Source organism: Pocillopora damicornis, chromosome 9 (genome assembly GCF_964200805.1).
Source record: "Pocillopora damicornis chromosome 9, jaPocDami1.2, whole genome shotgun sequence".
NCBI lineage: Eukaryota > Metazoa > Cnidaria > Anthozoa > Scleractinia > Pocilloporidae > Pocillopora > Pocillopora damicornis.
The window spans coordinates 4,745,322-4,816,580 of NC_142678.1; the positions used below are offsets into that span (position 1 = coordinate 4,745,322).

The 71,259-nt window shown below is 37.9% G+C and overlaps 6 protein-coding genes across 20 annotated transcripts in view; 5 read left to right on the top strand and 1 right to left on the bottom strand.

The window, feature by feature from the left end:
• The window catches only part of LOC113669934 (ATP-binding cassette sub-family F member 2), a 10,145-nt gene extending 9,008 nt beyond the window's left edge, over positions 1–1,137 (top strand). The window contains exons 11-12 of one of the 2 annotated variants that reach the window (XR_016180016.1): positions 1–356; positions 448–1,137. The exon at positions 1–356 is cut by the window's left edge and continues 208 nt beyond it. The gene's annotated coding sequence lies outside the window, so the exon portion shown is untranslated. The other variant, XM_027186020.2, reaches the window with a different exon arrangement.
• Positions 1,138–6,614: 5,477 nt separating this feature from the next.
• On the top strand, positions 6,615–10,657 carry LOC113669930 (uncharacterized). Its single transcript, XM_089183419.1, has 2 exons — positions 6,615–6,690; positions 8,436–10,657. Exon 2 carries the CDS (start codon positions 8,475–8,477, stop codon positions 10,029–10,031), a length of 1,557 nt encoding a protein of 518 aa, XP_089039545.1. The 5' UTR covers positions 6,615–6,690; positions 8,436–8,474; the 3' UTR covers positions 10,032–10,657.
• Positions 10,658–14,118: 3,461 nt separating this feature from the next.
• Positions 14,119–18,534, top strand: LOC149039740 (uncharacterized). Of its 3 annotated transcripts, none has more exons than XM_089183422.1 (4): positions 14,119–14,274; positions 14,426–14,520; positions 15,062–15,177; positions 16,742–18,534. In XM_089183422.1, exon 4 carries the CDS (start codon positions 17,193–17,195, stop codon positions 17,946–17,948), a length of 756 nt encoding a protein of 251 aa, XP_089039548.1. In that variant the 5' UTR covers positions 14,119–14,274; positions 14,426–14,520; positions 15,062–15,177; positions 16,742–17,192; the 3' UTR covers positions 17,949–18,534. The 3 variants fall into 3 exon arrangements, with proteins under 3 accessions (XP_089039548.1, XP_089039547.1, XP_089039546.1); XM_089183421.1 differs by having other exon boundaries at positions 15,067–15,177; XM_089183420.1 differs by having other exon boundaries at positions 14,426–15,177.
• A 2,895-nt stretch (positions 18,535–21,429) lies between these two features.
• Positions 21,430–25,907, top strand: LOC113669931 (uncharacterized). Of its 4 annotated transcripts, none has more exons than XM_089183417.1 (3): positions 21,430–21,801; positions 22,379–22,485; positions 23,624–25,907. In XM_089183417.1, exon 3 carries the CDS (start codon positions 23,655–23,657, stop codon positions 25,371–25,373), a length of 1,719 nt encoding a protein of 572 aa, XP_089039543.1. In that variant the 5' UTR covers positions 21,430–21,801; positions 22,379–22,485; positions 23,624–23,654; the 3' UTR covers positions 25,374–25,907. The 4 variants fall into 4 exon arrangements, with proteins under 4 accessions (XP_089039543.1, XP_089039542.1, XP_089039541.1 ...); XM_089183416.1 differs by having other exon boundaries at positions 22,379–22,474; XM_089183415.1 differs by lacking the exon at positions 22,379–22,485 and having other exon boundaries at positions 21,692–21,801.
• A 411-nt stretch (positions 25,908–26,318) lies between these two features.
• On the top strand, positions 26,319–38,616 carry LOC149039741 (uncharacterized). Its single transcript, XM_089183414.1, has 2 exons — positions 26,319–28,805; positions 35,746–38,616. The coding sequence occupies exon 2, from the start codon at positions 35,796–35,798 to the stop codon at positions 37,524–37,526; it is 1,731 nt and encodes a 576-aa protein (XP_089039540.1). The 5' UTR covers positions 26,319–28,805; positions 35,746–35,795; the 3' UTR covers positions 37,527–38,616.
• Positions 38,617–51,589: 12,973 nt separating this feature from the next.
• Positions 51,590–71,259, bottom strand: part of LOC113669932 (uncharacterized) — a 37,099-nt gene continuing 17,429 nt past the window's right edge. For 4 of the 9 annotated variants that reach the window (XM_089183426.1, XM_089183428.1, XM_089183427.1 and 1 more), the window contains 17 exons: positions 65,014–65,108; positions 64,087–64,278; positions 63,270–63,368; positions 62,475–62,592; positions 61,513–61,588; positions 61,128–61,187; positions 60,462–60,602; positions 59,220–59,340; positions 59,014–59,121; positions 58,588–58,658; positions 58,063–58,193; positions 57,289–57,600; positions 56,925–56,993; positions 56,475–56,770; positions 53,694–54,658; positions 52,854–53,047; positions 51,590–52,085 (listed from right to left, as the gene is read on the bottom strand). In XM_089183426.1, coding sequence (XP_089039552.1) covers positions 52,888–53,047; positions 53,694–54,658; positions 56,475–56,770; positions 56,925–56,993; positions 57,289–57,600; positions 58,063–58,193; positions 58,588–58,658; positions 59,014–59,121; positions 59,220–59,340; positions 60,462–60,602; positions 61,128–61,187; positions 61,513–61,588; positions 62,475–62,592; positions 63,270–63,368; positions 64,087–64,278; positions 65,014–65,091 — 2,997 coding nt within the window. In that variant the 5' untranslated portion in view covers positions 65,092–65,108 and the 3' untranslated portion in view covers positions 51,590–52,085; positions 52,854–52,887. Of the gene's footprint in view, positions 52,086–52,853; positions 53,048–53,693; positions 54,659–56,474; positions 56,771–56,924; positions 56,994–57,288; positions 57,601–58,062; positions 58,194–58,587; positions 58,659–59,013; positions 59,122–59,219; positions 59,341–60,461; positions 60,603–61,127; positions 61,188–61,512; positions 61,589–62,459; positions 62,593–63,269; positions 63,369–64,086; positions 64,279–65,013; positions 65,109–67,239; positions 67,445–71,259 lie in introns of those variants that run through there. The other 5 variants (XM_089183423.1, XM_027186018.2, XM_027186016.2 and 2 more) reach the window with 3 other exon arrangements.

Below are 71,259 nucleotides of genomic sequence, written 5' to 3' on the forward strand. Positions count from 1 at the left end.
GGTTCGTGAATGGACCTTTATCTGAAGATTTGTACCTGACGTAAAGTTACATAGCTTCAGTACAGCCCTATGGAACTTATTTGCCTTGTTATTTACCTCCTGTAAGATACTTTGGTCATGTCGAAATGGGAATACCTCGTTAACATTTGATAGTCCATTGATGTCTGTGTATAGAGAATTGCTAGGTCTGTTCCAAAACAACCTTGATGGGAAATCAATGCCTGAGTTTTGTCTTATTGTGTTTACTGAAGTTACAACTAAAGCGATCGTTCCTTTATCGGAATTCATACGGTTTTAACGTATGATTTTGTGTAACCAGTAGAGGTTGCTGATGCATTATTTGTATCTCGGGATCAGTGTGAACAACTGCGCACCTACCCCTCCCCTAACCCAACAACCGTCAATTGCAAACAATCTGGGGTTAATGATTTGTTAGGGGAGGGGTAGGTGCGCCTTGCTCAGACACTGACATCATCCGAATCTCGTTCACAAGCATCAAATAATTAAGATAAATTTTAAATAAATAAGCTCTGAAAAGTTTTTTATTTAAGTAACGAAAAGATATCCTTCTTAACGTTTACAATGGATGAATTTTTGTAACCTGTAGTGGTTTCTAACGCACTGTTAGAATCTCGTTCACATGTTTCAAAACTAGCTCGGAAATGCAGCCCTGAATTGCCCGCCATCGACAGTATATCAAAAAGTAGTTTCAACGATAAATGGGAATATTTATTAACAGAAATTTTTTCGTTTTCCTTTGACACGAATACTTGAGTGCACTCCAAGAACCAAAAATTGTTTCACAAATAAAGTCATAAAGTATTTCGTTTATCTTTCACGGGCCTGCTTTAATCGTTCTGTAAATCTTTGCGTATTAATTTTCATTTTATAACATGTTTTAACGAAAAGACCGTGGCGAGTTAATTGTGTTGCGTAAGTGTCCTCAAAAACGTCCTGAAATATTTGGTCTTTTGTATCAACGTCTGGAGGGAAAATATCTCCCAAGTGTCAACATCGATCAGGAACAAATAACAGGTGCTTGTGCTTGTACTTGTGGCCTCTGGCTTTCAAAAGTTATGTACCATTTTCATAAAGTATGGACCATTAAAGTAATGGGATGAACCAGAAGAAAAGAAATGTGGATTTTTTTTTTTTGTATTTTTTGTAAGCGCTGTAAGTTTCGATAGTTTGAATCAAATCTTTAGTTACCGTAGCCTGCAGACTAGTGCCTGGCGAGTGAGTGCTCAGTATTTCCTTGGTTAAAATTATATCCAACATCTTTGATTTTTTACAGCAGCGGAGTGTTGGGGAGGGAAAGAAATTTGTACCAAAGGGGTGAGCGATAGGCAAAAGTAAGGAGAGGGGACGGGTGGCACCTGCCCCTCCCCACATCTTCCCCTTTACTCTAAATCAAACATGACAGGTCGAATAAACGATCACGAGCTTGTGATGTTAACTCGCCCATGTAAGACGCCTGCATTGCAGGCTACAGTTACCGTATCCTCGCAGTACCTCTCGCTGTAATCAGTAAAACTCGACATTTAGGTTTAGAGCAATTACCTCACTACACTTGCACTGGACATTTATTTGAAGTTGTTTCAATTCACCTTAATCCATTGCTCACCGTCGTCAAATCTATTTGTGAAGTAAGGTATCTCAGGTTCAAAGGTTCAAAGAAAGAGCGCTGAATATGACAGGAAACGATCCCGAAATACACTCCGCTCAGTTAGCAGATCTGGAGAAACAGATCTGCGGCGTGGTCGTACCATGAAGTCCTTACCGTATCGTTTCGGTAACATGTGACATCACCCCCATGCACAGTCACCCCAAATTCCCTCGCCCTCGATGAAGTTCCGTCGCCCCGAAATTTAATTGCTTCCCCACCAGATATTGACCTAAGTTGAATAAAGATTTTAAAAGTATTTTGACATAAGTTTTTACAGGATTGCAGTTGAAAATTGGCCAAGTCTTCTGAATGAATATCTCGCACATTTTGAAGTCTGTCACTAGACATTTCAAGAGTGCGAGAGAGCAACGCCTGAGGATCAACAAAGATCGTGGATCAAGTTGGATATGGTTCATTTCATGATCAGTGTTCTGGTTCTCAGCGCGTGCGTCAGGGTATCTTTAAAAATATTTATTTAACAAATATATTCTACGTTGCAGTACGTCTGTTTGGTAATTTGATCACACAGGATACCTGAAACGCTGTTAATCCTTTAACTCACAGATCAAATGGGTAATTCTCCTTACTGTCAACCTCCTAGGCCGGTAGAAGCTCTCAATGGTGGTCAATTTACATTATCAACTCAGTTGATACCCCTACCAACGCAACACCGCAGTTCTTTTCAGAAACTTCCACCCATTTCAAAAACCATTTTCATAACTCACCAAATTATAAATACGAAAAGTGACCAGCTTCAACTCTTTTTCCTTATTCAAAAAGGAAAAAAGAGAATGTTAAATTCGCTTTATTTTAACTCTCCTTGCTGAGAGTTAAGATTGAAAGGACCTAATACCAAAGAAAGCTGCAAACCATCCTTTACACAAGTATTAAACAGAGTGCATTGCGGACCATTTCAAGCAAACGTTTGTATGAAAAGCCTCACCGAGGAGACTGTTTCCCAGAATGATTATTTGGCATACGAGTTTGAAATCGACGCCGAACCAACTGGCTCTGACGTGACATATAAATATCGTCACTTTTGTACCATCAAGTGTTTGTACAACAAAGAGAAAACTGGGATTCAGGCCAGTTTCCTGCCCCTGCATTTACAGACAGCTTCTGATGAAGGTAAAAGAAACGTGAACTGACGGAAGCTTTTTTCCAGAGAAACGGTTGGCATTGGGTTCCCTGTTGCCAATGTTAGTTTAGGTCTGGCTCAGCTTAAAGTGCGTATATCTATCAATGGATGTATGCTGTGGTAAGGATTAGAGTTAGCTTTAGGGCCTGGTGATCAGTTGCCCTAACTCGTCTGTAATTTCTCCTAAAGCAGCCTTTTGCGGTCTTTGGCAGAAAAGGCTGGTTTACTCTGCTTCAATTCTACAGCTTTCTAGCATAAATCGAATAGTTTCTTAGAATAACTTCAACTCGCCCATTTCGACGTCAAGTGACTTTTCAAGTTTTGGCTTGGATATCCGCCGCTGTTCTGTGTGAAACAAGCAGTTAAAGAACAAGAGGTTTTTTCTTTTCAGATAATTTCTCTTGAATAGTCCATTTTACAGTTGCATGCTTGGTTGCCAAGCCTTTACACAGAAGTGAGGCTAAGGTTGACCTTGTTAACGTTATGATACAAACCTTGCTGCTTTTCAAATGCCAATGACTTTGTTATTATGCTAACTAGATACTGGTCTCTATCACAACAAGGTCACCTTCAGCCTCTCTCCAAATCAAAGGCTTGGCAACTAAGTACACAGCTGTAAAATGTCCTATACGTTGGATAAAAATCCGTTTCAGACGTCAAAAAAGGTAGTTTGAAAAGGTCTCTATAATTCAAGAATATGCCCATATAAATAAAGAATTAAACGTTATAAAAGTTAAAATTTCAAAACTTAACGTGACTTTGCTGCTGAATCTCTTGGTGGTCTCTTTGTTAGAAGACGTAACTAAGGTAGTAGGTCAGCGTAACGTTCTTTAACACCGTAATTTTTTTTTCAGCCACTGGCATGTTGCTTTTTACCTTCACAATGTATTATTCTACAAACGGCCTACCAGTCGACCAAAACACAGCCATTACCTTCAGGGAAAAGCTCTATGGACGGTTGACTGTGTCAGAGAGCGGTTTTCCCTCCAAGCAGTTTGACGTTCATTTTAAAGAGGTCAGGACGGACATTAACAGTCAGACCGGAGGCAACACTGCCGTCCTCGTCATCTCAAACGGGTAAAGGAATTGAATACTTTTTTCACTATTTGGCGATCAGTTGTAATGGTGATTGGACCGCGTGGATTCTAATTCGGTTTGTAATCATATGTATGTACTTACTGACTGAGTAGGAGAGCCGGACTGGAAAATATTAAGCTCTAGGTCAGGACATATCACTTCTTGCCATGAAAATCGGGATCAGCGCTTGAAGTAAGATAGGGCATTAGGCTCCTGAGATGAACTACAATTTTAAATTCAAATTGAAGATACCTCATGAGAGGTGTTTTTTTTTTGTACTTAGCTGTCAGGTAGGGGATGTGGTGAGAAACCCTGAATGTGCAAATAATGAAACGGATGAATTCTATTTCGAGGCTTACCGATTTGCCAGTCAAGATTCTGGTCAGGTTTATGTTCACGTCACGGCTCAGGTTTGCGTAAAGTACCACAAGTACCTGTGAGCAGCAGTGCGCTCTATGTGCAGGTGATTCAAGGAGGAGACGTCAGACCATTGAGCATAGTGTGGCAGCGGAATACTATATAAGGACTGGTCCATTCATATTTGCAGACCTCAAAAATGACGAAAACGGTTTGTATATCTGTTAAGTTATTTTTTATAATCACTTCTTTTAACTGTATGCAAGCTAAGTTTCTAATAATCCGTTGCTCCCCATGAAATTTTGATTCCACTAGAAATTTTATTGCCATAACATAAGATAGAACCAAAGCCCAAAGTTATCCCCCTTGAAACAATCTTTCAGTCATTTTTCATCACAGCTCGGGTTACAATCCAAATGCAGAGTTCTATTGTACTCCCCAGTGTAACCTTTCCAGTAAAACCAAGAAGAAAACTGATTTGATTTTCACCGTTTTCTGTGGTCCTGGCCTCAATCCTCCTCAGAAAGGATGAGGAGTGCGGGCTCATTTCCCGAACAGCGGCTTGTCTTTCAGCCTAATACACAGGTGAATGCAGTTTTTCACGACTGCAACTTCAACTTAAACCTAATTTTTACATCATCTTCTATCATGTTGTATTATCAGCTGCAGACACCATAGTTAATGAAGGCAGAGACTCGTCAGTCCCTGTCCACGCGGTGGAGTCGTGGCTATCGCCATTGTTTGCGTGGCTGTCATCACTGTAATGCACAAGCGTCGCCATAACGTAACATTGGCCGAGCCACATGTCATCTATGAAGTCGTGCAGTTGTGAAGGCTATTTTTCGACCACAACTAGGCTGGTTACCTCACCGACCTGTAGTCTCCCACCTCCATGTAAACAGGCCCTCACTCTGCTTAAACATCACTTGATCAGATAAAACTACATCATCTGCCGAGATCACTAAGGTTTAAAGGGTTTTTTTACCTTGATGGCGGTGTAAATTTTCCCCTACGGTCTAAATGATACTCTGTAGTGTTCATTACTGCGAAGATCGCCACCATACTCATTTCCTAGACCGCAGTTCACATATATGATTTTCATATAAACAGTCATTAATTCAAGAAATTTGCATAAATTGAAGTTTTCTATGAAATCGTTGACTTTTTCGTGCCTGATATGTATCTAAAGCTATATGTTGCTCAAAATACCAAAAGTTGCTCAATTATTTGCAAAGCTCGTTCCCAGTGTCTTCTCTTCCTCCTTTTTGGAAACAATAGAGACAAACCCGGGAACGAGGCTGCGTCTGTAAGATGGCGTCCTTCGGGGAGTTACTACATCACGGGCGACGAGCGGGGATAGAAAAAACGACCCAAATATGAGCGGTCAGCGGTGAAACAGCTTTTATACTTCATATAGAGACATATAATTTATTGTTCCAGAGACAATCGTGTTGTAAAGCCGAAATGTTAACAGTTTACTTCACAGTTTAAGCAATTTTTCCCAGAATTCAAACTTTGTGATTTTTTCTCGGCTTAAACGCTAAGTCAGTTGTTCAATTGAATAGGAAGAAAAACATTTCCAACGGAAAACAGCATTATTTGCACGTGTGGATCTTTTGAGAAAAGGTCTCCTAAACGAGTGGTCTTGATTGTAAATATTTAAGGAATGGTAAATACATTAGCCTTAACATGGCTGTTTCTCGAAGCTCAGTGTTTTCCTACTTGCCTTTTTTCCACGTGAATTGGGGGCGATTGAATAGATATAATATGCATTAAAAGAACTTCAGCTGATAGAAATTTTAAATTTCTCATCTTAGGCTGTGGATACAAAATTCAAGTGAAAAGGAAGCCAACTGTGATTAATGCTTTGAACAAGTCAAGATACGTTTTTTTCGTCACACCACAAGTTACATAACGTGAATATCATTCTTCTTGATGCCTTTCCCGGTGTCACCAATGCCTTTCCCGATGCCTCCGTTGGTTAATAGAGCATTAAAAGTATTGTTCCAGTTAAAGCTTGAGGAAAATTGCTTAACTTTTCAAGTAGCGAAGTGTAACTTGGTAACATTTCGGCTTTACAACACGATTGTTTTCTGCAACTACAAAACGTACATTTAATTCTTCTTGGTACCTTTCGGATGCCACCCATGCCTTCATTGTTTATTAAAGCAGTAAAAGATATATGTACAATCAACACTTTTGAATTGCTTAACATTTTATTTAGCAAAGTAAACTGTTTACACTTCGGCTTTACAACACGGTTGTTTCCTGATACTACAAATGATCTGTCTATATATGAAATATGAAAGTTGTTTCACCGCTGACCACTCGTATTTGGGTCGTTTTTTCTATCCCCGCTCGTCGCCCGTGATGTAGTAACTCCCCGTCCTTCGTAGGTTGACTGTGGTAACACTGGAAGCAAATTACCGTGGAACACATATTAACATCGAAGGTAAGGGTAGAAATGTTACATTTAGCCCATTACTCCGCGGTGGTGGTAATGGTTCGGTATGTACTTTATTTTCAGACGTTTTGGTGGGTAGTATCACGAACTATTTTTACTTGCGAGTAGTGCCAGAACAACTCGTAAAAATACTCAGTTACACAACCCACCGAAAGCGTCCCATAAGTTATTTATTACCCAACTGCTTATGTTTTATTTCGAGAGCCACCAGTACCTCGGTTAACGTACGTTGGCAATGAAGTAATTTAAAAACCTATACTTTATTAAACCACGATAATAGGGTCTTTAGAGCGATTGATCTTTTGTCACTGTCTGTGCTCCATGAGTCTGGATTTGGCCAGAAGAATATGTTTCACCATCTGTTAATCGAATTCGAAATAATTATTTCTGGTTTTTGTAGTCCTGTTTAAAAGCGTGAAAGAGAATTGTCTTAGTTTGTTTTCTCGTGTTGATTCATATATACCCGGTAAAAGAGAATTTAATTTCCCAGTCTTCAAAATACATCGGAGAAGTGGTTCTCCAATGTGGTTTTCAATGATTCCCAAAAAAAGGAATGATTCTTGCAGGTGAGCTGCAATGTAAGCAATTGCAGAAGGGAAGCCTGGAAAGAAAAAATTAGGTTTGGATGGGATTCAAACCCATGCCCCCCAGATACTTCATAGGTACTACAAAGGTACCATTATTTTGTGAACTTGTGAGACTTACAGTAACTGTAAGTCTTACTCCTTTTGAGACTGCTGTCCCTTTGTCACCCAAAGCCATACGAAGTGTAAATGTAGATACATTTAAGTAGTTTGGTCTACAGATATTTTGGAAAAAAACATATGAATGTATTTTAACCCTTTAACTCCCAAGATCTTATTTGCTAATTCTCCACTCTAAATGCTACACATTTCCTTGTAAATTAGTTATAAGAACATGGTGCTAGATCAAGATAGCAGCTTCTACCTGATAAGTTTGAATATTCTCATTACCTGTTTGCTGAATAATGTATGAATATTGTAGGGAGAAGTTTCGTGTTGATCACTTCTGGGAGTTAAAGGGTTAAGAGTGGTGACTTACATGTATATGCAAACTCATACCCCACTTTGGTACAAGGGAGGGGAGGGTTGTGATTAGATACCCCCCTTCCCCAGCGTTATGTTACAATATTTTGAAAGGCTTTTGCCTGAATTAGATAGACTGTATGATGTGAATATTATGGGATAGATATACAAATGGTTTTACTGGGGAACCAGTGATGTCATTCCACATGGCAGCCTTTTTTCTTTTTTTAGATTTTTCACTTTTTCCACTATTATTTTTGGCTTATCGAAAGAACAGTAGCAATCAAACCTAACAGGAAAGTAGAAATGACACTCAGAAATTGACTAATAGATTTAGTGTACTTTCATTTCTAACGTTAAAGCTTTCATTCTTTCATAGCTCTTATCAAGCCCTCAACCACACCTTACTCATCATTTAATATCTCCAATATCTATCAGGCAAATTTGACCAACATCAAAACAAATATGTCTTCAAGAGAAACAAACAGCTACTTAAGTGGACAGTTGCCCAGCTAAAAGCCTCTTGATAAAATTTTTAAAAAAATCTAAAGGGCATGTGGCATTCACCCCTCCCCCTCTCCCCCCCTCCACCCTCTTGATGGTAGAGGGGGGAGGGGGAAGGAGAAGGGAAGGTAAAACCAACTTATATCCCCTTCCAGTTGAATTGATGTGTTTCTTTTCTTTTAGCATTTTAGATTACTTTGCTGTCTCTCAGTTGGCACTAACATGGCAAAAACAAAAACATCCTGTACTGAGAAGGTACAAATAAAGTGGAAAATCAAATCAACGTGTAAAGAATCTGCAAAATTTAAGAGCTGTGTGCAAAAGACATTGAAATGCAAATTTTGTGAAAAGCATTTCACATCTAAGGGAAAGTTACAAGTACATTTAAGAACCCACACTGGAGAGAAACCATACCAGTGCAAAATTTGTGACAAGTGTTTTACTCGAAAAGGAAGTATGCGAAGACATGAAAGATCACACACTGGAGAGAAGCCATACCAGTGTAAGACTTGTGACAAGAGTTTTACAAGAAAAGGAAGCCTGCAAATACATGAAAGATCCCACACCGGAGAGAAGCCATACCAGTGTAAGACTTGTGACAAGAGTTTTACAAGAAAAGGAAGTCTACAAATACATGAAAGTTCCCACACTGGAGAGATGCCATACCAGTGCAAAACTTGTGACAAATGGTTTTCTCAAAAAGGTAATCTTCGAAGACATGAAAGATCCCACACTGGTGAGAAGCCATACCAGTGTAAAACATGTGACAAGTGGTTTACACAAAAAGAAACTCTCAAAGCACATATGAGATCTCATACTGGAGAGAAGCCATACCAGTGTAAGATATGTGAAAAGTTTTTTACTACTAGAAGAAGTTTGCGAATGCATGAAAGATCACACACTGGAGAGAGGCCATTTAAATGCAAAGTTTGTAATAAGGGTTTTACTTATATTGCAAATGCAAGAGTTCATGAAAGATCCCACACAGGAGAGAAGCCATACCAGTGCAAAACATGTGACAAGTGGTTTACTCAAAAAGGTAATCTACAGATACATGAACGATCCCACACAGGAGAGAAGCCATACCAGTGCAAAACATGTGACAAGCGGTTTGCTCAAAAAGGTAATTTACAAATACATGAAAGATCACACACTGGAAAGAAGTTATTCCAGTGCAAAAGTTGTAACAAGTGTTTTACCACAAAAAGAGGTATGCAAATACATGAAAGATCACACACTGGAGAAAAGCCATACCAGTGCAAAATGTGTGAGAAATGTTTCACTTCAAAAAGAAGTCTGTATATACATGAAAGATCCCACACTGGAGAAAAGCCATACCATTGCAAAACATGTGACAAGTGGTTTACCCAAAATGGTCATCTACAAAGACACGAAAGATCACACACAGGAGAGAAGCCATACCAGTGTAAGACTTGTGACAAGAGTTTTACAAGAAAAGGAAGTCTACAAATACATGAAAGTACCCACACTGGAGAGATGCCATACCAGTGCAAAACTTGTGACAAATGGTTTTCTCAAAAAGGTAATCTTCGAAGACATGAAAGATCCCACACTGGTGAGAAGCCATACCGGTGCAAAATGTGCGAGAAGTGGTTTTCTCTAGAAAGAACACTACAAAAGCACGAAAGATTACACTTTGAACAGCAACCATTATCTTCAGATTACGATGAAACATTTACTTGCTGGATTTGCCAGGAGGAACTGAGCAGTGCTTCCCAGCTTCTTAGCCACTATGAGGAACACATGAAGTTGCCTTGATTTTATTGTTGATCACTTTATCTGATTTGTTTTTGGCTGATTAGAGCACACATTTTTAAGTAGCTTTTGCTCGATCCTTATCACGGCTGTTTTACCGCAGAATCAAGTGAGAAGAAAACTTTGGCTCCCATCTGTTACAATTTTGATCAGGGAACACTTTTTGTAGTTCTGGGGTCTTGGCGATAGGTTACCCAGTAGTGTTAGGTCAAAGTGAAGCAAACAAACCAAAAGACAAAACGCAGTAACGATAAATAGAGGGAAACTTTTTAAACCTTTATATGGACCCCTTTGCGTTTGAAAAAATGCTCCAAAGAGAACAGTAAGGAAAGTTTTTTAATCATGATATTATCAAGGTAAAGGTGACCAAATAGGATATACAAGGTTGCGATGTGAATTTTTTCACATTGTTTCAAGTAAATTAGCACATGATCATTATTGTTATTTTCAAGCTGCCTTGAACGACTCACTGTTTCATGTTTAACATCCAAGTTATAAACAAGGCGTTGAATTTTTGACCTGGTCAATAACCGTTTCAACCACAAACATTCCTAATTTTTTGGACATGAAACATGGGATGTGGTGATTAATTTTATGATTTTAACAATAAATGACTTATTATGTTTTAAGTAGATCCTGCACGACGTTTGATTATCATAGTGCCTGGAGCGAAGAGGCGATTCAGCCAAGGAATTACTCAATTGAAACCACCCCTCCCTCCTCTTTTGCATAACTGTTGACTCAAAATCAATCGGCTCTTAAGAGTCGTAAAAACTGGGATCACATATGTGAATGGATTAAATGTTACACTATTCAATCATAATATTGCTCACTATAAGAGATACAACAATAATTGATTGATTATGTCAGCGTTATATGCCAATCTCGATCCCAGTGTCCTCTCTTAATTCATTGGAAAAAGAAAGATCGAAAGGAACCTGGGAACAAGACTGATCTTGAAAGATGGTTTCGGTAAGACGGTTCGATAACACGATCTGATAATACTACGGAGTTGTAACGGAGAAAAACATGGTGTCTGTTCTTCGTGTCGTCGAGTCACACCTCGTGGCGTTAATGTTCGTGTCGTCGAGTCATACTTCGTGAAGCTATAGTTTACCCGGTAGGGTTACCGTTTCAGCCGGGGTAAACGTCTAAAGATGGGGTAACCCGCATAGCCGGGATCATGCTCATGTTACATTTGCGAACGCGCCAACAACCTCTTCGAACTTCCCCGGGGTTGTAAGATTGAATGTCAACGCAGGCTACTTTTTTTAATTCGGATAGGCGGGTTACCTCACCTACCTGCGGTCTCCCACCTTCACGTAAACAGACCATCACTCAGCTTAAACATCACTTGACCAGAACAAACTTGCTACAGGCCAAGGTCACTAAGGTTCGAAAAGTTTTTATCTTGATGCTGGTGTAAATTTTCCCCTACGGTCTAAATGATACTCGGTAGTGTTCACTATTGCGAAGATCGCTGCCATATTCATTTCTTAAACCGCAGTTCACATGTATGATTTTCACCTATTAACAGTCATTGATTCAAGAAATTTGCATAAATTGAAGTTTTCTATGAAATCATTTTATTTTTTTACGTGCTTGATGTATGCTTTAGATCTATATTTTGCTGAAACGGTTGCTCCAAATGCTGAAAGATCTTGTTCACAATGTCCTCTCTTCCTCTTTCAAGGAAATAAGAGAGAGAAACCCGGGAACGAGGCTGCATCTACAAGATGGCGTCCTCTGTAGGTTGAACTAGCGACTAAATACAGGAATGGCTTGGACCTGTAATTGGATGATAAAAATAGTAAAAGTTAATAAGTTATATCGTAACTCCATACTCGTGAGTATTGTTCACCCGTGTCTCTCGAAGCGGAACAATAAAATATCGATGCGAGTGAAAACACCGATGCATCAAACGAGAAATGGTTACTAACATATCGAAGGGAAGGCAGAGCCTTTCTTATCCAATGAGGTAGTTCAGTGATACTCCGGCGATGACAGAGCTATTCGCTGACTAGCTCCACTGACTAAACTCATTTTAGCCAGCTCAGGCGGACGACCAGAGACTGGAGCCATTCCTGTATTTCACCGTTGACAGGAATAGCTCCGACTCATGCGTTCATTATTTGATTTTATTTTATTTTTTATTCATCTTTTTTTTTCTTTTCTGCCATTCGTTTTGACTGAATAATTTTTACACTGGGATAAAAACTGAAAGAGCGTTTTACTACGTTCTTCCTATATTGATTTTTTTGTTAACGCAGGGCCATGTACTTTTTCAGTAATATTTATTATATGATCAGTACGACTCCCAGGCGGTTTTATCGAAACAATTACAAGAAAATCCCCGTACGAGGGGCTGCAAGATGCGAAAGTAGAAAGAAAAAGACAGTGTGACAATCATATAATAAAATTCTCAGTGGTTGATTAAGGTCGTGAACAGATGTTTGACTGGTAGCTTCGTAAAGACAACCCCAGTCGGTTACCCCGCCCAGAAAATAGCTCCATGGATCCTGACTACCAGGAAGCATGTGGTGATACTGCATACCATGACAGCACCAACGAGATGAACTTTCTGCAAGACTGTTTTAATAAAGGAACTGTGGGCGAAAATGGGGAAAGTATCATAGAGAGGACGAAGTCTGTGAAGATGAAGATGCGCTGCAACAGTTAGAGAAAAATGTCAATTCGTCTTAAAGTTTGTTCACTTCGATGGTGTTGCACAAGTATACTACAAGTACACTGTCGGCTGCCATACCTAAAGGGAATGAACCTGAAATAAAAAACTGAAGTCCAGAAACGTTTCTTTTCCACCAAACGAAAGACGCACAAGAGAAATATCATGTTGGAAAACCCAATCAAGGAAGAGAGGATGGAGATGATTGAGAATTAGAAGAATAATGAGCAATCACAGCAGAACAACAGCAAAGTACCTGTAGGCTTCACATCCGGCGAAACGATGGCGCACAAGGTATGTAATACTTCATTGTTTGAAATGTTTTCTTCCTTGCCTATCACACCTGTCTCACCTCACTATCTGTTTATTTCTCTTGTAGGATTACAAGGAATGCTCCACTGGTTGACTAAGGAAAAACATCACTCCATTGAAGACCTGGTTAAATCTGCCATTAAACTGTCTGTTTCTGACGTATTGGATATAGACAGGGCATCTTTGATACCCGGAGAGGCAGTAGAAGCTAACTTAGCAGATTTTAAGAGGTTTATTACAGATGGTGCCTGCAAAGCAGTTTGCAAATTAGGTTAGGATGGCTCGTGTACTTTACAGAAAACGTGGTTTATGTTGTACTAATTCTTTCTTAAATTTCAGTGGTATAAATACCTTGTCTAAAACAATAGTAATACAATAGCAAACGAGATATATACGTTCCAAAACAGCGTCATGTGATGAACAGCCTTCATTAGTTTTGAACAAAAAATCTTAAAATCATTTTACTCTCTCAGGTTATAGCCGAAAAACTGTCCGAAGACTGATTGTGCCATCACTGCGAAAAGTCACGGTACCTCGACATGATTCAGTGCGAGAGTTGCTGCCACTGGTTTGACTGATCAGACGTTTTTGTTTGTTTGTTTGGTTTTTTTTTTCCTTTTCTCAGGTCTAGTAGAGTTGTTAAAAATTATCAAGCAAAATTAAATTAATCCGCGACTTTCATCCTTTAGGTGTTGAGCAAAAATAGAAATGAGGAGCCCGATAAAAGGATTTGTCCTTCATGCGAACAATTATCCCAGAAAATAAGCGTTCCACAAAAAAAAATCCCTCGATTGCGGCCAAGCCACATTTCTCTAGCAGAGCATACTGTAAATTAAAAATATCGGTCGCAGCGCCACGCAACATTTTGCGTGATCTTCCAAACGTGACATATAGTTGCTGAATTATTTTAAAACTTAGAAACTACATGGCCCTGTATTAATAAAAGAGGGCTTCATTTGCAAGTATTATAAAGTTCTACATAAGAAGAACCTTATAAAACACTCTTTCAGTTTTATTAGTGTATCTCAGTGTGTAAATTACTTAGCCATAACGAAAAAAAAAATTAAAAGCACCAGTCGTAGCCATTCCTGTCAGCGGTGAAATGTGGGAATAGCTCCAGTCTCTGATCGTCCACCTAAACTAAACGAGTTTAGTCAGCGCAGTTGGTAAGCAGATGCTTAAGTCATCGCCGGAGTATCGTTGGACGACCCCGCTAAATGAGAAAGAAAGGCTCTACCTTCTCTTTGTTATGTTAGTAACCATTTCTTGTTCGACACATCGGTGTTTTCACTCGCATTGTTGATTCATTGTTCTGCTGGGAGGCATAAGGTTATACAATATCCACGAGCAAGAGGTTAAGATATAACTATTAACTTTTACTATTTTTATCATCCAATTACAGGTAGGAGCCATTCCTGTATTTAGTCGCTAGTGTAGGTTGACTCTGGCAACACTGTGTTGAAGCAAATCACTGTGGATTACATATTAACACCGAAGGTAAAGGTGGAAATGTTAAAAGTAAACAAAGGTGATCGGAAGGCGCCTTCTCGATAATTTTCGTTAAAATATCAGGTCATGAAATACACACAGTGTGGACAAGATCAAAATTAAAGGATAAAATTTGGCACTCTGGTCATCACAGACATATCGCGTTGCTTCAAAGGACACACAAACAAGTTAAAATACGTGACATTGTTAATTACAAAACAACATGCATACACTCTGAAAGAATTCTTGCAGTTTCTCCAGAAATTTAGCACACGAAACGCGATGAACTATTCCTCCTTTCTGGGTATTTGTTCTCATCGTTAATGATTTTACGCTCTTATGGGCCACCACGGTTTTGAGCGACAAACTCAACATTTCCCGGCGACCATCAAAATTAACTGAATAAACCCCAGCTAGACGTATTGCGTGACGTGATTGTGCAAGTTTTCCCTCGTCAAATGACCTGTTTCATTTCAAAAGCTATTAAAACGGACGGAAGAATTTACTGAGTTTTTTTTTTCTTTTTAATGTTTATATGATTCATGGAAAGGAAAGATTGTAGTGACTGCGGGTATTTCAGCCCTGATTTCTGTCGTGGAATGCCAGGAGGACGTATCGAGTCATTTGAAGTAATAACAGCTCTTCAGCGAAATCCTCGAGTACAAGGTAATTTAATTTGTTTCATTCCGGTCATTTTGGCCTCGATATGGAAAAAGTAAAAGAAAGCTTTTCTCCAACGGGAAGTCGAAGGGACCACTCTTGGGGAAAGCGGCACTCAAAAGTCTATACTTTATTTAACCGTGATGCTGGGGCCTTTGGAGCGAGTAAAAGTTTTTTCTTTGTCACAGTCTGTGTTCCATGAGTCTGGGTTTGGCCAGAAGAATATTTTGTACTATTTGTTAATGAAATTCTAAATAATCATCTTCCGGTTTTTGTAATCCTGTTTAAAAGCTTAAAAGAGAGTTATGTTAGTTTGTTGTCTCATGTTGATTCATGTATGCCCAGTAAAAGAGAATTCAATCTCCCAGTTTTCAAAATAGATAGGAGAAGTAGTTTTCCACTTTTTGTCACCAGATGGTTTGATGGTGTTTCTATCATTAATGATCTTATAATGATGTGTACAGTGCATGCTGGTCAAATCTGCTAAGGGTACCAGGCACCTTGGTTGTATTCAGTGGCTCAGGTTTAGGAGTTTTATTCATCTGGGCTCTTCAGATGTATATTAAAGATATCTTGAACAAAGAGGATGTTTTGATAAAACCAGTGTTTCCAAAAGAACATATGGTTTTCAATAATTGTAAAGAAAAATAATGATGCTCGCAGGTGGCTTGCAATTCAAGCAATTGCAGAAAGGAAGCCTGAAAGAAAAAATGAGGTTTGGATGACATTCAAGCCCATGCCTCTCACATACTAACTAGGTACGACATAGGTACCACTACACCAAATTTTTCTTGAACTTGCCTGGAAAGGTTTGGAGTAACTGTAAGTCTTAATTCTTTTGAGGTGGCTGGCCCTTTGTCACCCAAAGCCATGTCAAAGAGTTTCCTTACAAAATAAATGTAGAAACATGTTAGTGATTTGGTGTACAGATATTTTGGTCTACACATATAAATGTATTTTAAGAGAGGTAACATACATGTAGATGCAAACTCGTACCTCGGAGGGGGGGGTTGATGGGACACCCTTCCCATCCAGCATTATGTTGCAATGTTTTATATGGTTTTTACCTATGATGTGAATATTATGGGATACATATACAAATGGTGCTGCTGGGGAACCAGTGATCTCATTCAACATGGCAGACCTTTTTTTCAGATTTTACACTTTTTTCACTATTATTTTTGGCATTTCAAAAGAACAGTAGTTATGAAATTTAACAGGAAAGTAGAAAATAAGACTCAAAATGACTCATAAATTTAATGGATTTTCCTTTTCAACATAAAAGCTTTCATTCTTTACTAGCTCATATCAAGCCCTCAACCACACATTACTTGTAGTTTAATATGTCCTATATCTGTTAGCCAAATTTGACCAAAATGACAACAAATATGTGTCCAAGAGAAAGAAACAGCTACAAAAGTAGACAGTTGCCCGGATAAAAGCCCCTTGATCCAATCCCCCCCCCCCCCATCTTCTTGGTCTGAGGGTTAATTTATTGCTACTGAATGTAAATGGTACAACTCTGTCTAATCTCCCCCATACTTGAATTAATGTATTTCTTTTCTTCTAGCACTTTAGATTACTTTGCTGTCTCTCAGTTGGTGCTAACGTGGCAAAAACAAAAAAATCCTGTACTGAGAAGGTACAAATAGAGTGGAAAATCAAATCAATGTGTAAAGAATCTGCAAAATTTGAAAGCTGTATGGAAAAGGCATTGAAACGCAAATCTTGTGAAAAGCGTTTTACATCTAAAGGAAATTTAAATGTACATAGAAGAACCCACACTGGAGAGAAACCATACCATTGCAAAACCTGTGATAAGTGGTTTACTCAAAAAGGTAATTTACAAAAACATGAAAGATCCCACACTGGAGTGAAGCCATACCAGTGCAAAACTTGTGACAAGTGGTTTAATCGAAAATATAATTTACAAATACATGAAAGATCACACACTAGAGAGAAGGCATTCCAGTGTAAAACATGTGACAAGTGGTTCCTCCAGAAAGTAAATCTACAAGTACATGAAAGATTACATACTGGGGAGAAGCCATACCAGTGCAAATATTGTGATATGTGTTTTACACATAAGGGAAGTCTTCGAGTCCATGAAAGATCCCACACTGGAGAGAAGCCGTACCAGTGCAAAACATGTGACAAGTGTTTTACTCAGAAAGGTAATCTACATAGCCATGAAAGATCTCACACTGGAGAGAAGCCATACCAGTGCAAAACTTGTGCCAAGTGTTTTACTAGAAAAAGAGGTCTGCAAATACATGAAAGATCCCACACTGGAGAGAAGCCATACCAGTGCAAAACTTGTGCCAAGTGTTTTACTAGAAAAAGAGGTCTACAAAGACATGAAAGATCTCACACTGGAGAGAAGCCATACCAGTGCAAAACTTGTGACAAGTGGTTCACTCAAAAAAGTAGTCTACAAAGACATGAAAGATCTCACACTGGAGAGAAGCCATACCAGTGCAAAGCTTGTGACAAGTGTTTTACTACGAAAAGAAGTCTGCAAATACACAAAAGATTACACACTGGAGAGAAGCCATACAAGTGCAAAACTTGTGACAAGTGTTTTATTCAAAAAGGTAGTCTACAAAGACATGAAAAATCCCACCTTAGAGAGAAACCATACCAGTGCAAAATGTGTGAGAAGTGGTTTTGTCGAAAAAGAACACTACAAAAACACGAAAGATTGCACTTTGCACAGCAGCCATATTCTTCAAATTACGATGAAACATTTACTTGCTGGATTTGCCAGGAGGAACTGAGCAGTGCTTCCCAGCTCCTTAGCCACTATGAGGAACACATGAAGTTGCCTTGATTTTCTTGTTGATCAGTGTATCTGATTAATTTTTGGCTGATTGGAACATACATTTATGTAGCTTTAAGTTGATCGTCAACACTGCTGTTTTAAGGAGACTGAAGTGAGAAAAAAAACTTTGGCTCCCATCCGTTACACTTCTGATTAGGGAACACTTTTTGCAGTTCTTGGTGTCTCTTGGCGAAAGCTTACCCTGTAGTTTTAGGTCAAAGTGAAGCAAACACACTAAAAGCAAAAATAAATTAGGGGGAAATTTTTTTCACCTTCACACGGACCCCTTTGCGATTGAAAAAAATTACCCAAAAACAACAATAAGGAAAGTTTTTTTATCATAATATTATCAAGGCAAAGGTGATCAAATAGGATATACGAGGTTGCGATGTGAATTTATTTCGTTTCAGCTACATTTGCACACGATCATTACTGCTATTTTGAAGCTACTTTGAGCGGCCAATTGTTTCACGGGTTTAACATCCAAGTTTTAAATAAGCCGTTGAATTTTTTACCTGGTCAATAAACGTTTCAACCACAAACATTGCTAATTTTGAGAGCCCTTCCATTATGTATGTGGCCATGAAACACGAGATATGAAAATGAGTGTTTATGATTTCAGCACCAAAGGATGGTGTTATGTTTTAGGTAAATCTTGCGCAACAGTTGATTATCATGATGCCTAGAGCGTACAGGCGATTCAATCAGCTAAGGGATTATTCAATTGAAACCATCCCACCCCCCCCCCTCCCCCCTGCTTAACTGCTGACTCAAAATTAATAGCGTCTTCAGACTCGCTTAAACTCGAATCAATATAAACGAACGGAGGAAATGTTACAGTTTTTAAATCACAATACTGCTCACTATAAGAGATACAACAATGATAGATTGGTCATGCGTGATGTTATAAGGCATGATGCTCTGCTGTGATTGGTTATTTTTTCAACAGCTCTGCTTGGCATTCATATAAGACTTCACCCTGACAATATCAATAGGGATGGTGGAATAGAAATTCCAGAAGCGTGGATGCCCACGATCAAAAAACACAACAACGGGAGATCCGCGCGATAGCGGACCGCTTGGGGAGCAAATTACTGAGTGAAACAGCAAGGATCGTAATGCGCCAATCAGAGCTGTTGAAAAAACAGCCAATCACAGCAGAGCATCATGCTTTAGAAGATCACGCATGACCAGTCGACCCCATCGCCTGAAGAAGACTAGCAGTGTGCAGTCGAAACGCCGCAATCTACCTCACATGTGACTACATCGTGAGACAAACGGAACACTTAGCTTTTATTGTTATTCACTACGATGAATAACTACAGCCTTTTTTACGAAATGATAGATTGATTATGTATACAGCCATTGCCTTCAGGGAAAAGCTCTATGGACGGTTGACGGTGTCTGTAGGCGGTTTTCCGTCCAAGAAGTTTGACGTTCATTATAGAAGGTCATGACGGACGCCGACAGTCAGGCCGGAGGCAACACTGCCGTCCTTGTCATCTCAAACGGGTTAAGGAATCGAAATTTCTTTTTTTTTACTATCTGGCGAACAGTTATAATAGTGGTGGGACTGTGTGGATTCCAATTCGGTTTGTAATCATATGTAAGTACTTATCGACTGATTAGGAGAGCCGGACTAGAAAATATTAAGTTTGAGGTCAGGACATGACATTTCTTGCCATGGAGAACGGGATCAGCGCTTGAAGTAAGATAGGGCATAAGGCTCTTTTGTATTACGCAAGCTTCGCCATAACGTAGCACTGGCCAAGTCACGCGACACCTATGAAGCCGTGCAGTTGTGAAGGCTTCAACCTTTTCAAGTTCTTTCCCCCAAAAATCATTCTAATCATGGCAGTATGTATTGGCACATCATGACCCTTCTCCAAAGAAGCGATCGAAATATCTAAAATCTACCTTTGAAAAATTAAAAAAGAAACAATGAAAAAAGATCCTGTTAAATACTTAGTATTAGCTGTAAAATTTCAAGACTATGTGGCTGTAAATGACAATCTGAAGCTTTTTAAGCTTTTTCGTTTTAATAACACACGTTTGTTTATCTGGGGATGTCACATGTACATTACGTAACTCTCTTTTTTACCCCTAAAAATTCCCTCATACATTTAGGGCCCGTTTACATGGACGTGGGGGACCTCTGGTAAGTGAGGTATCCTGCGTAGGTGGGATAGCCCGACTGCCCATATAATGTCTTATTTTATTTCGATCACGATCACATGATTAGTGGGGTAACCCGCTTTTGAAGGTTGCCCGTTCTGCCGGATAGGGTGACCCTTTCAGCCGGGGTAAACGTCTAAAGGTGGGGTAACCCGCTTAGCCAGGGTCACGCTCATGTCACATTTGGAAGCGCGCCAACAGCCTCATCAAACTTCACCCCGCGATCCCGGGGTAGTAAGATTGTATGTAAACGCGAGCTATGTTTCGACCGCGGCTAGGCGGGCTACCTCACCTATCTGCAGCCTCCCACTTCCATATAAACAGGCCCTCTCTAAGCTTAAACATTACTTGACTACAGCAAACTTGCTACATGCCAAGATCGTTATGGTTTGAAGGGTTTTGATCTTAATACTGGTGTAAATTTTCCCTTACGTTCTAAATAATTCTCAGTTTTCAGTCGCTAGTTAAAGTAGAGAAGAGTTCTGTTCTTTCTTTTGCCGAGTATCCCTTTTCTATAATTTTATTGGTTTTTAAACTAGCCTTTAATTACGCCGAACCTTTCTTTGGTGAGTACGTCAGCAGTAAAAAGCTCTCATGCTTTTTATCAGTTGCTGTTCCTTTTAATTAAACAAGGTTTTCAGGGTTTAATTTCACGTTACATAACATCTCTTGGCATAGAAAACATTGGGTATTTTAAAATTATTCTATTACAATTACCACCGTTGTTTGTGCTCCGGGAAGAATTCATTAAATTAGCTGCTGGCCTTAGGGAATTTCACGCCGGAAGTATCTATTCTTGTCAGCAGAATACATCTGTTATATCTATAAGTATGGAGGTAAATAATTATGAAGGTAAATAATTAACTTTCGCAGGCGAATGGATCAGACAAAAAAGGTCTACAAGGCCTGAAACTGAAATTAAAAAATCACAGGTTTTTTACAAACCAACATAATGAACAGCTTCAGTTGGCTTGTTAGCTCAGTTCGTTGAGCGCTGCACCGGTATCGCAGAGCTCAAGGATTCAAATCAAGAGAATATCACTGTATTATCTTGGTTGAAATCCCCTACAGGCCTGAACTTAAGTAGTTTTCATTACTGCGAAGATCGCTTTGATATTCATTTCTTAACCCGCAGTACACATATTTGATTTTCACATATTAACCTAAGTCATCGATTCAAAAATTTGCATGAATTGAAGTTTTCTATGAAATCGTTGAATTTTTCGCGCTTGATATCTGCTTTAAATCTATATTTTGCTCAAAAGGTTACTCCAAATGCCGCCATTTTACAGTTGTGTACTTAGTTGCCAAGCCTTTGATTTGGAGTGAGGCTGAAGGTGACCTTGTTGTGTTAGAGACCAGAATCTAGTTAGCATGATAACAAATTAATTTGCATTTCAAAAGCAGCAAGGTTTGTAACATAACAAGGTCACCCTTAGCCTCACTCCTGTTCAAAGGCTTGGCAACCAAGCACACAACTGTAAAATGGACCCAGTGTCATCTCTTTCTCTTTTATGGATACAAGAGAGAGAAACCCGGGAACGAGGCTGCATCTACAAGATGGCGTCCTTTGTAGGTTGACTCCGCTAACACTGTGTTGAAGCATATCACTGTGGAACACATATTAACATAAGGTAAGAGTAGAAATGTTAAATTTAAGCTCATTACTCTGCGACGGAAGTAATGGTTTGGTATGTATCTTATTTTCAGACGTTTTGGTGTGCAGTATCACGAACTATTTTCACTTACGAGTAGTGCCAGAACAACTCGTAAAAATACTCAGTTACACTGCCCACCTAAAGCGTCTAATAAGTTATTCATCATCCAACTGCTTATTTTATATTTTGAGGCCACTGGTATCTCGGTTAAATTACGTTGGCAATGAAATAATTTAAAAGCCTACACTTTATTTAACCATGATGCTAAAGCCTTTAGACGGAGTCAAAGCTTTTTGTCACATACTCATGAGTCTGGCTTTTTGGCCTGAAGAATATGTTTCACATCTGTGAATCAAATTCTAAATAATTATACTCTGGTTTTTGTAGTTCTGTGTAAAAGCTTAAAAGAGAGTTGTTTTAGTTTGTTGTCTCATGTTGACTCATGTATGCCCAGTAAAAAAGAATTTAATCTCCCAGTCTTCAAAATGGATAGGAGAAGTAGTTTTCCACTGTTGTTTTCAATAATTCTCAAGAAGAGCAATGATGCTTGCAGGTGAGCAGCAATTCAGGCAGTTGCGGAGAGGAAGCCTGAAAAGAAAAAATTAGGTTTGGATGCAATTCAAACACATGCCACCCAGATACTACACAGGTACTACACAGGTACTACACAGGTACTACACAGGTACTACACAGGTACTACACAGGTACTACACAGGTACTACACAGGTACTACACAGGTACTACACAGGTACTACACAGGTACTACACAGGTACTACACAGGTACTACACAGGTACTACACAGGTACTACACAGGTACTACACAGGTACTACACAGGTACTACACAGGTAATACATAGGTACTACATGGGACCAACAGACCAAATTTTTCTTGAACTTGCCTGGGAAGGTTTGAAGTAACTGTAAGTCTTACTTCTTTTGAGACGGCTTTCCCTTTGTCACCCAAAGCCATATGAAAGAGTTTCCTTACAAAATAAATGTAGATACATTAAGTAATTTGGTGTACAGATATTTTGGGAGAAAACCATATGAACATATTTTAAGTGAGGTGACAAACATGTACATGCAAACTCATACCCCTACTTTGGTACAAGGAGAAAGAAGGCATACCTCTACTTTGGTACAAGGGAGAGGGGGGTGTGATTGGAACCCCCCCCCCCCTTCCATAGCTTTATGTTGCAATATTTTGTAAGATTTTTACCTTAAATAGATAGATTGTATGATGTGATTATTATGGGATACATATACAAATAATGCTGCAGGGGAACCAGTGATGTCATTCAACATGGCAGTCATTTTTTTTTTCATTATTTTTCACTTTTTTCACTATTATTTTTGGCTTGTCAAAAGAACAGTAGCTATCAAACTTAACAGGATAATAGAAAATCAGACTAGAAAATAAATTATAGATTTACTGTACTTTCATTTTCAACATTAAAGCTTTCATTCTTTCATAGCTCATATCAAGCCCTTAACCACACCCTACTTGTCATTTAACATCTCCAGTATGTATCAGGCAAATTTTACAAACATTAAAACAAATATGACTTTATGAGAAACAAACAGCTACTGAAGAGGATACCAGTAGTTGCCCAGATAAAAGCCTCTTGATAAAATTAAAGAAAAAACTAAGAGGTAGTGTGGCATCCACCTCTCCCCTCACTCCCTCTTGTTACTACGAGTGTTAATCTGTTCTTACTGAATGTAAAGGGTAAAACCCTGTCTAATATCCCCATACCCAGCTAAATAAATGTATTTTTTTTTCTTCTGGCATTTCAGATAATGTTGCTGTCTCTTAGTTGGCCCTAACATGGCCCAAACCAAAACATCTTGTACTGAGGAGGTACAAATACGGTGGAAAATTGAATCAATGTATAAAGAACCTGCAAAATTTGAAAGCTGTGTGGAAAAGGCATTAAAATGCAAATCTTGTGAAAAGTGTTTTACATCTAAGGGAAATATGCTAGTACATTTAAGAACCCACACTGGGGAGAAACCATACCAGTGCAAAACTTGTGACAAATGGTTTACACAAAAGGGACATCTACATGAAAGATCCCACACAGGAGAGAAGCCATACCATTGCAAAACTTGTGACAGGCGGTTTGCACAAAAGGGACATCTTCAACTACATGAAAGATCCCACACAGGAGAGAAGCCATACCAGTGCAAAACTTGTGACAAGTGGTTTACTCATAAGGGAAGTCTACAAAAACATAATAGATCCCACACTGGAGAGAAGCCATACCAGTGCAAAACTTGTGACAAGTGGTTTGCCACAAAAGGAAGTCTGCAAATACATAAAAGATCTTACACTGGAAAGAAACCATACCATTGCAAAACCTGTGATAAGTGGTTTACTCAAAAAGGTAATTTACAAACACATGAAAGATCCCACACTGGAGAGAAGCCATACCAGTGCAAAACTTGTGACAAGTGGTTCTCTCATAAAGGAAATCTACAAAGACATGAAAGATCACACACTGGAGAGAAGCCATACCAGTGCAAAACTTGTGGCAATTGGTTTACACAAAAGGTACAACTACAAGTACATGAAAGATCACATACTGGAGAGAAGCCATACCAGTGCAAATATTGTGATATGCGTTTTACACAAAAGGGAAGTCTTCGAGTGCATGAAAGAAACCACATAGGAGAGAAGCCATACCAGTGCAAATCATGTGATATGTGTTTTACTTCAAATGGAGGGCTACGAACTCATGAAAGATCCCACACTGGAGAGAAGCCATACCAGTGCAAAACTTGTGACAAGTGGTTTACTCAAAAATTCAATTTAAAAAGACATGAACTATCCCACACAGGAGAGAAGCCATACCAGTGTAAAACATGTGACAAGTGGTTTACTCAAAAAGGTAATCTGCAAATACATGAAAGATCACACACCGGAGAGAAACCATTCCAGTGCAAAAGTTGTGACAAGTGTTTTACCTCAAAAGGAGGTCTGCAGATACATGAAAGATCCCACACTGGAGAGAAGCCATTCCAGTGCAAATTTTGTGACAAGTGTTTTACTACAAGAAGAAGTCTACAAATACATAAAATTTCCCACACTGGAGAGAAGCCATACAAGTGTAAAACTTGTGACAAGTGGTTTAATCAAAAATGTAATCTACAAACACATGAAAGATCCCACACAGGGGAGAAGCCACACCAGTGCAAAACTTGTGGCAAGTATTTTGCTACAAGAAGAACTCTGCAAATACATACAAGATCACACACTGGAGAAAAGCCTTACAAGTGCAAAACTTGTGACAAGTGTTTTACTGAAAAAGGTAATTTACAAAGACATGAAAGAGCTCACACAGGAGAGAAGCCATACCAGTGCAAAATGTGTGAAAAGCGGTTTTCTCGAAAAAGTACACTACTAAAACACGAAAGATTGCACTTTGAACAGCAGCCATATTCTTCAAATTACGATGAAACATTTACTTGTTGGATTTGCCAGGAGGAACTGAGCAGCGCTTCCCAGCTCCTTAGCCACTATGATGAACACATGAAGTTGCCTTGATTTTATTATTGATCAGTCTATCTGATTTGCTTTTGGCTGATTGCAGCACACATTTTATTTAGCTTTTGCTCAATCCTGATAACCGCTGTTTCATTGCAGAATCAAATGACAAGAAAACTTTGGCTCCCATCTCTCACACTTTTGATCAGGGAACACTCTTTGTGGTTCTGGGGTCTTGGCGATAGGTTACCCATTAGTGTTAGGTCAAAGTGAAGCAAACAAACTAAAAACAAAACGCTCTTACGATAAATTAAGGGAAAATTTTTTAACCTTTATATGGACCTCTTTGCGTTTGAAAAAATGGCCACAAGAAAACAGCAAGGAAAGTTTTTTTAATCCTTATAGCAAAGGTGACCAAATACGATATACAAGGTTGCCATGTGAATTCATTTCGTTTCAAGTAAATTTGCACACGATCATTACTGTGATTTTGAAGCTACTTGAACGTCTAACTGTTTCATGGGTTTAACATCCATCCAAGTTTTAAATAAGCCGTTGAGTTTTTACCTGGTCAATAAACGTTTCAAGCACAAACATATCTAATCTTGAAACACGTAATATGAAAATGAGTGTTCATTTCAGAGATTAATTTCATGATTTTAGCATCAAGGAACGTTATGTTTTAAGTACATCCTGCGCGACGTTTGATTATCATAGTGCCCAGAGTGTAGAGGCGATTCAGCCAAGGGATTACTCAGTTGAAACCATCTCCCCTCTTCCCCCCCCCCTCCCCCGTGCTTAAATACTGACTCAAAATCAATAGCGTCTTCAGATTCGTGAGAACTTGAATCAGTGTATACGAGTGGAGGAAATGTTACACTTTTTAATCACTTTGCTGCTCACTCTAAGAGACACAATAATAATATATTCATTATCCAATCTCGATCCCAGTGTCCTCTCTTGATTCATTGGAAAATAAGAAAGATCGAGAGGAACCCGGAAATGAGCCTAATCATCCAAGATGGCTTCGGTAACACGATCCGATAACATGGCCCGATAACACAGCCTTATAATACTATGTGGTCAGATCGGGGACAAAATTGGTATCTGTTGTTCGTGTCGTCGAGTCATATTTCGTGGAGATATAATTTTCATTTCCGAGCCCCACTCTTCATGTCGTCGAAAGAAGGTTCTGTTTCACGTGCTATCTTCGTGGCGTGTCTAATGTCGCTTCTTGAGTCACTCGTGCCGTGGCACTCACTTCTGGTGACCAGCGGTAACCACGTTTTTATTGGTCACATAATGTAACGTCTCTTTCTGTGAAAATCTCCTTTAGCACACTGCCGGAGTTCTCCTTCCACCAACGTGAATTAGTTTTGAAGAACACTACTTCTGATGTTATTCGAACGTTGGTAAGTGTACTGGTTTCGGTAATGACCTTAACGAAATTGATCGCTTTGTATCGTGTGGATCAACTTCTAACGTTCTGCATTCAATGTCAAATCGTTTGGAAAGGCGGCGTATCCGATAACGTTCTTAACCTCTTGATAGAGGCATGCAGTTATTTGCGTTTAGAAGATAGAAATAAACAAAGTGCTGAATGTTCTCGAACTTTGCCAGTAGTACGTTCTGGCAAAGTAGCAATACAAGGCTTCGTGGTACCACGAGAGAATTTTAATTTGTAACTAAGGTGTGGATTTTTACTTTAAAAAATTGGAGAAATGTTTGGCACAGTCAGGAAAACAATTAGTGGATGAAATCAACTTTTTAACTTACGGAAGGAGGAGCTAAAGAATACTGATATTTCTGACGAGTGTTTGGGTGACTTTGTGAAGATAACCTTGCAAAATTTTCCAAAATGTGGCACTCGCAAAATGAAAGCATTCTTACTTGGAATTCGTTTGACCTGGGAACGTGTTTTACCATCTGTTTTGGTTTCTTGAATACTAAGGGTACGTTGAGATAAGCAATGAATTGCACTTATATTGCCTGCATTATGTATTTTTTGCCTCGAATAAAGTTGTAACTATCCTTGTTTCAAGATAGCTTAAAAACCATCCTCTCAGTTCTGAATCAAACATAACACCTGATCAACTCTGGATGTATGGTGTAAATCAGTATCACTTGGACCAAGTTATCCTGTGAACTTTATTATTATGGTCCTCCACATTGTGAAGAATATAATGGAGGGAAAGGATGAGACAATTAAAGATCCAGAAATGCCCTTGTCTAGAGGGTCTTTCAATCTTTTTCAGCCCCAAGTTATCTCACTAGATCAGTATGATTGTCATGGAATAGTCCTTTACATCAAAGCTGTAGAGATTATTCATGACTTGGTTTTAGAAAAGCAAAAGGAAGAGCAGAATTTCTGCTCACTGACAAGAGGGTCAGCCCTTTTTCAGCTGCCAGAGCCAATGAAAACCAAGAGTTTGAAATGTAACAGTTATTAATTTGGCAAGAAAATCAAACAAATTTTGGAGATTAAGTAACTGAAACAACAAATTAAGCTATTTGTATGCACTAGTAAGGATGAAAGGTGGAATGAGTATGTTTAATGGTAAAATTGATATGGAATGTAGTATCACAACCTTGCCCTAACTTTAGTACTTTTGAACATCAGGATTATGAATAGGGCTAGGGTCAGAGGTAAAGGTACCGTTAGGATGACATTAACTCCACCAAAAATTACGCCATTCCACAAGACATACCATTCTGCAAACTCATTCTTACTTTTATCCTCATCTTGTGTAAACATTACTTTCTTGTTTATCACCAGTTCAAACAGCCTGCAACAGAACTGAAAAAAGGTAACTGTGTTACTAGTTTCAGCACTAGTTCACTCTTGGAGCATTCTCTACAATGCATGTTTGGTGGGGTCCATAATCTATGTGGCCTCTAAAATTGTTTAATTTCAACCATCAGGCCAGTAACTTGATATTTTTTTTCAGCTTGTATAAGGATATTTATCATTGTGTTGGTCTTTGAATATCAATTTCATAAGTGGAACAATACAACAGTGATGTGTACTTTTCATTCATAAGACAAGAACATGTAAAATTGGAGCAACAAACAAGGCAGCTTTACAGCTTTTAGTTACTTTACTACTTTGGTAATCTGTTGTATCCTATAATAGAAAGCCCAGACCATACCAGAACCATAACACTCCTTTAGCATTAAAGGTAGTTGATATGAAGTGCAAATGCAAATGAAAGGAAGAAGTTGACGCACTTGGCCGACATTTGCAATTTTCTGGAACGTTAGAAGTTGAAAAGATGGTAAATATGACTAGTAAAAATGTAGTTACCGCTGGTCACCAGTAATGAGTGCTACGACTCGAATTACGTTTCAACGGCACGGAATGTGAAGGAATTCGAGAAGCGTCGAGTTAAGACTCCACGGCACGAACGAAAGATACCAATTTTTCTTCGATCTGACTCCATATAATACTGTGTCTTGAAGCAAGTCGCTGTGGAACACATATAAAGATCCTAGGTAAGATTCAAAATGATAAATTTAGCTTATTACTTCACGATGACAGTAATGGTTCAGTAGTACGTTTTTTGGGGGGTGTCGCGAAAGCTAAGACATGACCCAAGACTTAAGACCCCCCCGAAAACCAGGACCTTCGAAAACTAAGGCCTCTCGAAAAACTTTTGGGTACGGGACATTTTAAAAGAAAGAAGAAGCTAAGGTGATCTTTACAATGTGGAGGAGCTACAATTTGGAGATCGTGAATTTTACTTGAGTTGTATACATGCAGGCTACTGAGCTTAAACGTTGAATATAGATTAGTAAACTTTTCACTGCTAAATTTACACTATCTAATTCAGAAAGAAAAATTGAGCTCTCTGTTTCTCTTTTCTTATTGAATCGAATTCACCACGCATTAGTGTGGACAGTGCATGCATGAAAGAGTGCGTAATCAACTGTTACTTATATCAGCGCAACAGAGAATGCTTTCTATATGTGCCGCGTTTCGAGTGGAAGTGTTAACGTAATTAAGTTTGACTTAAGTCAGCACAGCAGAGAATGCTTTCGATGTGCCGCGTTTCGAGCGAAAGCCCGTTTTAACGTATTTTGCTAGAATAAGTTGCCTATTATCAATTTTCGGGAAACTTAAAACGCAATTTTTAAGATCAGTATTTCCGATCGCGGCTCTCGTGCGTGACTTTCAAGTAGTGTTCTTCAAGCAGTCAAGTGTTACAAGGACAACAATTCATGCCAAGAATTCATGACCAGCTCAGTTCATCTTCTTTCGCGTGGTAGAACTTTTGTAACTTTTCATTTAAAATATTATTTTTAAAGAATAAGAAAGATGGTTCTCGCCTCGTCTAGGCAATTGTCATATGTGACTAGGTCATTTGTTGTGGTGCTGAAAACTTTAGGTCAACGGGGTCTGTTTACATGAACTTTGCTTAAGAGATGATAATAAACAACTGGTAGCATGGCTAATTTCTTTCCTTCCATTACAAGGAGTCACATAATCAAATTTCACTCGGATGCTGAGATAAATGGGTTATTCATAATTTAGGTTAGAAAAAAACTTGTGCTCTTGGTGATGTGTTATATTTGATAAGTAAACAGGACTTAAGGCTCATAATTACATGCACAACTGAAGTGTTAGTCTTGGGGGAGTGAGTGTCAAAGTTGTTGGTTTACACAAACAGTAGCCTCCAAGTGGCCCAAAAAATAAATACAGTTGAATCCCGATAATTTGAACCTTGTAGGGGAAGTTGAAAACAGTTGGAGTTATAAGGAATAGAAAACAAAGGATCAGAATTAAGGGTAAAATGGGATTAAGTGTTTCTTTCTTAATGCGTGCAATACACATTTGAATGACATTTAATTAGAAAGAAGTTGTGTGAAAATGGAACACCAAAGTAATGCATGGATCACAACCTAACATTAATGTTTAGTGTTGACACAACTTGTAAAATTAGTCAGCAATACTAAGTACAACAAGCATCAAATAAGTCATTTACTAACCAACTGCTTTATTTTATATTCGATTTCACTTTTGGTGCCTACCCTGGTGAAAATCTTCGAAGGGTCTTTAAGGATCCTACAAGATCTCAATTAGGACCTTTGAGGATCCTCTTGAGGATCTTCATGAGGATCTTTGAAAAATCTTTGAAGATCTTCAAGGATCCTTCATTTTCTTGCCAAGATCTACAAGGATCTTCAAAGTTCTTGTCAAGATCATTAAGGATCTTCCATTTTCCTGTCAAGATCCTTGAAGATATTGTGCAGATCTTCAAAGATCTTGACAAGAACTTTGAAGATCCTTTAAAGATCATTGAAAATTCTTTGGGAAGCTTCCAAATTCTTGTTAAGATCTTTGAGGATGTTTCATTTTCTTGCCAAGATCCTCAAGATCTTTCACTCTCCTGATAATGTTGTAATACCTATTATGATATCTTGAAGGCCGAGAGCCATAACTTGTTTTGTGATTGTGAAATAATAATTTTTGAAATGTTTCTAAAATATATTTGAGTAAGGGCAATAGAAAAAGAGATGGTGTATTGTTTCTGATTTTTGATTGATGCACACTTGGTGTAAACAACACTGGTGACAATAGATTTATGATCAAAAGAAAAAACCTTAAATTAACTTTTAAAAAAAATTGAACCAAACATTAGAAAATGAAGACAAAACTTTTTTCTTGCTAAATGAAAATTACTCAAAAGACATCCTATTTTAGTAGGGCTATTCATGCTGGAAGAAAAAATTTCCGTTTGAATTTTAGGTTGGTATTAAGATTTCCATTTGCAAAAAATCTAGCCACAGTGCAGCTCAGAGATAAGAGGATCAAAATATATGCATTAAACTCATCAAGAACTAGACTACAACCAGACTCAGACTAGTCTTAAGGAGGGGGTAAACATTGAAATAGACACTTTTTTTCATGAAGGAGTATCTCAATAATTATATTTCTGAACCATATCAACCTATATACCAAAAGGAAGCTTAGCAATCACAGATACTGGATGTTGCCCTAAACTAATTTGTTATTTGACACAAGATCAATTTGTAAACCAAATGGTGTTAAATACCTAAGCATACTTGAGAAAAGATAACTGCACCAAGATTGCATGAAATCAAGTGATTTTAGGGTCAAAACAAAACACTAGGGTCTTTCTCTTGGATGAGGTGAGGAATTTTGGGAGTCATTTATATTATGGGCATAGAACCCGTTCAAAGTTCACCAAGATTTTTAGGTGAGTTATTCCACAATAACTTGCTTAAAATTTGAACCCATGGAGAAACTGTCTGCTAATCCAACTCAACACAGTGGGAGGATACAACCCTGAAAATTTCAGATTACCTAATTGAACTTGTACATCTTGAGGTAAAAAATGAGTGTTTTCAGGAATTCGCATAAAAACTCATAAAAGAGCTTTTTAGTTTAGTTACACAGAACCAAGTACATTTCACACCTTCTTAACAAATATGTGCTTCAGAGAGCATCGAGGAGAATCTCTCTAGATCGATAAGCCTGTATCCTTATCCTTATCCTTATTGCAAATTAATTTTCTGCGAAAATTCCTTGCCATGCCTAAATCATAAAACAGAGAGCCCTCAATTTACAAAAAAAATCATAATTAAACCACAACAAGTCACACAGGAGATAAAAAAGATACATAATAATAATCACAATCTTGCAAGATCCTCAACAATTTAGTCTTTACAAGAAAAATCTTAAAGGAACAGTTTAAAAGATCTCTAGTGAATTCTTGCAATAATGTTTGAAAGAAATTCTCATCGAATCTTTGAAGATTCCATCAACTGCTTTAAATAATCCTTTGACAAATAACTTATTTCAAACTAGACTTAACAGACTAGTTTCTTTGATCTTTACCGTTAGGATCTAGCACTGGATTCTTGCAAGATGTGTAGAGATTCCTTTAAATATAATCGTCAAATCCTTTAGAATGCTGCAAAGGTATCTATAAAATCTTAAATGCATGATTTCCAGATGTTTGAGGGCCCCTTATAAAATTACTTAATGAGGATATATTGAAGGATCCTAATTCATAATGCAGAGATGTGGTAGAGATCTTGAGAAGGATGCCCTTGAGATCCACATCAAATTCCAAAAGGATCCTTGCAAAGATCTCTACAAGATCATAAAATAAATCTTTTTAAGGTCTTTAGAAGATCCTTTTTTATTCCTTGAGGATCTTGAAGGATTGTGGAATAGATCTTACAAAGATTTTTACTAGGATCCTTGTAAGATCCGGATCGAAATCTGAAGTATCTTAGCAAAGATCTTAACAGGACCCTTGAAAGGTATCCTTGGAAGGATTCTTTGAAGGTCTTTAAAAGATCCTCTTTAAATCCTTGAGGATCTTGAAGGATCTTTGAAAAGATCTTGCAAAGATCTTGACTAGGATCATTGTAAGATTCCAATCAAATCCTTAAGGATCCTTGCAAAGATCTCAATAGGATCCTTGAAAGGATCTTTAGAAGGTCTTTGAAAGATCCTCATTAAATCCTTGAGGATCTTGAAGGATCCTTGAAAAGATCCTGCAAAGATCTTGAACAAAGGATCCTAGTAAGATCCTGATTAAATCCTTAAAGATCCTTACAAAGATCTTGACAGGATCCTTTAAAGGATCTTTTGAAGGTCGTTGAAAGATCCATATTAAATCCTTGAGAATCTTGAAAGATTCATGAAAAGAACCTTGCAAGGATCCTTATGAGGATCTTCATCAAATTCTTGAGGGTCTTAACAAATGATTTTGCTTGTTAAGATATTTGAAGATCTTTAACAGATGCTTTAAAGATCCATTGGCAGGTCTTTGACAATCCTCAAAGATCCTGTGAGGTTTTTCACCAGGGGGTAGCTAAGCTATGAATTCATTTGAGAGGCTTTACTTTATAAGACCACAAAAAAGCAGCCTTAGAGTAAAAGAATTTTGTGTTGACACAGGCTATGAATGTTTGTTGTATGGAGTCTAGGTATGGGCGGAAAGTACATGTTTCATCCTTAGTTAATCAAAGTCTTTATGTTTAGTTTTTGGCCTTTCTGATCCTGTATAAAAGCTTGAAAGGGAGCTGTCTTAGTTCACTGTCTCGTGTTGATTCATATAATTATGTATACCTGGTAAAAGAGAATTAATTTTCCAGTATTAAAAATAGATCAGAAAGATGTTTTCCCACTATTTGTTACCAGCTGGTTCAGTGGTGTTAGTATCATTAATGATTTTAAAACAATACTTACAGTGCATGCTGGTCAAATCCATTAGGATACCAGGGGCCTCTTTCTCAAAGGTTTCATTCACTTTCAATATGGGGTTTCAAAAGTTTTGAAAATTCTACAATAAAACTATCAGTTATAGAAACAAAATATGTTGGTTAGAGTGCTAGAAAGTGCTGCTCTAATCTTCAAATTTTAATTTAAAATATGTCTTCAGGCCCGTTAAGTTACCAAGACTTTTGAGAAACAGGTTCCAGGAACCTTGGTTGTATTCAGTAGCTCAGGTTCCGGAGTATCAGTCATCTGGGCTTTCTTTTTTTAAATCCGATGGAATTGCTGCTATCAATTGAAAATACATACTGAAGAAGTTTGTTTTTATTTTTGATGAAAGCGATTTTTCCAAAATAACATATTGTTTTCAATAGTTGTCAAGTACAGCAGTAATGCAGGGATTTCAACCCATAGCCATAGTAATGCCCATACTAAATGGGCATTACTACCAACCAAACTATGAATTGCATGCAAAGTTTTGGTGTGAATGCACCCTCCAAGGTTTGGAGTAACCTTAACCCTCAACACCCTAACATCAGCATCAATATTCTCCACACTCTTCTCTGTTCATTTCCTTTGGTACTGATAAGGAGAATTTGTTTAACAATCAAAACCTCTCAAGTCGGCAATCATTTTTTTCTTTTCTCATGATCTTATGAATGATTCAGCAGTGTTAATGTAAAGAGAAATCAGATGCTGATCACTCTTAGGGTGTAACCTTTTAAATCCCATGAGTGACCAAGATAGAATTTATCCTCGCAATATTGTCAAGTGATGAGAATTAAGAAAAATATCCATTAGGGGATCACTAATTGATCCAATACCTAATTCTCAAAACTAACGTCATATGAATTGTATGGCAGACAGTAAGGGAGAAAAGTAATGGCATGTGGGAATGAAAGGTTTAAAACCCTTTAACGCCCAAGATCTCATTAGTAATTCTCCTTACTGTCTGCCATATAGTTCTTGTGATGTTAGTTTGGAGAATATGGTAATGGATCAACTAATCATCCCCTAATTAAGATTTTTCTTTATTCTCATCACTTGTCTGCTTGATATTGTATCAATATTGTAAGGAGAAGTGCTGTCTTGGTCACTCACGGGAGTTAAAGGGTTAAGTTGGCAAATCCAAGCTCCTATAAGATGGCTGTTTTTTTTAATCTTCCACTTTTTGTCACCTTAATTTTAGGCTTGTTTTTTTAGCTTTTGAACTCAATAGAAATTACAGAAGAAAAGACCCAGAAAATAAATGATAGGTTTGCTGTACTTCCCTTTTCAACTTGAAAGTTTTCATACATTCGTAGCTTATATGAACCCTTAAACCACATCTCGCATGTCATTTGATATCTCCTATTATCAACCAGCTATATTTACAGCAAGTTCAAAGCAAATATCTCTCCAATATAAACAAACAGCTACTGAGGAAGACAGTTTCCCACATCAAATATTTTTGTTTAAACTAATGAAAACCCTAGAGGATTTTAGCCCTAGAGGGTTTTGCCCCCCCCCCCTTTTTTTGAGAGCTTTTGTGGCAAGTTTTCTGTTAAGCATGTGAGACAAATCATCTGTGGCACTACCTTCTAGCATCATTAGACAACCCCTAGTTCTTTTCAATGCTATACAAATCGTGCCACAGTAGCCAGTCATGCAGTGTTAAACTGCTTTTTCGTACTTTTTCACCATTGTCTTTTACCTTTTAACCAGATTCTTTCTATTAAAGTTTATTGGGAATCTCTTTTGTAGTATCTATTAGAAATTTCTGTTGTCTACTTTTTGTACTTTGGATTGCTCCACTTGATGGTGACAGGCAGAACAAATTGTTTGCACAGTGACAACTATGGGTTAAGGATAAGAATCATAGGCACAACCTGTAGATTGAATGAACTGGTTGTGTGAAGCTATGTAAAGGGACTTGTTGGAAATGCACTTCTCTTTGTATGTCCTGACTCGTGTAAAGGTTTTTCTTTCAGGGCATTGGCCAGGAATTGCACTGTCAGTAAATCTCTTTGTTAGTGCAATTGTTCTAATAAAACTTCCTTTCCTGGAAGAGTATTCCTTTTGAAACATATTTTACCCAACTCACCATCCAATTTCTTTGTTTATTCAAATTTAATACATTGCTTCTGAAACCCGTCCAGTTTGCCCGTCTGGTTGAATAAATCTTTTCTTTTTCACCTCTAGTATTTTAGAGCACTTTTCTCGTCAAGGAATGTCTCCTAGTTTATGCTTCGATGGCCAAAACAAAAACGTCCATGACTAACCAGGCGCACAAAAAGAGGAAAATCAAATCGCTTTCTAAAGAAACTCCAAAACCTGAAAGCAACTCTTGTCTGGAAAAGGCATTTAAATGCAAAACTTGTGACAAGTGTTTTACACTAAGGGAAAATCTTCAAATTCGTGCAAGATCCCACACTGGAGAAAAGCCATATCATTGCAACACCTGTGACAAATGTTTTACAAAGAAAAGAAATCTACAAAGACATGAAAGATCCCACACTGGAAAGAAGCCATACCAGTGTAAAACTTGTGACAAGTATTTTACAGAAAAAGGAAATTTAAAGGCACATGAGAGGTCTCACACGGGAGAGAAGCCATACCAGTGTAAAACATGTGACAAGTGGTTTACCCACAAAGGGAATCTAAATGTTCATAAGAGGTCTCACACCGGAGAGAAACCATACCAGTGTAAAACATGTGACAAGAGGTTTACTCACATAGGAAATCTACATGTTCACGAGCGATTCCACACTGGAAAGAAGCCATACCAGTGTAAAACGTGTGGCAAGTGGTTTAAGCAAAAGGGACATCTACAGGTACACGAAAGATCTCACATTGGAGAGAAGCCATACCAGTGCAAAACTTGTGACAAGTGCTTTACTCGCAAAGAAAATCTACTTATTCATGAAAGATCCCACACTGGAGAGAAACCATACCAGTGCAAATTTTGCGAAATGTGTTTTACTTCAAATAGAGGTCTACGAGTACATGAAAGATCCCACACTGGAGAGAAGCCATATCAGTGTAAAACTTGTGACAAGTGTTTTACTCAAAAAAATAATCTAGATGTTCATGAGAGATGTCACACTGGAGAGAAGCCATTCCAATGCAAAACATGTGACAAGTGTTTTACTTTGAAAAGGAATCTAGATGTTCATGAGAGATCTCACACAGGAGAGAAGCCATACCAGTGTAAAACTTGCGACAAGTGGTTTACTCTTAAAGGGAATCTAGATGTTCATGAGAGATCTCACACTGGAGAGAAGCCATACCAGTGCAAAACTTGTGACAAATGGTTTAATCGAAAAGGAACTCTACAAAGACATGAAAGGTTACACACTGGAGAGAAGCCATACCAGTGCAAAACATGTGACATGTGTTTTACACAAAAGGGACATCTTCGAGTCCATGAAAGATCTCACACTGGAGAGAAGCCATTCCAGTGCAAAACTTGTGATAAGTGGTTTAGTAAAAAAATAAGTTTACAAAGACATGAAAGATCCCACACTAGAGGGAAGCCACACCAGTGCAAAATGTGTGAGAAGTGTTTTACTGCAAAAAGAAGTCTACAAATTCATGAAAGAACCCACACTAAAGAGAAGCCATACCAGTGCAAATCCTGTGATGTGTGTTTAACGCAAAAGGGAACTGTTCGGGTCCATGAAAGAAACCACACGAAAGAGAAGCCATACCAGTGCGAAACTTGTGACATGTGGTTTACTCTAAAAAGAGATTTACATGTTCATAAAAAATCCCACATTATAGAGAAGCCATACCAATGCAAAGCTTGTGACAAGCGTTTTACCCAAAAGGGAACACTTCAAAGACATGAAAAATTGCACTCAGCTCAGCAGACATATTCTTCAGATTACGACGAAACATTTACGTGCTGGATTTGTCAGGAGGAACTGAGCAGTGCTTCCCAGCTCCTTAGCCACTATGAGGAACACATGCAATTGCCTTGATCTTATTGTTTATCAGTCTATTTGATTGGCTTTTGGCTGATTGGAGCATACATTTATGTAGCTTTTAGTTGATCTTCACCACTGCTGCTCAAAACTTCTGCTCCCAGGTGTTACACTTCTGATCAGGGAACACTTTTTGCAGTTCTAGGGCCTCTTGGCGAGAGGTTACTCAGTAGTGTTGAGTCAAAATTAAGCAAGCAAACTGAAAACAAAGCACACTTACGATAAATTAGGGGGAAAACTTTTATATGGACCTATTGTGTTTGACGGGACGGAAGTGTTGAAGTATTTCAGTTGACCTGTACGTAAATTGCTGAATACTGAAAATTTTGTATAGACAAAGGGTTTGTGTTTTGTTATAGCGGAGCTCGCAGAGCGTAGCCCCGTGATTATACAAAATAGTAGTAACCCATCAAGCCGAAAAAATTTGGATGTACGACCGTAAGACCCTAAGACCGTACACGGTGCGACTTTTAACATGCGTGGTCAACTGCACCGCGGGTACGCCAATGTCACGGCTTTGTTCAGTAGTCCAGTGGTCAGTGCACTGGGCTCCGAGTCGGACGACCCGGGTTCTATTCCTGGCCGGGGCGAGGCGATGTGCCCTTGAGACGTGCGGGGAAAAAATGCGAGCTCCGCTTTTAGGCTTGGCTAAATCTATATATCAATTTTCTTTTTATACCCTGTTGGTGACGACTGATCCCCGCACCATTTCCCTTGAATACCATGTGATCCTCCCTAACAATATTCCATCCCAAAGTCGATAAGTACTGACTGGTCCCAAAGAGATTGAAATATTTTTCGGAGGTTATGAGAAGTTATCAGCGAAAAAAAATTAATATCGGGGGATTTGGGCGTGTGGGGGATTTGCGTGACATTGGTAAGGAGACTACACAAGGCTGCGTAATAAATGATCTTATATTTCTACGATACCACAATCTCACTCCCGCGCCTCTCGAAAAAGGATAGGTGACGATCTGTTCATGCGTAGGCAGGCTCCGCTGGACAAATGTTTCTCATGCGCCGCATTTTCGGTTTTTCCACCACAACTTATCGCGGATATTAAAAGAGGAGTTCTCGAAAATTAAAAGTTGATACGTCTTTACTATATTTTTCCCTTTATTGTTTTGTTTTATCGTGTTTTTTTGTGTTTTCTTTTTTGCGTTTTTTTTCTTTGTTTTGTTTTTTTTTCGTTTTTTTTTCTGTCTTGTTTGAGTTCTATTCGGCGTGGTTGTTTTATTCTGTTGTTTTGCTTGTCTTGTTTTATTTTTGTTTTGTTTTGTTTTGTTTAATTTGTTTAGGCTTTTGGTTTTTTGTCTGGTTTTTTTTTCTACCGTCACCGTTGTCTTTTTATCGACACCATACAGATTGAAATAATGTACAACCCTGCCAACTCGATTTGTCATGAAACCTGTGAAACAGATAGGGAGTTTGAGTGGCTGAATGAATGAAAATTGCTCTAGAAGGGAACTGTTTGAGTTTGAGTTTCTCTGCAGCCCTCCAATGAACTTTACTAAGGTTAAAATCAGTTTATGGCCAATTGTTGCATTTCCACTCATCTCGGAACCGAACGAATCTGACTGAAGAGCTTATGGGTCCGACAACCAGGGTCGCGAAACTAATTTGAATTGCAAATTATGTTCCTATTCAATATTCATATTTGTTGCCAGTCTGGCACGTGGAAGGATTTTGAAAACTGCAAGCCAGAAATCGTGGGGTCTTGTTTAGCTTCACTGGGGTAAAGAAGCATTTAATTTTCGGCGTTATTCTCTTCGAAGTCGTCAGTTTTGAGGACGATCGTCGACGTCTGTTTCTTCGGGATTGCTGAATGGATTTGTTTGGATTCGACGTCGAGGAGTGATGGATGTCGTCACTTTGTCACGAATTTTCGTCAAGGTAAATAACTCTTGTATTAATAATTTTCGATATAAATTCGGTGTTCATGGTTTTTTTCCTTTCCCTTATGTACTGAATGATCGACTGAGTTGAATGTAAAGGGAAGGGCATGTCGCAAACTGTACAGTGGAAGTCATCCTACGGCATGTGATTGCAGCCATGACAGTTCTTCTTGGATCATGGGACTTCATTGCAATACAGCGAGATGTGTACTTTATTGTTCGTGTATTGATCGCAGTTTTAATCATGTTTACCTATATTTGTGGACCTAGTTCTATCTTATTAGCATGTTATATTATGTTCACGATGTTTAACGATGATTTTGTTTCAAACACGCCTAATATTTCGTCTCCCACCAATCATCGTCTCAGAAAAAGAGAGGGTGAGAGATCGTCAAAGTACTTCAACCCTTTAACTCCCAGATCAAATTTGTAATTCTCCTTATTGTCAACCATTCAATTCTTGTAATGTTAGTTCAGAGAATTTAGTATTGGATCAACTAATTATCCCCATACTGATATATTTCTTTATTGTGAAGTTTTATATGAAATAATTCATATTTGTACTGCGGTTGTAGATGAAAGTGAAATGTGATCTTCGCAGTAAATTTTCCAATTTAAGCAACTGGAAAGAAGAAGCCTGAAAAAAAAAAAAATCAGGGCTTCAACGGGATTCGAACCCGTGACCTCCGCGATACCGGTGCGATGTTCTACCAACTGAGCTATGAAGCCACACATTGGGAGCGAGGTCAATTTATTGATTTAACTCAATAAATTGACCTCGCTCCCAATGTGTGGCTTCATAGCTCAGTTGGTAGAACATCGCACCGGTATCGCGGAGGTCACGGGTTCGAATCCCGTTGAAGCCCTGATTTTTTTTTCAGGCTTCTTCTTTCCAGTTGCTTAAATTGGAAAATTTACTGCGAAGATCACATTTCACTTTCATCTACAACCGCAGTACAAATATGAATTATTTCATATAAAACTTCACATCATTTCACTGCACGGGAAGATATGAACTCAATAAATTGACCTCGCTCCCAATGTGTGGCTTCATAGCTCAGTTGGTAGAGCATCGCACCGGTATCGCGGAGGTCACGGGTTCGAATCCCGTTGAAGCCCTGATTTTTTTTTTTTTCAGGCTTCTTCTTTCCAGTTGCTTAAATTGGAAAATTTACTGCGAAGATCACATTTCACTTTCATATTTCTTTATTCTCATCATTTATCTGGTTAGGGGGGGGGTTAACGTTAAGACATTTTACTTGATACCAGGGGCTTGTTTCCAGTCCTGATGCAGAGACTGCAGATGGTAGAAATTCCAATTGCCCAGAAGTACGAGTTGCTACCAGCAAACTGTTGTTTAATCCTAATGAAATACTAAGGGGTCATCCAACTTGGAAAAGCATCATCCCTTCGATGAGGAGAAGTGACACATCTACCCGCTTCATACTACAGAACCTGCAGCGGCTGTGGAAGACGTATCTTAAACAGAGAGAGCCTCTATCTCGAGGCGTTTTTTTAACATGTTCCTGAGTTCTTGAATGAAACAGTGCCTGTTAGCTTTAACCCTTAAACTCCCATGAATGACCAAGACAGAATTTCTCCTTACGATGTCAATGCAATATTAACCAGGTAAGTGATGAGAATAAAGAAAAATATCAATTTCGAGATAATACGTTGATCCAATATTAAATTCTCTGAACTAACATTGTAAAAATTGTATGGTTGACAGTAAGGAGAATTAGAAATTTGATCTGGGGGTTAAAAAGTTAAGGTTTAGGGTTCAAATTTATTCTAACATAGGCGTCTATTTTAGAAATGTTTATTTCCTGCTCCATTCGACAAAATTATCGATATTAAACGTGAGTACTCAAACAGAGTCTGTTTTTCTGACAGCGTCAAGCATGAGATGGAATGACCTGGAGATCAAAAACTGCATGGGACGAAAGCAAAATGGACAGCATCTTCAAGGTTGGCTATTTAGTATTTTCAGAGCTCTTTTTATAGGGCATGTAAACCCAAAAAACGTTCATTTTCTTTTCACATAGATGTTTAGTAAATATATCAAGTACACCAAAAGTACCATTCGTTTTTTCTCGAAAGTCCATTTTCACTTTGAAAAAGCTCTTCCAAATTCGAAACATTCGCCATTTTGAATGGCGCCATCTTTCCTGTGACGTCACGGGTGGAACCTCCAAAGTTTCGTTTAATAATCGCGTGAGACACGGAGTCTTTTCCACAACCGTTGTTTGCCGGTCTCGTCATGATTTTTTTTACTCACAGTTTGCTTCAATATACTCAGTTTTTTCATAATGGTAAAGCGTTGTGTCGTCCAGTTTTGTACTGATTCAAACAAAACGGCATACAACGCAAATATTTCCAAATGGCGCAAATTTGAAGCCACAATTTGTGAAACTTGTTCAAATGAAAATAGCCGATTTCGTCGAGCCGTTCGAATATTCTGTTGTTTGTAGCAGTCATTTTTCTTCCTGGTGTTGTACCGACAATTCAGGCCCTACCAGAAGCAAATTATTCGGAACTATAAACAGCTAGCTGTAGTACTGTATTATTAAATCAATGACAGAAACAACTCAAGCAAATCGATCTCAAAATGTAACAAAACAGATGAAACGGAAAACATTTAGCTTACTCGTTTCCGGTGTGATTCTCTGTGCCTTACTGCTGCCTGTACGCGTAATAGGCCGTCTCCAGCACCCAGAAATTGAGGCAAATTGACTAAAACCTGGATACTCAGTGATACAACTTATCTGGGTTTCAGACCCTCGCTCCTCTACTTTTTGCCACAATTGCCCGATTTCCGAACGACAAACACTTTCACGAGTTGTCGGCATTGGTTGACAAGTTCCACACTCGCACCTTTGACAATTTTATATAAAACACCCTCGGAAGCTCAGCGGGTTTAAAAAATTTCTGTTGCATTCTTTTAGATTGTGCCCTTGCTTTATTGGATTTTCATATCAAATACAAGTAAATCACACATTAAATTAGATACCAGCCTGAGTTTCCGAGGAGGTCGCATCACTGTCAACACTGTGTTCGTGCGGATCGCTTCGGTGAACCCTACGCAGCTCGTATTGTTAAGGACCTGGCCCAGACTCTCCTAAAGATTCTAGATCATCCCCATCGCCGTCATATACTAAGCTTAGGGCATTAGAGTCGCTGTCTTTTGAAAAACATCTTCGAACTACCGCAACTTATACGGGCTACCACACCAGTTCTACTAGGGAATATGTGTTGCGCAATATTTTAGTTCCACCGCTTACGTCACGATTCTCGCTATTGTTTTTACGGGCAATGGAATTTCAAGTGAAAATGCCGATTTTCTCCTAAAATAAGTCGAATTGGACAAAACAAACTTCAGATTCGTTCTCTACGCCACTTTTTACATAGTACGAGAAAAACATGTATTTTTGGGTTTACATGCCCTTTAAGCAATGATTATGTTTTGCATAATAATAGCTTTTTCCGCAACCACATGAGAGCCTTGGAGTCAAATTATCAAATATCTGAGCTCTTGAGGCCAAAACCAAGTCACAGTGCTCCAAAAGTTTATAGTTATCAAAATGTTTTTTTTTTTTTTTTTTTTTAAATTTGTGATTCTTTTAGATCCCTGATTTGTTAATGGTCAAAAACGCTTTTTTCGTTGAATGAGAGTTGCTTTGCTCAAGCTTTTTTTTCTCGAGCCTAAGTATGCCTTGTAGAATCGCTGAGTTTTTACGAGATCTGCCGTAAAAATCAAACAACCAGTTAAAAGATACTCAGCGAATTCTTACACACCAAAACGTGGAATAAGTTATTTCTTACCTAGCGCAAGCTTACATGTATTTCTTATGAGGCGCGAAAAGCGAAGCAGTAAGGTTTAATTTTTGAACTTTTTGCTTATTCAATAATAGATATAGGAACTTAATGAAATGCCAGAATTCTCCAGACTAAAACCATTTTAAAAAATACACTCCGAAAATTGACATTTCTTAAATTGTTCAAAGGATTATTCATTTTCAAATCAGACAAATAAGGGTGTGATATTATTAATATGAAATATGTAATGAAGCTCATTCTTGTGGCTAACACCTAAGTTGGTTGCCGGGTTAAATAACTCAGCTTGAATCTTGGATAAATTGAGTCCGTGCTTTAAGTTTTCCTTCTGTGGTACATATTTATTGGGTACTTTTGCAAGAGATTTTATCTGATGAAAAAGCACCGAGAAAAATAGTAAAAAATAGTACTCTAAAGAAACTGATTGAATGAAGAAATATAAACGTTGAAAACTATCTTGCTCGGCCTGTATCCAAATTTCGTGAAACCGTCGTCTTATGTTGTGATGATGCTAAAGAAATCGAGTTTTTAATGTAATAAAATCAAGAATTGGTTAAAAAATATTTAGGAGGACCGGATTCATTAAACTATGATGAATCCGTTCCTTCTGTGTCATCTAAAGATTATGATTACTTTTATCGTGAATGAAGGACAAAATAAAGTCTCTGAATCGCAACACAAGTTTTTTCGATTCGAAGAAGGAAAAACGAACGTAATAGAGCATACCAACAAATTTGCTATCGAAGGATCACAGTTTCCTTTGAGCTTTTTATGCCAGTGCTACCCCTGGACTGAAACTGATCATTAGGCCTGATCGTATACACATTGCAGGGCGATCGGGAATTCAGTGAGCTCTGAAAAGAGCTCCCGAACATCAACGACTTGGTGGTCGGTGCACGCCATCAGGATTCACTTCGTCTGTAAAGCGAAGGTGTGACTAGTGAAACACGTAGCACTTTTAAAATTCACGACAATTGTGAATAATTGTACAAGCGCAAGTGTTTCAACAATGTTTGACTGGCGTATTTTTATTCATGGCTCGCTCGCTCGCTCAAAACGCGCCATTTTTGAACGCAACTTCGACTAAAAATTTTCAAACTGAAAAGGATAAAGGTTCCCGTTGGCCAATTTTCGAAATTAAAACAGTTTTTTCTAGGGGAAAGATTGATCTGCCATTTGCCGTGCGTTGATTTGTCGTGGGTAATAAGGGTTTTCAGAAAATCGCTCTTGAAAATGACTTTCACATTAAAAAATGACCGAATTTGGAGTATTTTCAAGTGCAAAAGGATAGAGCTTCTACTTCGTAAAAATCGTTCATTTTAGGTGCAAATTGTAAAAACATCTTTAATCTTCAAAAAGCCGTGCGTACGAAGCCGAGTGGGGTGTACAATTCTCATGCTGTTGTCGTTAGTTTGGAGAATTTGGTTTTGGATCAACTGATAACCTAATGGATATTTTTCTAAATTCTTATCACTTGTTTGCTTGATATTGTAAGGAGAAATCCTGTCTTGGTCACTAATGGGAGTTAAAGTTATTGGGGACGCTTCTGTACTTCACGACCAACCCCTCGAAATCATTATCGCTTGAAAAAGCAAGCCTAAGAATATTCCACTAATTTATTGATTCATTGCGCATTTTCATTTTCTCGTAGATGGACTGGTGAACATCCTAAGCAAGAAAGACTAATTACTAAGGCGCAAAGCAGATAAAGGACATTCCTCTCCAGATCACAACGAGTACCAACCAGAAACTGAAAAGGCTCGAGGCCTAACGTATTTATTTCGCAATTTTGTGAGACATTGTAATCACCTTTATTTAGACCTTTTCAACGAGTTAAGTTTTCCCGTCAAAAAAAATCAGGCGCTCTCAATACGTATGCACCATTTTTTTTTCTTTATTGATTCAGTAAGTAATATCTGTTCAACTGTGGCGGATTTTCCCGCCAAAAGACTTAGAAAAAATACGGTGCTCAAAAATACGCATGCGCCGATTTATTTTTTTTTTAAATGCTATGTTCATCGTGTCTACTTATATTTTTACCATATACTCACAAATAAGTCAATAAAAATATCAATTTTTGTATTGTCTTTCTTATATATACTCAATACACCTTTAACAGAAGCATTTGTTTATTTTCAATTGCTAGTTAATTAAATAATTGATTTTTTTTTTAATTAATAACAAAGTGACTACAAAAAATTTTCGTGTATATACTAAGACTTTTGGCGGGAAAATTTAGATCAACTTGCACAGAGTTTCCCCTGACAGCTTTTTCAGCAAAAATTTCAACAAGGCTTCCTTTTAAATTTCCCGTCAAAAATTATTTAAACATCATCTGGTGCAAAAAAATTGAAAAATTAAATACCAATTCTCTCTATGCTTCAACAGAAATAAACAACATTGTTCCGATCTATTCTGTGCTTCTTTTTCACAATATTTTGGACTTGAGTTTCTTGCAAGAGATGATGTTTTTAAGAGTTTTAAAGGAAAAAGCACCATGGCAAAGTGTAAGGATTTTTACCTGAAATCATTTCGATTAGCGATCGTCGAAATAGAATTGGTAAATTTTGTTGTTGCTGAATTTTATTCATGGCCAAATTGAGTTATTTAGGCTAGAGGTTGCCATGATGTTTTTACAATACGTAATATCTTTCACGCAGCTAGTTTTCGAATGTAACACAAGAGAGAAGCCAGAAAAATAATGAAATATTTTTCTCAAGATATTGAACTCAATTTTTGAAGCAATTCATTGACTGAAACAATTTTCAATCGTTACAGAAAACGCCTTAAGTTAGATTTTAGCCGTATTCTCTTCATAATCAAGCGGTCAAAAAGAATTATAATTTTGAACGTAGTTTTTTTGACATCTATAATTCTATTACAGAAATTGTTTTGAATAAGACAGTAGAATCATTCGAGAATGCTCCTCCAGCTTATATTTGGCCGCTAGAGCTAATAAACATTTCACGGTAAGACTCCAAGTGCTTTGACGGAATTCCCGAAGCGATTAAAAAAAAATTAAATAGTATCAAAAAAACTTATTCCATTTTGATTTCGGTCGTAAGAATTATCGTCTCACAAATGGCTCTAGTTCAACTTAACTTAAACATTGTCTGAAAAAATATTTGGTTATGATTCACTCGTATTCCCGAAACAAATTATTAAAATTTGGTTTTAATGCCAAAGCTGAGAGAATGGTTGCTGAAACTCCGCGTTCTTCATTGCATAATATTACAAATTTTAAATTCCGTTATTTAATACCATGCATTCATTGATTTGAAGAGCAAAAAAAAGATAGCCGAAAAGTACTTTTTTCCTGTGTTACACCGAACCTGATGACAGCGCGAAAGATATTTCCATAGCTACAAAAGTAAATAAACTACGCTACAACTAAAAATCAAATGCCTTGCCCAACGAGAAACTAAGGATTGTTATGTCGAGTCCAACATTGCTGTTAAATTTCGACAAAATTAATTATTCGAACTGAGACGGCGTTACACAACCCAGCGAAACGAAATCCTTCGCAACATCATATTTCAGAACTTTCAAGTTTTAAAGAGGGAAAGAGTATTTATCACATTGATTATTCAATTTTGAATTAAAACTTTTCAGTTTAGTTCTGCGTGTTTCTTTTTCACGAATTATTCGCCACAAACAGAAACGAGGTTCATAGTTCCTCACACTTCTGCATTCTTTCTCGTTATTATGTGAAATTACGAACGAAATATTACTAACATTAAAAATTCAAGGCCGAAAAATTTTTTGAATATTGCATGAATATTGTACCATAAAAAATCTGTGTACTTTTGGGAAAGATTTCCCTAAAACAATGCCGTAATTTATCCAAAAATTAAGGCAACCTATTGTTTTAGCATCGTTTACTTTTGTCCAGGTACTGCATGCAAATGCAACGAAGTTTGGGGTTTACAGAAATCTTGCCGGAATTTGCCGTAGGGTTGGTCTCCAGGCATAACGAAATCCAAACAGGCTTTAAAGCTGTATTGCAAAAAATAGCCAATTTATGAAATTTCAAACTAGAATCCGATGAAAATCACGACTAAGGCTTCGCGGGCTGCATGTGCATATACTGGTATTGCCTGCATGTACAAATAATCATCTAACTATTTTTCAAGCAAGTGAAATAGATCGTAATTTTGTCGAGACGATTATAAAGAAAAACAAAAAGATTTTCTTGGCATACATTTCCACGAAAGATAAAATCTAAAATTCTTCGCACCGAACTAGAAACAAGCGAGCATGCATATTTCAATAGCTTTTCGAACAATGTGATGCTTATTTTTCTTTCATTTGAGGGAAAAAACACCAATTTAAATCCCATCGGAAGAGAAAAAATCCATTTCTTTTCGATAACAACAGGATTTCGTTTGAACTGGCTTATGTACCGATACATCTCAGCTCGCCAGAGTCCTTCCAAGGCTTGTTGCGACTAGGCATTTGAGTTTTAAATGAATCGTCAAGAAGCCTAATTAAGACTTGTTGCAACCTGTATACTATTTTAGTTAATATGGCAAAGCAGTGATACAAGTGTAAGATGGCACTGCACTTGATTTTGTCTCCTTTTGAATTTTGGCCGAGAAATGCCTCTTTATTGAGCAATATTTAATCTGTAATTTAATTAACTCATGTCGAGATTGAATCATGAATTTTCACCAATTCGACTTACCGTAGGTTGTAAGTCTCATGAAGTGTCCGTCAGTTGTGATCAGGCGGTTATGTTGAATCAAAGTCAGTAAATGAGTGAATACGCACCGACCCCTCCCCTAACCCAACATCGACCCTAACTTGTTGTCAGTTGATTGTTGCTGGGTTAGGGGAGGGGTAGGTGTGCAGTTGCCCAGATACTGACAATGGTCCTTACTGTTTATGTCTTGGAACAGTCGTTTGAAGGGTTCTGTTGTTACTTGTTGACAGGATTCTGTTCTTAGCTGGTAGGTTGGTAGATTATCTCTCTGCGGGACCGTTCATCATTTATTGCCGGGTGGGGCCTTTCCCCTCACCCTCATTGGCAGTCCATTTTGTGTAGTCCCCTCTTTATACTCTGTTGGCGACGACTGGTCCCCTCTGTTCCCCCTGAAATCCATGTGCTCTCCCCCGAAAGGAAATCCTCTACCCCACCCCCTCCCCCCGGGGGATAATTATGACTGGACTCCAGCGTCAGTCGGTAAAGATAGCTCTTTAAGTTCAACATTGAGTATAGTTGTTGTCAATAGTGTGGTCTTTTTAGTTAATGATGTTCACGATATAAATTTTAGAATTGCATTTCCTTTAACTGAGGCCTTTTGTTGCAGTGCCACCGTAACAAAGTTCAACTACTTGCTACATCGACAAAAATGTCCTTGTGATAAGAACTGTAAAGCAAACAAAAAATGAGCGATCACTCGAACTTATTCATCAAATCCCAATTGCTACTTGTGCACAAGCGATGTAAGTCTTCTGGGATAAATTACGCCAAATTAGGGGTACTTTTGGCATGAATCCTACGTTCGCCCAAGGTCTGCAGAACAATCCTTATCATAGAAAATTAATCCAAAAATGGTGGCTAAATGTAAACTCTTCACTTACCAAGTGCACATTTCCAAGCAAGAGTAAAATCCGTCAACTGATGGAAAGTTAATTCTCCCTACAAAAATCAGTTACTTAGTAGCCACCATTTTTGTCCTTGCTATTAGAAAACTTCAAAGATCTTATCTTTGTGGTATCCTCTTTATATTCATTGTTTCATCAAGTTCTTCAAGTCAAATTCTTGGATCTTTCCATCCTCTTATTAACATTCCACCAGTCTTCCTGAAAATATGAATTATCAATGTGGTCAGGGACTGCTCTTTATTCTAAATCGCAGCAAGAAAGCCATCATAATGAAATAAAAATTTCGTATTTTTTTGTTCTCTGAAAAATTTGTAGGGAAGGAAGCTGATTAAAAGAGGACTTCCAAAATTCACGTGGCTGCGTTCAACTACAAAATAACGTCCCAAATAGATCTAATGATTATGTTAACGTTCGACCAAAAGACGAATTTCTATCATGTTTTAAACAACCATATAATCTGCTTCTGTATTTGTCTACAATACAGGCATCTTATTAGGGCGAGTTAACGTTAAAGGCTCGGAATCGTTTATTCGACCGACCATGTTTGATTTAGAGTTCGAGTAGAAGGTGAGGGAGGGGGGGGGGAAAGACGAGAGTACTTTCTATTCCCCCACACTCCTCCCTCCGCTTCATTTTGACCGTCTCACCCCCTCCCTTAGTGCAACTTTTCTTTCTCGCCCCAGCTTTCTGCTGCTGTAAAATCTAAGAGATGAACGGGCAGTTATGATTTTCGCCAAGAAAATGCTGAACGCCCACTCTGCAAGCTACTTCTGCATGTGCAAACACTTATTTCAAATTAAACTTCGAGTTGGAGAGTCTCTCTGACCGAACAACTGACACGTGTTGGCTCGGTGAACCGAGAAAGTGCGACGTTTTTAGCTTTTTGAACGAGTAAACGATACCATTTTCCGAAAAAATTCTCACCTTACATTACGGTGACATTTACAGTAGCTTTTGTGACTCTTCTTCCTGGCCAAGTGAGGTTTATTTTCCCCTCCAGAGTAAAACTTCCTCTTCAACTACGAACGGTAATTTTTAACTTTGCGTCGGAAAACGTAGTTTGATAAAAATTCAACAACTTCTGATGAATATGGATTAACAATGCAAGCCAATAACTGGCTGATACGTCACAGATTTGGTGTCAGAGTTAAGTTTGCACGCCCAGCCAGAGAGACAGTGTGTGGCTGGGACGAATTTGCATATGAAAAGTGGACAAATTTAACAGTAATTGAAACGTAGCGGGGAAACACCCTTGGGACAAGGGCAAGTGTCTCTCACAAGGGGATTGAGGGACGTAAGGTGGTATTTGTTTATAACTCCTTAGCACAAAAAAATAACATACTTTTTACCATCCTGACTTAGATCTGCTGGAGTCGTTATTTTAAGCAACTTGATGATGTCTAAAAAAACCATGATTGACGTAAATCTCTGCGAGTAAGTTTCATATCAACATTGCATTAATAACAAATCAAACCCAAAATCGAAAAAGATTTTTACTCTCCTAGATGGAGAGCGTAGAAAAAGGAAGCAAAAGTAAAGATAACTTAAGGTTATTTTCCTTTGAAGGAAAGATCTGGGGAAATTAATGCATTGTTAATCTCTTACGAAGGAGAGGTAAGATTGAATTAATAAGCAAAATTTCCCACAACCCACGCGAAAGAACGCAAAAAAAGGAGGGTGTGCTGTTATTCCCTAAGGAAAAAACGCAAAATGAAAAGAAAGCACTGTTTTCTTCGTATTTAACCCTTTGAATTTCAAGATTGACTAGCATCTAATTTCTCCTTACAATAATACACCTAAATCACATATCAAGATAACGAGAATAAAGGAAATGATCACCAACTAAAGAGGCTCTTGATTGCTAAACAGATTCTCCTTGTGAAAACCTTTGGAAATGTTTAGGAAACAGTGTGGAGAAAATGGATACTGATGCAAGGTTTTCGAAGGGTTAAATCTTGACTCCTGACGCTTTTCACGGTTTTCACTCAGGGGTAGGGAAATCCTCACAGTTTCCGTCATTAGGGAATTCAGCGCCGGGAAGACCCAAACAGGAGGAAGGGAAGTTTTCCCTTGCGAGGAAATTTTTTTTTTTTTCAGGAGGGGAATCAAATGTAACGGGCTTTTTCACCGAATATTTTTTGGTAAAATCCTCTTTTTGCACCTCTACCGGCACTTTCGGTAAATGGTTTCAATGTTATATTTGTATCTCTCGCACTCAACTATCTGCAAATTGCAAATTATAGAGCCAAGGCTTTTAAAGAATATAAGGAATACGCTCGACTTGTAACTGGGCAGAGGCGCGGTGCCCGATGGTTAGCCCTTTTACTCCCTAAAATCTCTTCAGCTGTTAAAATGAGAGTTGGTGGGATTGGGGCCAGATCCAAGTTCCTTCAGTGCTATGGGGACGTGGATTTCTGCTGCTACCTATATCTATTTCCCTTCTTCCTGTTCTTTTTTTCCTGTGCCCCCTCGTATCAAGAATTTTCTGCAGTAGATATTTGAGTGATTTGACATAGCTCGTGATATTAAATTCTGCGCTGTTGGATATCGCTAACGAATACTAATAACTGTTTAGAACTAAGAAGCAAGATTTTGTTCCACGGGTTAAGAAATTCACTCTTATCAATCCAGTTGCGTGACTCAAGGTCTCGTAAGAGTGAATGGGTCACGTAACTTTCTCAGAACAAAGAGCCAGTCACGCAAAAATAATTCACACTGAAATGGTTTACTTTTCTAAATTACTTCATTTTAATTTTATACCATTTCTTACAACTAGAGCAATATTTGAACCAGGCTAAAGCACATTATGACAACAGGCCTATCATCATTAATACTTGAAGTTTCCGCCGCGTAATTCATATAAAAAATCAAATATAAAATAAAAATAACGTTTTCGGGCAAAGCGGAACGTAAAATCGTCTACGACGAGGACGAAATAGAAGCGTTCGAATCCGCATAAGCGTGACTGCTTTTTTTTTTTTTTTGTGTTGAGAATGGCAAAGTTTAAATTTGAAGCGTGACATTGTATTTAGAGCATGTTCGGCTATCGTTGAGGAAGAAAAAATTGCGATGACCGGACTCTCTTGTGATCCGCTCGTAACAGTGTTCAACCATTTGATCCAGGTCCCCAGCCTTCACCAGATCGTCCAATAATTCATTTTTCATATTACTTTTTTCATTCCCCTGGGTAAGTCATACACCTTCAGAATAAGGCTGACTCCTGAAAGATAAAAATTGTAGAGAAATGAGCCCAATTCTTTTTCTTCACTTTCTTTGTAGAAGTTATGGGGCGAACTATAAACCCTGTCATGCCACTCCCTCTGAAGTTAAATATGGGAGGGGTGGTGTGACGATTTGCTTAGTAACTCAGTGAAGAGCGCCCCTGGATGACTGCACTTGATTTCGAAAAGCGAGTGACAACGAGATTCGACTTTACTGCCATTGGACGAGAAAAGTAAACAATAGAAGATTACAATCGATAACCTCGGATAAGAGAAGAACAAGTCTCCACGACAAATCCCCTCTAAAAAACCGATCCGCGTGCACCACAGGTCACTGCGATTCATTTAACCCTTTACCTCCCAGAAGAGATTAACATGTAACTTCTCCCTACAATATCAATACATTTTTCAGCAAACAGGTAATGAGAATACTCAAACTCATCAGGCACAAGATATTACCTTGATTGAACACCAAATTCTCGTAACCAATTTAAAGGAAATGTGTAACAGCTAGAGGGGAGGATTAACAATCAGATCTTAGGAGTTAAAAGGTTAATTTGTCGACACGATCATACTAGCTTGGATTTGTGCGGTTTGTTTCAAGCACAAAAAAAATCGTCGCCGGGGAGTAGAGATAATTGCAAAAAGCTAATCGAAATGAATTGTAGCTGCGTCGTGTCGCTTCAAGTGCGCCAACCTTTAGGGATCGTTATAGAAAGCAGTTAATCGCAACATGTAAAAACAGTCATCTTAAAAGGAATACTCACATTGAAATACGTGGCCATTAAAATCTCGTAGTCGTCACTGTTCACCAGCCGTCCTCTCAGTCTCTGGGGTTTTACGGCCATGTTTCTTGCCCGTATCCTGGTGTTGTCCTCGTGGGCTTCCTCGCCGTTCTTTGAATTGTTTATTTTTCGGTTTGTTGAACGGCTGGTTGGCAGGCTGCCCCGAGGAACCGTATCTGAAAGGGGAACAGTTACGTGATTTAAGTCGGCCAATCGCAGCAAAGGAACCAGTAACAACTCGACAAAAATGCCCCGTCACCGCCACAAGATAGCTGGTAATTGGATTAAAGATGTAGAGTTTGTCTGATCGGTTGCAGTTATAAAGACAGTGCTGCCACACGTCTAAGCGTATACGACCTTAAACGTGCTTACGACAAGAAACCATAGCAACACCATGAGAGAAAAGTGAATATTTGGAATAAGGAGTGGCGACGATTGCTAAACAAATTCTCCTTGTCAACACCTTAGTAAATGTATAGATAAAAGTATGGAGAATATGCATACTGATGTTAGGGTGTAAAGGGTTAAAGAGAGAAAATATATCAACCATCAATTTTCCTCCTCAAACTCATGCCGAAACTGGCAACGGAACGGCCGGTTATTCACAAAAATTGAACTAAGAAATGACATCTATTAGTGATACATGTTTCTCCGAGCTGACAAGGTGACACGCACAGAGGTTTTTTTTGCCTCTTTCAGAAATTCCTACATCATTGATCAATTTTACCCCAACAAATCATTGATACAGAAACAAAACATATAATTAGGCGAATCAGAAAGGAGAACTTGGATACATTTTGAGGCTTTGTCAACTGGACTTACCTTTGATACGGATATTGGTTAAACTGACTCCTTTCTCCCTGAATCTCATAACCAGTAGATATCGATCCATCCCCGTAAGAGACCAACGAGGGGGAGCCTTGCATGACAGCGTCGGAGCTGTACATCTCGCCAGTCTTGAAAGCGCGTCTCTCAATATTATACATTCTCCTCTGATTCGAGGGATACTGGTTCTGAACATGCGGCGGGGTCTGTTGGTACTGAGAAGGGACTGGGCCCTGTTGCCCGACGGCAGCTGCCATAGCAACACTCCGACCCCCTTGAATGACTAAGGGTACCATGGGTCGGAGAAGTTGCTGTGGGTTGTGAGGCGAAGTCGTTTGTTGTTGTTGTTGTTGTTGTTGATATGGTGTGGTATGCGTCTGTTGTGGTGACTGCTGGGGAATTTGAGATGAATATGTCAGCTGCGCCTGAGCATGTTGATGTTGTTGTTGCTGCTGCTGCAAGTACTGGTTTGTATGAGCAGGCGATGCTGTTTGGGGAGGGGTGGGTGGTGTCTGGGATCGAGCGTGTTGTTGAATGACGGAGGAAGTAACATCTTTAGGAAGGGTGCCGTAGGGAAATTGTTGATATGGTGTTTGAGTCGGTGAAACCACGTAACTTTGGTATTGCTGAGGGTTTGCAGTCTGGGGGACCGCTTGAGCACCGTAAGCTTGGCTTTGTATCAACGGCCTCATCTGCGACTGCATGCCTGAAGGAGGTAACACAACGTATTGCATTTGACCACCTTGCGTGACACTGTTGACGTACATTGGCGAAGTTGTACGAGTGGAGCTCGGCACGCCTGACTCAGCGTACTGTTGTTGGTGGTGATACGAGGTCGATTCCAGAGTGGCTTGTCCCGAAAGAGAAAGCGCGCCAAACTGGGCAGTCATGTCCTGATATCCCGGATTTCCTGAAGTTACTGGTTGAGCTGATGCAGACCAATGACTTCCCGTCTCTGCGCCCTAAATGGTAAGAATGTCAGCATTTGAGAGCGAAACGAGTAAAGGCTCACTCGTTGTATCGTAAGAAAACCAGGAACAAGGGAGGAAACGGGACGGGATCAAACTGAAGGTGCCGTATGTCTGTGCCAACTATTTCGTCATTGGATATGACATTCCTTAATAAATGAATCTAAAAAGCTCGTAAGGAATAGAGAAAGTTCTGAAATCACTCCCAATATCACACAGAGTTTTATACTGGAACTTCTTGACTGAGAGATTTTAAGGAGGAACGAATATAACTCTTTAGGCAACGAAGCCCTTTCTTCGCGGGTAGGAGAGGGTTACACTTTTCATTTGCCCTCAAAAACTTGGCTTCAAAGTTGTGAAAGCAGGTATCATAACAGAAATATTTTCCCCAGTCACTGCATTGTCAGTGTAAAGGAATAGTTTTCGCGAATTCTTATCTTGAGCCCCGAGTCTTTTTAAGTTCGAGTGCGACTAAAACGCAGACGAAGATAGGAAAAGACTTCGCATTCAAAATTCCGCGAATAAAGCGAAGAACAAAGCCGAACATCACCTTGAATTGATCATTAATCGCCCAAATTCTCTATCTCGTCCAAAGTCACTCTGTAGTGCAGTTTTCAATTGAACGTCGAAAAACCGAAACCAAAGTAATCACTATGGCCAATCAAAACAAAGGATGAGATCTTCATTAGCCAATGAGAACTCATAGATAATCAAAGCAAGCAAACAAAAGCGCGGGAAAACGCGGTGACCAAGACGCGATCTGTATTTGATTGGTTGAGAAGATGACGTAAGTTTTCAGGACCAATCACAGAGCGAGGCAACGCCAAAACAAGGTAGTCCCGGATTTCTTTCGACATTCAAATAAAAATTGCTCCTTACAACGCTAAATTTCGATCAGCAAAGGAACAGAATAAATCCTACTAGTTATTTGGCCTGTCTGGAAATGCAGTAGTACTGAGAGGAAATGAAGAAAATCCAACTTTTACTCATGTTGAGCTGGCTTCCTGGCTGTCTGTCTACATATCTATAAACAAGAAACTACTACCTCTAATCAAAGCAGCAAAACAATATGGCGTTCTTCCTTAGGTTCTCGATCAACGCAAGTTTATGACAAAACTGCTTTCGCACCAGTTTCACCTCAAAATTTATCTTCCAGTAAAAAAGGGAAACTTCTTTGATCATTAAAAAAACGTTTTAATGCACTGGGATCAAATTCAACAAAATATTTTTTTTCTTAGAATGTGGTTACAAGTGTAAACAGTTGATATAAATAAACCCAGGTATTAAAACTATCGTCCTTACGTAATTTAAAAGGTCAGTTTTTACCTTTCTTTTCTGTTCCCATTCATTCGTTATCATTTCAATCTTTGTCAGGTTACCGCTCATGAGCATGTAAAGTTCGTCATCAAATTACAATGCAAGAAACTTATCAAGGCAACTCTTTTATTGACACAATTTTCATTACAGCAATTGTAATTCTTCCTAAAATAATAATAAAAAAAAATTCTTTCCGCTCATTTTGCCGTGTTGCACTCAGCTTTATCAAAACCAATGGATGAACGGTGAGTTACTAGAAAAGAGCTCGCGACGCAGTAAAAAAAAAATGAAAGACAAATATACATAAAACGGAACTGAATTCTCAACGATATTACGATAACTAACTAGTTATTCACCTTTCTGACTCAACTATTTACACTGTCTGTTATCTAAAACTTAGACGCAACTACAGTTTTTTGAACGAAAGTGAACTGAAATCTCTAGACAAAGGGTATACGTGAGAAGAAGTTGAGAACTGATTAGGAAAACTTACAGCCTGTTGCTGCGCAAATGGGGGTCGACCGCTCGACGGTAATACATACACCGGTGGCGGCATATTGACATACTGCGGCATCACAAGCTGACCAGAATTCACCGCACTCTGCGCCTGTTGTTGTTGCGACTGCTGCTGCTGTTGCGCTATGGCAGAAGGTTGCTGTGCAGCCTGTACAGGGGTGCGGACAGTCGATGGCTGAGTGTAGCCTGAGCTTGAACTTGGTTTCATCATGACTTGCTGATAGGCCGGTTGCATAACCAAAGGATTTCCGTCTGCTCCTAACAAAGGTGTCCCTAGGTACCGAGAGAAAGTTGTGCAAAGTTCAGCAACAAAAAAAACTACTAAGGGGGATTTACTTCGATGTCACAATCTTCCTAAAAACGAAATCGATTCGAAAACTGGCTTCGAAAAGGTAATTCGAGTGTAAAAAAAGTTAATTTAAGATACCTGTATTAGGATTTATAAGCATAACTCCAGGCTGTAAAGGCTCTTGAGGCACTGACCACATCACTCCACCTGACGAAAAAAACAATTGCCAAGTTGTACAACCAGGTAGAACTCCCAAGAAACAAAAGATAGATTGTACTTGGACAAAATTTGTCATTTTGGTTCAAAATTCCTCCAGTTCTTATGAGTTTGTATGAAAGTGACCTGTGTCAAAATCAGTATTCGTCACGCAGCTGTAATATTGTTTTGTGTGACAGTGACAGAATACTGCTCTGCTGATTTGCAGTTTAGAACCATGACATTTCCCATAATAACATTGCGGCTTCCCACTTAAACGGGCGTGCTACCACAATAAATACATTACCACTCTGCTGTGACGTAGGAGCCGGTGCAGCCATGACAGGCACTGGCATCCCTTGTACTCCTGGAGCTTGCACCGGCAGCATCTGCATCTCCCCAGAGGGTACAACCAAAGGGGTCCCCTCTGCCACCCAGTAAGGTAGTGGAGCTGACAGGACGGACTGTGAGCCAGGTAGATGGCGCTGCCTCTGGTTTCCATCTGATGCCCGTCGAGAAGAATTGGATACACGCTCCAAAGCGGGTGAACCACCGATATGACTTATTCCTGGACTACTACTGGACCTAGTAAATGGCTTGTTCGTCATTATTCTGATGCCTGCAGTATACAAAATTTGAAGGATTACGACACGTATCAGCACATCTCATTAGTCATATTTTCTTCCTTTTTTTCTTTCTTTATTTCCCTTCCTTTTTCTTTCTAAAAATACTAAAAGGGGATCTTTTAAATAATACGTGTAAACAACAACAACGCAAGAACACAACACCGGGAGCTACACTCTCTACTCTTTGCGAGAAGTGCGTGGATTATTTAACGTCCCCTGCCAAACAATACAAAGAAGAAGCAGGAGACGGGATCTGCAGTGTAAGACCAGAATGTCGAACCATTTACAGATGTCATAGCAAAGCACATTCGCATCACAGCACATTTTAAGACGCAGAGTGTTGGTCCGGTCTGGGGCTTGAACCCTCGACCTCTTACACAGTAGTCCGGCTCTCTACAACATGAGATAACCAAGCGGATTGTGTAAATGTCAGCAAAAAATCCTAATTATCTCACCCGACGTCCCAGTCGAGGACCTGTCTCCTGTCACATCCACTTCCTCTGATTTAGACTTGCCGATTTTACTTATAGGTAGCCTTTCAAGTTTTTCCTCGCCGGCAACATCACTTACATTTTCCATGTCCTCCCTGAGAAAATAGTTGAGCAGTTTCAGTAAACGTGCTTTGCGTAGTGATTGGTCTGCAAATTCACGCCCCCGCCCCTCAACAACCAATTACATGCAAAGCTAACACGAACTTTCAATTAGTCACTTATTTTTCCCGCGCTTCGGACAGATTGTATGTTTTAACTCTGAGTTCTCACTGGCTCTTGATGTAATTTACTTTAGCCTTTGGTTAGACGAAGTTGTTACCTTAGGATTTAATCTCACTCGACACTTAATTGAAAATTTCTTAACTGGAACTATAGAAAAACGCTTTTCCACATTTCTCTTTATAGTCTTACAGCGTATTACTTTTCGCTATTTTTTTTTTAAACCTTGGTCATAGTTCTTTTCTCTATAAAGCCCTACCATCCAGTTACCTTTGCAGAAGTTGAGGGACTATCATATCATTTTCGCCTTTAGAAGACTGTGATGACTGTGATGAGATAGACTACAAAATTGAAAAAAAAAATTGAAATTACTTCTTGAAGTAAACTAACTGTATTCTACGTTGGCGTATATCACAATGGCACAGTGGTGCTGGCACCAAGGGGTCATCCCTAGAAGAAAAAGTACCCCTAGTATTGTTCCTTCCATGAAAGCAACATGTACACTGTTTATAAGCGCATTTCTCCAGTTAAATAAAAGTGGCTGTCCCTTCAAGTTTTCCTCAGATAAAGGTTCCCATTGGAGAGCTACCACAGTATATCAGTTTGGCTTTACGTTGTAAAATACAGATACAAGATGAACTGTACCCCCGTCTCTAAATCACAAACTAATCCTGTCATCAAACCACAGAAACTTACATCTTGATTAAATATCCTTTCCCTGGCTTTGTGGTACTCTTCTTCTCGTTCCTCAATGGATTTAGAACGCTTGTCCTCCATAGAATGTATAAGAACAGGACTATCAATCTACAAATGGAATAAAAACCAATAGAATTTTATATGCAAACACAAACACACCACACAAAAGTATTGGAGAAATTTTCATCAGCAAAATTGCACAGTACCTTTGGAGGGGTGCTTTCGTCTGACGGTGTATTTTGTCTTTTAAGAATTAATCGTGGAATTGAACTCTCTGAGTCCTCTGATTCCTCTCTGGGTATCAGTTCTAAAAATCTGCTTTCAGGTCTGCAAATGAACATGAAAAATAAGTTTGTTCCTTTTTACTTTGCCCCCCCCTCCCCTTTTTTTTTTATTTTAAAGATTAACCCTTTAACCCCTAAGAGTGACCAGAATCTAATTTCTCCTTACAACATCACACCTGAATCACACATAAAGGTCACAAGAAAAAAGGAAATGATCATCAATAATAGACGCTCTCGATTATTAAACAAATTCTCCTTGTCAGCACCTTAGGAAATGTATAAAGAACATTATGGAGAATATGCATACTAATGTTGGGGTGTAAAGGGTTAAGTCTACATACACAAGACTGAATTGCATAGCGGCCAGTTTTTGAACACGAGGTGAAGGAGTAGGGGCAGATCCAGGATCTTTTAATACAGGAATAGGAGGGGAGGGAAAGGAAGGGAAGGTCCACACTTTGATTAAAAAAACACAATTTTTTTTTTTAAACAAAACTAGAGCCTACATAAGCTGAGAAACATTTCTAGACAAGTATAGTTTGTATTCCTCATGGTAAATAGTAACATGCGTTCCTGTTGATAACCCTTTCACTCCCAAGATTTCATAAGTAATCCTTCTTACTGTCTGCCATATAGCTCCTGTGATGTTAGTTTGGAGAATTTGGTGTTTGATCAACTAATAACCCCCTGATTAAGACTTCTCTTTATTCTCATCACTTGTCTGTTTGATATTGTATTTACACTGTAAGGAGAAATTCTGTCATGGTCACTCATGGGAGTTTAAAGGTTAAAGGAATTTTACAAATTTTCCTTGTCTGTACTAAAGGAGAAATGTATAGAGAAGAGTGTGGACAATATGCACACTGATGCTCGGATGTAAAAAGATAATAAAACATTACCAATCTAATGCAATCAGGGGCATGCAAGAAATTACACAGTAACAACCTCCCATAGGTGGTTACAAAAATACAAATCTTTCTGCTTAATCTGTCCATAACAGTCACGTTTCCGGCAATATGAAGATTCATACACTGCTTAAAACCCCAAACCCCTTTTTTACAGGTAACTCCTAATGACCCACTTGAAAAAAATATCCCTGCCCTAAATTTTTAAGGTAAGCACGTCCACAAATCAGAGACAGGATAGGTTTATCTGAGTACTTACATTCTTGTGTTCACTGTTTTATTTATTATGACTGATTTTCCTGTTTGTTGATCAACATTGTGATCCATACCAAAGTAAGCAGCAACTCTGTGCACAATCATGCGGTGGTATGATGTCATAGGTGGGTAGTGAAGGAAGAGACTGTTGACCCAAAATGAAGGAATTGTTTGGTAAGTGATGAGTATGTGAATTCTTCTTACCATTAGTACAAATTGCACAGGCTGTTGCAATTTTGTTGTGTTTGAAAAATTTACAAGTGCTTATCACACCAAATTGTGAGGGAAATTTTGTCATTACCTGTTAATAATCTACATGAAAAAACATCACAGAAAGTTAAGACAGACAAAATATTGAAAGCATGTACATGCTATTTGTAATTTGCACTCATGTTACTACACATGAGAATGCACTCATTTTCAGCCAATCAGAAGCACATCATTTTTTTCATGAACATTATCACAATTGTAAGCAGATTGGTAATGAGAATCAATAATTTCATTCATTTGAGGACACCCTAGTCAATTTTTTTAAATCCACATCAAACTGAGTATGATAGACAAAAATAACACAACATGGTCACCAGTTGCAAGTATACATGCTTGATACACTAAACACATCTAGACAGCACTAATGGGGTGATACACAAATTAAATTCACTATACTTACGCTGGTTGCTGAATAAAATTAAGGAAGTCTTGTTCAAGTCTCATGAGAAATTTGCGATCCCTGAGAAATGAGAATAAAAATGACTGTCAATAAAATAATCTTGTCCCTTTTAGCAGTAATGGTATACTTGTTTTTACCCTTAAAACCCTAAAATTGACCAGTATCTTTTTTCTCCATACAGTAATACTGAGTCTCTCATTCAGATTATGAGAATAAAGGAAATGATCGCCAATCTAAGAAGCTTTGATTGTTTGACCAGTTCTCCTTACCACTACCAAAGAAAATGTATAGAGACAAGTGTGGGGAACATGGATACTGATTGATGTTAGGGTGTAAAGGGTTAAGAACAGCCACAGGTTATGAGGAAAGCCACTAGAGTGCTTACCTGGGATTCCTTAGAGTCTTTATAATAAAATCATGCAGGTCAGTTCCCGTGGAATCTGTATATTCAAATGAACCATCTACACAAACAAGATGCAGACAAACATTTATAAGGCCAAAATAAACAGAAAATGAACAAAGTTGGTCAAGGAAGAACAAGATAAAAATAAATCAAGATTGCAAATTGCAAATTGCAAACAAATTGTGGCTTTCTTTTACTGGAGGTAAAGCATAACTTTTTTTTCAGTTAGGAAGGATTGTGAAAGGAGCAAGCTGGATGTGTTACTAAATTTATCATAGACACAACAACTTGACAACCAGACCACATCAAACAGAGTCAGTGGCCAACCAACCATGGCTAGTCTGCCATCTGTAGCCAGCTACTTTCACCTCCTTTTACCAAATGTGCTAATAAAAAATTGTACAATTTCTGAAAAACATTGAAGAAATTTGTAATTTGCACAAACATCAACCAGTTTTATGTGGAAATTAATACTAAATTAACCAGTAAGAGGTTTCACAGTGTGATACAATTCTACAATCAGAATTTGCTCAAAGGTTCATGCAAGTTCATATATTGCCTGGGGCAATCAAAACACTTCCCATTCTTGCACGTTTCACAGTATCTGACAAAGCAAGTGATAACCAGGCCTCCTCCAGTTTTGCATTTGCCCTTTACTTTTAAACTTAGCAGCAGCCCAGAAAAACATCTTAACCTTTTAACTCCATAAGTGATCAACATGCAACTTCTTCTTCTAATATCTACACAGTATCCAGCAAACAGGTAATACTCAAACTTGTCAGGCAGAAGTTGCTATCTTGATCTCACACCAAATTGTTGTTACTAATTAACAAGGAAATGTGTAGCTGTTACAAGGAAGAATTAACAATCAGATCTTGGGAGTTGAGAGGTTAAATCATTTATACAGTGTATACATGAGAAATCATTACCACATGTGTACTTGCCTCTGGAAAGTGAACTCTGTTTAGAGGCTCTTGCCAAGGCCTCAAGCCGAGGTGGTAACTCTCCTGCTATTCCACTGTCACAGGATTCAATACTGGTATTTTTACTCAACACTGCACCCTAATGGAATGAAATGACACTTTCATTACATGCTGAAGAAGTTACTTGATTGACAACATGACTTCTCCTTATCAATAAAGGGTGGTTTTGTCTCTAAATTGATCTCCCACCAAATCTGAAGTACTAGCACGTAGTCTGTACCCAATATTACTTAAATTTGCATGCCAAATGGAAATCGATTTGCCTTGCTTTACAATATTGATTCACCATTGATTTTCACTTTGCTAACTTTTACTCTCAACAACTTAACCCTCCTGTTAACTTCAAAGAGTTGCTGTTTCTTTTCAGGACTCTCTTTTCATAATTTTACACTCATTACCCCAAAATATGTTTATCAGTATGTGACAAATCAAAACAAATGGAAAAAAGATACAGACAGTGCTGTTTCTTTTCGTCTCCTTATCTATCAATTTATTTATTTCTTTTTTTTCAATCTCTGAAAATTTTGGCTCAACTCCTGCAATTACCAACCCCATGTACATGTTACTCAAACCCTCTCCAATTTCCCTTGAAAGTTCAAGTCACGTAAAGCACAAGTTAGATTTGGAATGAAATGCACAATCATATGGCACCCAGTCCCAAGAATTCTTATTAATGGAAACATAAGAGCTAACGATGTTCCCATCACACAAAAAAGTCCAAGTTTAGTTACAAAATTTTTTTTCTCAAACATGTACCTCTGTGACCTCATCTGGGTACTGAGAGGGTGGAGGTGAAGGAACACTTGTCACAGCGACACTTCGCACAAGAGTTTTCCTTGATTGATGATAGGTTGGCTGCAAATTGAAAGAGCAAAATCACGATAGCAATTAGTATTCATTGTTAACAACAACCTTCTCCTGTCACTCATGATCAGCCCATTAGAATGGGCCGTTCTTAAGTCATGTAAGTTAAGGAAACCTGAGAGTCCTGTGAAAAAAGTGATCTTGAAAAAAGTTGATTAGCTAATTAGCATCTTATTGCCTACAACTACTTTTTTGGCTACTTTTGTTTGCAACCGTAGGTGCTCAGTTAGCGAGGCAACTTCCTTCCTCAACATCACATGTACACAACTGTACATCATTCCATATTAAACTAAATAAATCAGCTTTGATAGATGGCAATCAGAGTTCTAAAGTTTGCTGAACTACCAGTACACTACTTAGTTTGCTTCAAGCCAGTAAGAGTTAATAAAAAAATCACCAAAGAATAGTACCCCTATTCATTAGTTTTAGTCCAAATGATTTCAATCAGAAATCTAGGAAGTCCAAAGGATGACTGGATTAAAGGGTGCTATTTAACCATGTGACACCTAAGAGCAACTAACATCTATTGTAATTTCTCTCCACAATATCAATCAAAGTTATGAAAATAAAGGAAATGATCACCAACTGAAGAAACTCTCCATTGTTAAACAAATTCTCCTTATTAACAGCAGGGAGAATAAGCATACTGATGTAGGATAAAGGTTGACAGAAGTCAAAGTTACAGTAAAAAACAGGAGGCAAATTTTACCTCAGAAGCTGAATGAGTCAATACAGGTATGGATGAACGGATTCCGTGAAAACTCTGCTGTACATGAACAGTACTTAGAGAAGGCTTAGGTTGTGTTGCCATGGTAATGGCTTGTGGCTGTTCTGGGGAATCTGCGTTTGTGCTCTGATCACTTGAAACTTCAGCAGTGGTAACAACAGGAGTTTTGGATTTCTGATGAAAAAAAGATAGGGAAAAAAATATTCCTATAAATGTAACATTTTTAAAATGTCATAACTGTAATCATGGCTCTTGTGTTTTTTTGTTCAATTGGTGACAGCAATATCCTCTTCCCCAAGCTCTCATGACTGACTGAGATGGAATTTCTGCCTAAAATATCAATCCAATATTAAGCAGGCAAATAATGAGAAAATAGAAAATATCAATTAGGGGATAATTAATTGATCCAATTAATACCAGATTCTCAGAACTAACATGATAAAACTTGCTTGACAGAAAGTAAGGAGAATTGCTAAAAGAGATATTGGAAGAGAGAGGGACACATACATGTACAGTGTACTTTAGGAGGGATCTTGCAGAGACACATACCATACTGATAGAGGCAAGTGAGAAATGAGGCCCATGGTTTTATATCCATGATCCAAAAAGACTCCTTAACAACTACTCACCAAAGTGGAGGAGGCTAGTAGTGGATATATTTACCCAGTCACAAACTGTCTAACTAAATATCTTCCACTAGCCACCAACACCAAGTTGAAAAGTTGTTTATACTTAAACAGTGAGATAATATAGCGCAGAAGGATGATTTTTAACTCATTTATTCATGCAATAATTGCAATACTTTTGGGTGCCAATCATGCATGAGTTCCTTGAGTGGGGTAGGATATTTGGAGTTTGAGAAGCCGATGAAGAACCATTCAAAACAAACACTGCAGTGTACCAGCCTACCTCGGCAGGAGTGTGATTACAGTTTTCTTGGTGGTTTGTCATATCAGGACCATTGTCTGAAGGAAATCTCTCGTCCATTATCTAAAACAACAATGCTGTGAAGAAAAAAATGAAAGAGTAATATTGATTTGCAATGAAACATAAGATTTACATCAATAAACGAAATACAAAAAAGAATTCTATTTATCAGCATTTATTAGCTCCTTGTCTTAATGAAGGACATTGTTTAAGTAATGGATCAACAAAAGGAAGTAAATAAAACAAATTCAAGCCAAAGGAAAAAAAGTTAATAGGAGGGAGACAATACAAGTTGTCTACTGACAAGGAATTTTGGGGGAGTTGAACTTGGCACTATCATGAACAATTTTAAAATTATTGCTTAAACCACTCGGCTGTGTCACTATGACAATTCAACACAAAGGGATCTGAAAATATGCCCAAACTAAATGAAGCTTGAACTTTAACCTGAATAAATTTTCAGATATCTGATGCAACATTGTTTTGTAACTGTACAGCAAATGTATTTTAAACCCTAATATGTCTTGAGAACTTTGGAAAACTCACTGCATACATTTGGTATTCATAACCAAGAATACAGTAGTGTACTTCAGTGAGTTAGTGTCTGAATGATTACCTGAGTATTGAGTTCACAAATTATAACAGAATACTTTTACCAATATCAATCTTACACTGCATTTACATTTTACCCTCAACATAGAATCTTTCTCTCTAAACATCTCGCACTTTTACGACACCTCACTAAAGAAATTGTTCGAAGGATCAGCCGAGTTAAACCATTATCAAATATGTGCTTTATTTGCAATGCATTATTCATCATAATCATAAAAATTCAAGGTCTCTTGATGAACATAATACGTCTGACCAATCAGCCACAACAATAATTGATACATTGTCATGTCATATATCAAAATTTGACACAAGTGACCAAGCTTGCATAAACTACACCTAAAATGGATTCTTTAAGAGATAATTTAAGCATTCTCTTCCTGAAATCTGTATTTAGAAGACTGATTGATTGCATAGAGAAACGCACATACTTAATACATACATACATGGCCACCAACAGTCGTTTCAAAGAAGGATTGAACTAACAAACTTATCAAAAAAAATAATAAGCAATTCAGCTTTGTTACAATTAAGCGTCATACATGTACAATGTCTATTACCATAATTCAAAAATTGTTTACAGCCCAAACATTTCATTTTGGAATCAACAGCTTAAGTTTGAAATTGAATTAAACAAACATTGCATAACTCAATAGATAAGATAACCAGACATTCTACTTTCAGACATACCGGTACTTTCAAATGGCTAATATCATAATATCTGTTAAGGGAGCCTCTAGCAATGTTACAAACAAATTATAATACGCATGAAACGGTCAAAACTATGTCAACGGGTTGTGAAGTCAAGCACTGAGGATAATTTTTTAAACACTTATTTCATTCCAACTTTCTGCATTTTTAGGAATAAAAAACAACAAAGGATAAAGTGGAACAACCACTGTACTTGCATGCAAATCAAATTCCTATTTGTAAGTGCAATATACACTGTATTACGCCATTTTGTCATATCAAAGTAACACATGCATGTACTTTGCTCTAATTTATCTGTCACACAATTAACTATCATTCACGGAGGAAGAGACAAAGCCTATTTAATTTGAGCAAAGATCAAAATTTTCATGTCTACAAATTTTAACAGTAGCACACAAATTATTTTGAGAGGGGACTAAATTCTCACAACGCATTTTATACCTCTTTCTGAGAAAAATTTAACAAAAAAAGGATGATCAAAGTACATTGCTTTCTTTTCCTAAACAAATGTTGGAGTTAATTAGATAACTGTGATATGGCATAATTTCAAGTTTTCCTTTGAAATAATGAACATTGAATTTCTTTCATAGTCTGTTCAGTCGTGGAATAAAATGACTTGTCAACAAAATCTGGAGTTTGAAGACTCGCATAGTGCTAATTTACAAGACATAACTGCTGTGAATGTCTCACAGAGTTCTTGCTAACAAATTCTTCATTTACAATTTTTTCAAGTCACCCTTCAAAAAATATTTGCTCTGTTCACAGACATATACACATCACGATACATTTTAAATCACTAACCAAGCAAGTGAATAGCATTACAGAATGAATCATTTCCAGAGAACAACTGTCATTGAGAACAAGCCAACAATAACATTAATTTCTTGCCTTGGAGGCTACAACCATGTGCCAAAACCACAGAATCACGGTTCTGGAGAGCCTTACATGTAAGTTCACCAGGGCCTCACTTCACATTCTCTAGCAAGAGCTCCAGGGCTTGTCAATTTCTGGAAACCTAAAACAGCTCTCTTGAAGTTGCATTTAACCATGAATTCTTTGCAGTGAGTAGGTCTAGGCTAAACTTTGGTGAACTAATTTCAAAACAATTTAAATAAATAATGAATGACAAGACCTGCCTCAAATCTAATGGAATATTCTAGACCAGGGTTGGCTTAGCTCAATATTATTGTGGCTAACCAAAACAGAATGTAACCCTCTAACAAAGCGGCATTGTTAATTAAATCTGTGCAAATGGTTGGAGGCAGCCATTATCTTGATGCATTTGGAAGATTCTAGCATTATTGCTGTTACAATAACATCACATACAAGGAGATTTGTATCCTACATGTATATTCTAAAAAGTTGAAAACACATGAACATGTGTATCAACATAGAGCAATGATTGCTCAAAATGAACAAAACTTTTTTCTAGAAAACCAAACAGATATTGACAATTGATCACAAGAAATCTGTACCTATCAGTGAAATATCTATTAAAAAGTAAGGGTTATTGTTCAATTTTGGAATACATAATTCAAAATTTTGACATAGTTACACACCAAGACTTAAAACCAAAATCTTACAATAATAATTATAAATGAAAGTTCTCCTTGCACATCACTAAAAATTCCTCTTTGTGGTCCATGTAGGTGGGAGAATTTAATAGTTTATCAAACAACATTATTTGATTGTGTAAGTGAAGATATCAACTCAAACAGTGTATACACTATAAAATAACTACCAGCATGGCATGAAGGAGTTTTAGAGATTTTCTACGAATTATGGTTACAGAAACAGCACACTAGTACTGTAAATGTAGTTCTCAAATCCCTTTCCTACCACAAATAATGCTTTGTGAGTTGAAATTATGAGGAAACATGCAGTCCACTCTGTGCAGTGGATAAATTTTGGAGGTGTAAGTGCCTGTTTTTGTCAAAACCCACCTAAAGCTTACTGAATGACTTAAAGCAGTTTGATTTTAAAATTTCTTTTCAGAGAGCCATCCACACAGTGACAGCTAAATGCAAGCACGTGTGATCACGTACATGTAATCATTTGAAACAAGACATGCTTCTCAGTATTCTGAACTAACTGTCCAGACTACGCAATTTCATTTCATGGGGGAATTCCAATATTTAACAGAATTGTCCAAACAAACCCATCAATTTCTGAATATTACCCATTCCTTTGATGGAATTTATCTAAAACATATAATGATAACCTCTCAAAAAAAAGCCTATTCACTTGCAAAGTTGATCTGTCTGGTTAGAAAATTCAGACCAATGGAATGTGCCTTAAGGATAAATAACACTTTTGCAGGTGTCCATTGTAAAAAAAAATTTGTAGAGAGCTATTTAAAGCCTAATCTCCATAAACTATATATCATTGGAAAGGTTTTGAATGTGCTACCCAACATTATTTTTTCTAGTTTAAGCTTGATTGCAAATCAACCAAGGCACAATGATATCTCTATAAGTGAATTAATCAGGTACCAAATCTGACTGCACTAATAAAGCTATGGTATACTTTCAGTCATAAGGAAATAATCTTCAAAATTGTATGGTGATTTCTAGATATTCCAATTGGCTGCTTTGCACTTTCCCTATCAAGTTTGCTGATCATGATTTCACTGCTAAGCTTTACATCAGATGCAGGAGATCAAATGCAAAGAATCAAAATTCCTTCAAACAGTTTTTTGTTACTGTGGGAGTATGTGGGCCAAATTTCTAGGTGATCCATTACTTTTTCGTATCCTAATAAATCGTTCAAAGAAGACGCTTGTGATCTTTCAGCCTGAGCTCAAATATTTTTTTCAAACATTTCACACCTTTTAAATGAAATTATTTTGAAATAATTTTTTTTAAAAATTGGCCTATGAAAGTCTACTGTATCCTTAAGTTAAATATTAAGAGTACAGTGTCTTGATAGTATCAGGCAAGTCAAGAATTTGAAGAAAATGACAATATTTTTAAGTTTGCAAAACATGTTTTGACAGAAACCTCTGTCATCTTCAGTATAAAATTCAACTTCCAATGCTTTGTACATGAATTAACTGAAGATGACAGAAGTTTCTGTCAAAACATGTTTTGCAAACTTAAAAGTATTGTCATTTTCTTCAAATTCTTGACTTGCCTGATACTATCAAGACACTATACTCTTCCAATGCTTTTTACATGAATTAACTGAAGATGACAGAAGTTTTTGTCAAAACATGTTTTACAAACTTAAAAGTTTTGTTGTTTCCTTCAAAGAGTACAGTACATGTAGCATACATATTTTTATTAGTAGGTAATAGAATTAGCAGAATTTGCTAGCACTCTGAGCACTCCTACAGTGATGCCATAAGGTGAGTTTCAGTAGGTCAAAGACAAATGATTTTTATTCAGCTCATATTTGTCAATTCATCAATTCAATTTTGCAAACATGTCTCCAAATGCTAACCCTGGAAAATTACAAGTATTTATTTCTCCTTCACCCAAAGGACAAGGCTTTTTGTTGTTTTACCATTAATGGCTCTGAGAAAAGAGAACTCACACACAGCTGGCATCGTAAAAATCATGTTCCTGTTTGAGTTCTGTGAAAAATAACTCCTTGCACTCTCTGAGCCCAGACAATAATGGGAAATGTCATCTGTGCCCCACTACCTAATTCTGTTATCAAGGATGAACTCTGTTACGTAACAACAACTGTGTTACAACATCACAAATTCAAACAGATCAGTTGCTAATTGGTGTAATACTACCACAGACACAATAACCTTTTCAATATTTCAAATTTTCCATTCAAAATCATGAAGAATTAGTAACAAGATTCTTATTCACAAAACAGACATGCATTCTCCATAAGAAATATCACATAAATTAATTAAATATTTTGAATGTAATTATGACATGGTTTCGTTTAGTATTCACCATGCTGACATAACAAAGGGATGAAAGCTGATAATGGCTTTCTGGTAATGCAAATAATTTGTATTTGCCCTTTTTTTTCACAATATCACACTTTGACACTGACAGATATGAGCAAAACTATTCAGATTCAACCTAGCCACATTTACAAATTTAAATTGCACCCCTGAAAGCATCACAGCTTCAACAGAAAGGTGACAAAAATAAATCAATGTTTCTTTGAACCATGACATGAACTGACAAGTATTTTTTTAAAAAATTAAATGATTAATTCCACATAATATGGAAGAATTTTCAAAATATCTTGTTGAGCTCATCTCAGGGTATTCAAAGAGGATTAGATGTTAGTTGCTATTATATGGTATGCAATAAAGAATCAAAAAATGCTAATATCATTAAATATTGAATAAGGGGCAATCCAAGGTAAAGGTTATTTTCCATTCAAATTGTCACAAATGACAACAGCAGAAAGATCAGAGATTTAAATTTGACAAGGAAGCAGACAGATTGTTGTATGCTTTACAATATTCCAGGTTTACTCTGTACAGTGATTGTATAAAAAGTTCATAACTTGTAGTGCATTTGCTAGGTAGTATATAAACAAAAGTGTGCAAATGGATTTAAGGAAGGATGTTTAGCAGCATTACAAAATTTGAATAAATTAACACACACACTTGCTAATCAACTTGAACAACAGTTGTGATGTGTTCTCCACATTTTTGTTGCTGTGAAGAAGGTTCAAATTGTGTCTAGGAAGAGCGATGCTTGAAAACTGATAATTAACAATTATTTTCACTTGGGTATAATATGCCAGTCCAGACGACTGTAACATTTCACTTGCAACAAGGAATTCATTTATTACCTCGAACTGAAATTCTATGAGGCACAGTTAAATCCATCCTAGACAGTCAACTTTCTCGCTAACTTTGGAACTAAACTTCACACAGATCCAGAAACATATCAAAGATGAACACAGAAGCCTCAGTTGAGACAATTATTA

What these genes read in the sequence shown, in the direction of transcription:
- LOC113669930 (XM_089183419.1), top strand. Translation starts at nt 8,475, where the DNA reads ATGGCAAAAACAAAAACATCCTGTACTGAGAAGGTACAAATAAAGTGG.
- LOC149039740 (XM_089183420.1), top strand. Translation starts at nt 17,193, where the DNA reads ATGAAAGATTACATACTGGGGAGAAGCCATACCAGTGCAAATATTGTG.
- LOC113669931 (XM_089183417.1), top strand. Translation starts at nt 23,655, where the DNA reads ATGGCCCAAACCAAAACATCTTGTACTGAGGAGGTACAAATACGGTGG.
- LOC149039741 (XM_089183414.1), top strand. Translation starts at nt 35,796, where the DNA reads ATGGCCAAAACAAAAACGTCCATGACTAACCAGGCGCACAAAAAGAGG.